The 72,089-nt window shown below is 37.3% G+C and overlaps 1 protein-coding gene across 3 annotated transcripts; it reads right to left on the bottom strand.

Moving 5' to 3' along the window:
- Positions 1-18,487: 18,487 nt before the first annotated feature.
- On the bottom strand, positions 18,488-65,873 carry HACE1 (HECT domain and ankyrin repeat containing E3 ubiquitin protein ligase 1). Of its 3 annotated transcripts, none has more exons than XM_031610758.2 (24): positions 65,666-65,873; positions 62,205-62,259; positions 60,634-60,723; positions 58,656-58,760; positions 57,623-57,698; positions 57,221-57,352; positions 56,001-56,083; positions 53,861-53,957; positions 51,317-51,418; positions 49,556-49,662; positions 46,278-46,524; positions 41,789-42,126; positions 38,586-38,654; positions 37,833-37,920; positions 36,864-36,975; positions 36,678-36,775; positions 36,398-36,485; positions 34,594-34,743; positions 30,986-31,182; positions 26,558-26,689; positions 25,835-25,933; positions 25,480-25,550; positions 19,848-19,961; positions 18,488-19,391 (listed from the first exon to the last, which is right to left on the bottom strand). In XM_031610758.2, the coding sequence occupies exons 1-24, from the start codon at positions 65,739-65,741 to the stop codon at positions 19,289-19,291; spliced, it is 2,829 nt and encodes a 942-aa protein (XP_031466618.2). In that variant the 5' UTR covers positions 65,742-65,873; the 3' UTR covers positions 18,488-19,288. The 3 variants fall into 3 exon arrangements, with proteins under 3 accessions (XP_031466618.2, XP_031466619.2, XP_031466620.2); XM_031610759.2 differs by having other exon boundaries at positions 46,374-46,524; XM_031610760.2 differs by lacking the exons at positions 62,205-62,259; positions 65,666-65,873 and having other exon boundaries at positions 60,566-60,655.
- Between the last annotated feature and the right edge of the window lie 6,216 nt (positions 65,874-72,089).

The raw sequence follows: 72,089 nt of genomic DNA, 5'->3' as shown, positions 1-72,089 counted from the left end.
GGTCTTTATCAGAAGCCCTCTATGATTAGCAGTCTACTGGACAAATGCAAAAATCAGAGTGCCCAGATGAACTAAAAAAACTAAAAGTGGGCTACCTTCATTTTCTAGTCCCTGAAATGTACTTGAACCTGTATTTTCCCTTTCATTCTAGAATTTGTTAAATCACTTGCTACAGAGCATCGTTTAAAAGTCAGAATAACATGCTTTCTTACTTGCTGCATTGTAGGGGGTCACTGGTAGAGGTTCATTTTTGCACTCCTAGTACCATAAATAATAGTTTTCATTTATGGCCTTGTTATCTCTTATGTTTAAGTATCTCTCAAAGTGACATTTTGCTGAGATGCAGTAACAATATCTACATGTACTGAACCCCATTTGTTAGAAAAACGCTCCCTATTGACATACTCTTTACTGTGGTTCTGCTGTATGTTTTCCTTGCGAATTTTAGAACTAATTATTTTAGAGGTGTTTTCAAAGCAGAGCAACACAGTTTCTCACAAGTTCTCCTTTACTTTCTCAGGCATGCATTGGAATTAGCAAGTTATGCAATGTTTTACTGCTCATAGATTGAATTACATTTATCACTCCGCAAACGGAAGCAGCGCAACTGCCCTTTTACATGTGAAACATGCAATTCATTGATTTCTGGAGCAGTAACCACAGCTTTACATTTATCATATGTCACTTCTAGTTTACTTAGCAGTCCCCTGTGCAGGACAAAGTACTTTAAAACAGTGCTATTAAAGAGAAAAAGAGAAACATTTCACATACAATTGTAACATTCATCAACTGTTCTTTACAGAGCAATGTAGCACTATTTATCAACTACCAGTTTCCAATCTCTCTAGCAATAACATTCTTATAGACTGCCCAAAGATCTAAGTACAGAATGACAAAAAGAATAGTTCAAACATGGCCCATATAAACCTACTACTTGTGGCGCAGTAAAACTTCTTTTCTACCATAGGAAGAAGAATTTTTGATCCCTGAATTTTGTGTCTGAAGGTTCAGATCAGCCTCATGACTTCAGAGGAAACTACTTTGCCCTCAAAATTAAGAACTTCCCTTCTGGTTTTGGATACCTCCATCTGAGTGAACAACACCCCACTGAAGCCCCCTATTTTGGAATCCTCTGAATCCCTTGAGCACCTGGCTTTGTAGTGGCAGTCCCTGTTCCAGGGGACCATCTGATGATCTGCTGGAGGTATTACAAATGCAAAAAAAAAAAAAAATTGGCACTTGTCACTTGGTCTAGAGATTCAATAAAATGAAGTGCCAAAAATCTTGCCCATAACTCAAATATTAAGCTAAATATCAAAAAACATATAACAGCCTGGCATTGTCCTGAAGCTCTTCTACTAACTTACCTCTTTTTGATATATGGCATGAAGGCTCCAACAACTGGTTGAGCATACAGGGCCAGCATCTCTGTTTCCTGGTCAAGTAGAGCCTACACTGTTGCCCATGAAATCAGGAGAAGATTATCTTTCCTTCCTTCTCTACTGGAGTGTGCTTGATTGTGTCTTTGGGAAAAATGCAAATTATAAAAAGATAATTAAAAGTAAATAAAAAATAAAAAAGGTGGAGATGTGTTGTGTATCCCTTCCAAATCCTGCATGGACAGTGGGAGAGAGGCTGAAAGGCTACACAGACACACCTATGATTATCTACAAAACATCCAGTGATCTTGTCATTTCTTTCTAGATGCTAGGAAACAAAGTGTATCTCTGCAGGAAGGGCAACAAAGTGATGGCTTTACCTGCCTCCCTCAAGGCAGAGTAGCTGCCTGCCTGGTACTGTGACAGATGCAGCAATGCAGTCACACACTCACTTCTGCCTCAGGATCTTCTCTTAGTCCTTTACACTAGCAAGGACATCTCTTGCCAGAAGAACAGCTTGTCTTGGGGTGGAAAGGATGTGGGGGACAAAGTGGCAACTGTCAATGCATCTTCTTCCTCCAAGTGAAATATATTTTCAGCTTGTTGAGGGGAAAAGCAGAATTTGTTCTGTCAGATGACTGCAGGAACAAGTCAACACAACTGCAAGAATCAGCAAACTTAAAACTCTTGTAGAAAATATACTCTCCAAGGCAAATAAAAGCAGGTTTAAACAAAATGATCTCTTTTTATGACACTTAACCTTGAAGATTTTTTCTTTCTACCAGAGATACTTTCATTGGCTTACTACAAAAATAGAAAAATCACTGTCTTCTTAATCACAATATGAAGTAGGTCTTATTTACCTCTTCTTCCGTGTGTGTGAAAATTGTATTTTTGGTTAGCATAAAAGATGCCTGAAATGAAAGGCTGTAAAATAAAGACTGTCCAAAAAGTTTTGGTTTCCAGTATTGTACAAAAATGTGTTACTTAAGAATAAACCATGTGATGATCTATTTCATCTGCTCAAGAGAAAATTATTTTTGTATGAAACACATCGTGACGATGGATAACCCCCAAGAATTTCTCCACTTTCTGCAAAATGGGCTAGTATGAAGACAAAGTGTGGTCCTTCAAATGTTTCCACTCAGCAAGTAGGACATTCACTTGAAAGGGGGGAAGATCCATATTTGAGCCTTTCTTATCAGTTAGGCAAAGTTTCAGTTTGTCTTTCTCAAATTCCAGGTCTGGAAAGGACCTCAAGAGGCCGTGTGGCCTGACCTTCTTAAAACAGGCCTGCAAGATCATGGCCATGTTCAGTCAAGCTGTGAACAGCTCCAAGAACAGAGACACCACAATATCTCTGGACAACCTGTTCCAGTGTTTAACCACCATCATGATGGAAAAAAAAATTCCTCTGTTGAAACTACGTCTATTGTCTCTCATTCTTTCCTTCTGCACCTCAGAGAGCAGCATTCAAGTATTTCATGCATTCCCTTAAATTACTCACCACAGAAGACTATCAGGTTGATTAGGCCCATGGTAAATCCATGCATAAGCTGAGGTGATCCACTGTTGCTGTCACCACTGCTGAAACACACCACTCACCATCTCATGGTACTCACATCTACTGTTAGGTCTCCACAAATGTTCAGCAAGCATCAGGGAATATCAGTGTCTGTCACTTTTTCCACAGGGAGGTATTAAATTTCATGCCTTTATTTCGTATGCAGTTCCAAGTCAGATGCCATTGTGTCAGACTGTCCCTCTGCTGCCTTCTGTCATAGAGCAACAACATGTAATGGAATATTGGCGGGAAGGTTCAATTTCTACTGTCATACCACCACCATTCACTTTTGCCACAATGGACCAACATAATAAAATATGAGGCATTAATTTCAGAGCAGCCCTTTCCCTGTAGATAGCTTTTGTAACATCAACAGTCAAACACTATCTAAACTTCCATGTCCAGTGTATGAAAATAAAGCAAAAAAAGTGAGCTGATAATTTGGAAAGGGTGAAATGGGGTTGAAAAAGAGTGTTCCAGGACAGACAGTACCAGAGAAGGGAGATGCAATTGGGTACTGAAGGTATTATAAGACATATCCCTGCTGATAAGACATGCAACTGTGTTTTAATCATCTCTTGCCTCACTGTTTTAAAAACTTGCAAATAACTTAAATTTATTTGGTTTCAACTGCCATTAGAGCTTGGCTTTTTCTACTCTGCTAAATTAAATATTCCTTCAGCAAGTTGTGCTTTCAATGTCAGGCACTTGGACACCTGGCCAAAGTCTTTCTTGCCTTTAATTATTTATTGAGAATGTTAAACAATTTGAACTCAGTGCTCAGTACTCTCCATCAGTCCTCCTTCTTGGCAATCTTTCCTGAACAAATATACATTGCAACCTCCCTTGCAAAAGATCTGATAAGAAGAACATACCCATACACTTAGAATCACAGAATCATAGAATCAAAAGGTTGGAAATGACCTATAAGATCATCTAGTCCAACCATCTTCACATTACCACTGCTACCACAAGCTACTAAACCAGATCTCCAGACGCCTCTTGAACACTGCCAGGGATGGCAACTCCACCACCTCCCATGACAGGACATTCCAGTGCCTGACCACTCTCTGAGAGAAAAAGTTTTTCCTCATGTCTAACCTAAACCTCCTCTGGTACAACTTGCGGCCATTTCCCCAGGTCCTGTTTGTTGCCTGGGAGAAGAGGCCAAACCCCTCTTCACCACAACCTCCCTTCAGGAAGTTGTAGAGTGCAATGAGGTCTCCCTGAGCCTCCTCTTCTCCAGACTAAACAATCCCAGCTCCCTCAGTCACTCCTCATAAGATTTGTGCTCCAGACCCCTCACCAGTTTCGTTGCCCTTCTCCGGACACGCTCCAGGGCCTCAATGTCTTTCCTGTAGTGAGGGGCCCAAAACTGAACACAGTACTTGAGGTGTGGCCTCGACTTGAATGTTCATAGACCGAAATCAGCATAAAGAAAACTAATTCTGACTGAACAGCAAATGTAATCCCCAGCAAGCACTATGGCAAGTTAGATCTGCCCTTAAGAGCACCAAATTCAATGCAGCTGGTCTCTTCTGCCCCATTCATTTTCCTTTTACTTGTATTAATAAGCTCAAAGTTCTAGGAATACCAACATGAACGCACCAGTAATGCAGTAGGGCAACAGCCTGTTCATACTCCTGCAGGATGACATTTATTGCAACGATGAACTTTACAAATACTTCAAGCCAGATGGTGTCTGGTCTCAATGGCATACAGGCAAAGGAGAGCCCCTGAGGACCTCATACAAAGGAAATCTTGGCAGTTCACAAGGTAACAAGGTTTCCTGCTTTTTCTGCCTGAATCAGACCCTTTTAAACAGCTTGCTGTCCTGACCCCGCGGCTGCTTGGTTCTCACAAATAGGCTTTAAATTGCTTGCACGTAAACGCCAGTCTCTGTCCACAAACACAAGCTTCTTTCTGCATGCTGCAGATATCCCCTTCTGGTTTTATGAAATGCACCTATTCACATCAACAAGATCTATGTGCTTTACCAGGCTCTTTATTGTTAATTCTCTTTTATAGCAATGAAATAGGATGCTCTTTGAGCTAGTTGAGGAAGGTACTCTTTAAGAATTTGTCATTGCTATTAATGCATTCAAAACAACACATTTTGCACACCTCTGCAGTGCAGCATTTAAGAATGTACCTTTTCACATTACCATATTGCAGCCAACAAATACAAGCTTAGTGCAGCAAGGTAATATTTCCACAGACATTCTATCTATATATTAAAAGCTCAATTCCGTAGACTCATTTTCATAGACCTGGCAAAAAAAATATTTCAAAGGAAGAGATTTAGAAATAAACTCTATTACAATTCAAGGAGAAATAAAAGCAAAAAGCTACAAATTCATACAGACCTCATTTCAGGCTAGTTGAACTTACCAGTTGCTTCACACATTTTTCCAAGCAAATTGAAGGCCGCTGGAGGAAAAAATATTTGCATGTAGGCGCACATATCTCGTGCACACACACAGACATATGCATTATATTTATGCATGCTTATGGTGTGATTTCTCCTTTATACCGAATAAGGCGTATCGGAGCCTAAGAACTGCCGGTTAATTACAGACTGCCAGCTGTAACTTCAGATATATACCACATCTGCCAAATGACAGAGAGATGGATTGATCACCGCAGACTTTTTACTTATTTGATGTGGATGTAATTTATATCAGGAGCAGAGCTGGAATGCCCACGCGGAGCAAAGGCCGTCCACGGTCCCAGCGCGCTGACTCCCCATTCCCTCCTCTAGTTGTGTGCATCTGTAGATCTATCAACCTGTCAGGCCCAACTGCTGGGCTGCTTTCATGTGTTCCAAAGATAAACACTCCTATACTTAGGAGAGGAAATGAAAGACTTCTTTTGCTGATAAAAATATGATTTACAACAGGCATTAGGACAGAACCATTCCAATTAAAAGTAACACTTTAGCATTTTTTGTCTTCACTATCAGTGAAATCAGAATGTCAGTGTAATTCTGTTAGTTAATTTTAAGTTGATTTACTAGGAATAATCCCCCTGAGCCAGTAGCTGACCTCCCAGACATTCCAGCTTCCTGTGGGATAACAAGGAGTAATAAGAAACACATTACTCTAAAGTAAGCATGGCTGGTATGGTGCAAAGTTTGTTCCTGTGCTGTCAGATAGACAAGCCTATTGCAAGTACTCAGCAATAGCCAAAGAAATGTCCAGAGACCTTTCTCAAACGGACAACTAAGCAACTTCAAACAGATTTCTTGGGCTAATTCACTCTGGTATGGGCTGATAAAGCAGTATTAATCTGCTTTTAATCAAGTTTCTGCCACAAGGCTACCCCAATCTCCTCTATGTTATCAAGTATCTTAGTGACAGAAGCTTCTATTGCTAAACTGAATTTTCTTCTCTTTTAGTACAATAAGATGTATTTTCCTGACTTCTAATAGGGGGTATGAAAACTAAGACGCTGACAATATCTTTGAATAAATAAAAGCTTACAATTAAAAGCCATTTTCTTATGAAGCCCCAGTATTATAGCAAAATTACAAACACTGCTCACCTAGAAAGAATCAATCAAGTACAAGATTTTAAGTTAAAGTCAGGCAATACATGGTTAGCTTTTTTATTTACCTTTTTATAGCAACTGCATTAAAAAAAAAAAAAAATTATAGTGAAAAAAATCTCCAGGCACTTATAAAACACTTATTGATTCTTGGTGTGTATACTTACTCTACAAGATGTCCTAACCCACAGCATCCACTTTTTTTAATGGAAACAGATACTCTTTACACAAGCCTGCAAAGTTAGTGCCCCTTTGTTTCATTGGAGACAAATTTACAGTAAGTAAATGTCTCTGCATTAAATTTACTAAGCTAAAGTTAAAATGAATAACCACAGGCGACAAAACAACTTAATTTTATGGCCAGTAATAGAGCTGCAGGGTGGCTGGGGGGTAGAAGGCAGTAGAATCTATTGCAGCACTGACAAATTTTACAGCCTTCACTTTTCAAGAACAATACCGCAGTCTCAGTAATGTTTAGACAGACATGTCCTGCAGACTTCTTTGAATCTTATCTATTGCTGACCATTACCATTTCAGCAAGTGCAATAAACAGCCTCGGTCAGGTGCTCAGATCAGAGATACCGCTGCCTGACTGCAGAGCAGTAAATACAAAGAACTCTTCTTATATATCGATATATTTGGATTCCACTCCTACTACCGCATTAGGCAGAGCGTTCAAAGCCCCATGCCTGGGCACCTCCACTCCATCCACGTCAGCTTTGCAGCCCAGCCCATAGCTAGCTGGTACAAGGAGAAGTAATCACCTTAGTTTATCAGGCTTTGGGTGAGCAAGATAGATTAAATTTCACTCGGTTGCAATCTACATTAAGGGGATAAATAAAGCACAGCTACAGGTTTATTCCCTCTCTAGAGGAAGCAGACTTTCCTCACAAAGTGACAGCCCTTCCCACAACCCTTCCATCTTGTGGTGGGCATTATTTTTTGGCTCAGCTGGGAAACACGATGTAAAGGCTGAATACAATCAGGAACACAGCAAGAATAGAGCAAAGAGCGCTGTAGGGGCTGCTGCCTTGGTTTAATTTTCTGCTGACTTCTCTTGAGTGCTCACAACTGGCTTGCATTAAGTATTCCTGCTTTCCCTTCTGTGACAATAGCCTCAGAGAGAGTCCCCTCCAGCCTCTCCATGATCTTCACCTCTGCATTATCTAACATGTCACAGCCTTTAAATTACCTATGCTCACAATTAGAGCTCCGAGATCATGGTCACAGGAAGGCGAGCAGGAATACCTGAGGCAAGCCATGGAGAGTGGGCAGGGAGGTGGAATGAAGCCAGGAGCTGGTAGGCCTTAGGTCAGCACTGCAGCAGCTTTACTGCAGTTCTGCAAACTATTAGTAATCAAAGGGAGTCTGTTCCTTTCTATGCTTCTGAAGGGGCCTCAACAGTTTTATAGTCCCATTGTTTGCCCATCATTCCCTCACTGCATTAATTTTATCCTCTTCCAGGTAAAGTTGTTTTACTGTGCACATTTCAGAGTGCCTGCAACCCCGTTTCCAAAGCAAATGGATGGTATGTGCTGGCTCATCCAGCAATCTGCACACATCATATCTCCAGTTTGTCCTGGTTATCCCTCTAAGTTGCAGGATAAATGTTTTTCCAAAACACTGGTGTTCTCACTGGAGACTGCCATAACTGAGATCCAGCAATAAAGGGGAAATATGGTCTTAGACAACATAAACAGAACCATATGCTCCTTTAAAAATCAATATTTTAAAAACTTCTTAGGAGTAGATGTAAAAATATGTAGCACAGTACAGATGTTAACTCTCATATTTCAAGATGCACTTCTAAATGGAGAAGAATAATCCTGTTAGAGTAAAAGACTCCTTTAAGTGTCCTTATTTGTATTAACTGAATACACAAAAGATTCTTACAAATATCTGCCCAAAACATAACACAGTATCTTGGCAGGAAAAAAAAAAAAAATACCAGAAACCAGAAATGGAAAGAAATGACAAAGCAAATGAAAGCCAATCCCATGCTTCACTGCTGGGTAGCTTTTTTGGTGATGGTGATTTAGGGACTTGTCTTGTTTGTTGTTATTTTTTATAGACTTTGGTCTAACATACAAACACTAAATTCTTTAGAGGAAAGATCATCTTTTCACCATTTTTGTGCCAAGGAACCACTGGTGCTAGCACACTAAGATTTGTCAGAGCCCCTCTGTCTTCCTGTAATACTTCTATAATTCAACAAATCTCTGTCCTGCACATATGTAAGCCAACACAGAAATATTATATGCTCCTTCTATTCCATTTCTTGTACCAATTTTCAAGCAAGAGACCATTTTCTTAAACAAGCGATTTCTCTGAAGTTAAAACCAAAGCATCACGGGAAGTTCAGCAAAAGTTTCTTAGTGGATGTCTCCTTTTCCCCACCAAGTTACAACAGTCTGATGTACAGGATGGGCACCATTTTGTCCTGCCTTTGACAGGTTTAAGGCCTGGTATCCTGCTAAGATGGAAATCAGAGCATTGTACCACTGGCAAAGGAGAGTTAGCAGCAAACAATTCAAGATAATTACACGTAAATGCATTCCCTTTGCTTGATGATACTGATTCATTCTTTGCACAAAGTGCACAGCAAAACAAAGCCAGATGTTTACCTTCTGATGCAACATCATATGCCAGAAAAACATCTTAAAGCCTTATAATATTTAATGGAACGGCTGACAGAATCTTCCCACTTGTAAAACCAGGTGCCACCAATATCTCGGCTCTCCTGCATTCAAAAAGAAAACATAAGCGTCAACAAAAGTGAATGTACTACAAGTAGCTCTCTATGCTCTGAGAACGGTCCTTTGAGATCATAATCTGAATTTCATGAACTACAATGCAAGATACACAGGTTATACCACCTACCGAAGTGGCTCCTCCTTCCCATTATGAAATATTTCTAATGTGTGATTTCCAGTTTCTCATGATGCTCATCTGTCTGTTACACCCAGGAAAATAAAACATCATAAAAATCTCAAATAATTAAGTTCCCTTACATAAGCAGGTTCAGACATACTGAACAAGCATGGCTGTGTGGTGCAGGATCAGAGCAGACAGTTATCCTGAGGCAGAAAAAGCAATGGAAATACTTTAGATAGATTTATTCCTGGCACTCCTTTTTTTAAGGGCTACTAGTAGCTGATGTTTGGCATATATCACCTCCTGGCTATCTATCACCTTCCAAACGAGAGACCTTCAGGTGTTGCAGATTCTTTGCTGGTTTACTGCTTTCTATCGTTGCCTTCATCTAGACATGCTCAGAAGCCTTCCCGACGCTGTGAAGTTTGATTTGTCTGAAGGGAAGTATGGCATGAAATTTAAAGATGAGATATTCCACAGTCACAGAAAAATAAGATATCTTTAAAAAAAGCAGCTTCTGTGTAGAGCTGCAGGATGGCAGTCTGGATGATGAGACTGGCACATTTTTAGGAAACCAAGAAACTCTTCACCATTTTTTTTTTCTTGGTTTTAAGTGGTGCCTGCTTTGAATACTGACTTGATTTCTTTTCATATACGTAGCCATTCATTTTACAGAGACAGAGAAACAACACACTGCAAAACTGAACAAACAATACTGACTTTTACCTTTACACTGTCCAAAAATTGCTTTTGGCTTTGTATAAAACACTGACAAGACAGGCTGTTTTATTAACTGAAGCAAGGAGCATGTACATACACAATTCACACTAACAGTAGGCTTTAAGGCATAACGTCAATGCAATACTGAGAGAAAATATCTCAGGAGTTTGAGTGAAATCAAACCTGCTAAAATACAGGCATTGTGCTTTATTTTCTTAAGCTCAAAAATTTATATTTGTAGCACATATCTATTGAACACATATACAGAAAGCTGTTAGAGGATGTTTGTCATGGGGCTGGATTTTCTGTTTTGTTTTAGTTTTAAGTGGAGTAGGTGAACTACAATGAACTTAGTAACATAAGATTCCATTTCACATTCACTATGTGACAGAAAAAAAATGTGGATTTTTATAAGAATAGGTTGTTTTTACAAGAGCTTGTAAGCATTTAAAAAGGCAGGAGAATCACAAGATGGACTGAGTTTACCATTAGGTTGTTATCTTGGTACAGAAGTTGCCAGGTGATGTTGAATGGACTTATACAGAGAAACACCAAAACAACAACAAAAAAAATGCGACACCTGCTACTCTGAAAATGCCAAGGCCTCTGAGAGGTCCTCATAAAATACCTACTGCTCTAAAGCAACTTCATCAGAAGATGGAGAGCAACAACTAGCAACATTTATCTGAAAGTTAAGGAGTCAACATTAAACTGTAGGGATTTCCCAGCTTTATCAAAAGAGCCTCTCCGTTCTGGAGGTCCATTTCTGGCTGTAAAGGCCCCCGATAACAAAGCAGTGAAGGCTTCTGAGAGGATGATTTTCTCGGGGCAAGTTAATCTACCTGAGATATATTTTTATGCAGCATCCCCACCAGTTCACTGGCTCTTGAACACGAGCATTTAGCAGACATACCACAGGAACTTATTCTATTCCCCCACATTCTGTCAAGCACATAGCCAAGGTGAGGGCAGAGGATAGCTGCCAGACAGACTTGATGGGATGGCAAGACGTGGCAAGAGTGAATAGACTCCCAAGGACCTGGTCCAGGGAATGTCTCAAAGGAATGGTCACCAAAAATAAAAGTACAAATACTACACCTGGATAATACCAGATGCTGCTATCAAACTCATCTCTTCTTTGAGGCATCACACAGATATACAAAGGGTGTCTCCTTCCCTCAGAAGTTTATGGTCTACCTGTAGTGTACATAAGCCTGTGCTATTACATGGCATGATTTACTAAGGTTACAAGGGAGGTCAGCGGCAGAGGTAGACATCAAACAAAGCCTCAGCAATCTCTGTATAATCAGTCTGTCCATTGAACTTTGCTGGCTGTTAAGCACAAAGATGCACGACAGTGCAAAAGCCCTTAGTGAACTTGCATCAAATCAGTCAAGAATGAGTATCGGAAAAGCCTGGTACTGGAGACAAAACAGACACAGACACAGAAACAAAATCTACAGTCCACCAGTGCAAGATGTGATCACAAGACTTTTCTTTTTTTCTGTGAAAGACATTAAGGAAAATATTTTTATCAGGCTTTTTCCCACACAAAAATACACAGGTATGAACTATAATTAACACTGATTCCCTAAACAGCTGTAATCAAAGCATTTAAGAGTACTTACAGAAAGCATAGCTTGATGTTAAAGGTTATGAAAGTTACTCATACATTTCCATTACTTCAGACCATTTCTCTGGAAACACTATCAGAGATACTGGAAATCAGTAAATTCTGGGAAAGAAACTTCAGTGAAGAGCAAAGACCAAGGATGTTTGTCTGGTCCTTCTAATGCAGTTCTTAAATTACTACAAGGAGACAAAGATTCGTATTATACTAAAATAAAAACACTTCCACAAGAACACTGAACCTAAACAAAGAAAGTGACAGCTACTTGAGTTTCATCCAACTGCATTTCCAACCTTTGTATGTGTGAATTTCTTTAAAGTTAGAGGAACCTTTGCTGGCAAGGAAGGAAATATCAGCATTCAAAGAATCTTTTTTTAAAAAATACACATACACACAGATTTTTCCAAGACATATGCAGGCAGTATAAATAAGGCTCAACTTAATATGTCAAAAAGCGAAGGACTAAAAGATACAGTAATTAAATCCCATGTGTACCGCCCGCAGATTTTAAATTTAGAGTTTTTCTTAAATTAGAGACACATTTTAGCAAAGTTATGAGTGCTGTTATGTTTAATGGGAAGCATCTTGTCTTTACAGAAGGGAGTCCTTAACTTGCTTTAGCAAATATTGCCAAGAAAATCTACCTTGAGGCATAGGAAGAAAAATCATCAAACTGAAGAGTCAACAGAAGACTGATTTTGGACTAGCACCAGATGTGATGGAGAGAATTCATCATGTCCACCAACCCTCCTACAGACCTGTCAAGCCCCACTAATTTTCCCACACTTGTGGCAGCACACAGACAGCAACCTTGGAACCAGGTGGGGAAGGAAAAAGTATCACACCTCAAGGAGGCCCAGGCTCTTTTCCCATCTGCTAGCTGAATGACATGCCTGTTATTGGAAACATCACTGTTATTACACATGAGACACTATGCACCTCTTTCCTGAAGACAATCTTCACTTTCAGAAGTGTGCTTCTACCACTTATTTTCTCTTTTCTCTTGCTTATGTCTTAAATCTAGAGTACTGTTAATATATGTCACAAACCAGGGGTAAGTGCAATAATCACCTCTAGCTTAGCTCACCAGCCCTAATCTGTCACAGAATTTACATTTCCTGTAGAGCAACCCTGATAACACACATCTAAAAGCCATAGCACCATAATGTAGCACAGGAATCCAAAGACTAAGCAATAGCTGCATTTCTCTATATCCAAAAGGCTAAATGAGACTTTACAAGTCTAAAATAATGGTTATGCATAGACTCACTTAAATATGTCAGAATAAGCTAAGCAACACAGAGAAGCCATCTACTAGACACCTCTGAAATCTTTGCCCGTTTGTTTGTATATTAGTATCACTCTTCAGCATTCAGTTTTCTTTCTAAGCTATGTAATTCACAGACCAAGGTGCTTTTATGTACTGGACAGCCCTAGGGGTTCCGTTTCCTTTTACCACAGGTTTTAAATTTGACTAGACAGCAACAATTGCTTTTTAATCTAAGCAAACTGATCTGTCAGAGGCAATCGGTACGGTGGAACTATTCCATGAGAATCCTAATAATCTCGATGAATCACTCAGCTCCATATGAAACTCAATAGTTGAACTCTTGGCATAGATTGTCACAAGCACTTAATGCAGCAAGAACATACAGCTGCAAACAGTAGCCCAGCCATGCGTGCCTTAACTGTATTTGCACTCCTGCTGAAATTCTTCATCTTTTGGTAATAACCAGTTTCTGATTATATTAGCATAGCTTTTTATTATTATTATTATTTTAAGCACAATTTCTCAGGGGAAAAAAAAAAAAAAAAAGCCTCAGCATTTAAGAATATTATTTTATATTCCCATCAACAGGTTGAACTTGGCGCAAATTTTTACAAGCGCAGCATGCAGGGTCTTGTTCATCACTGGCAAAAATGCACAGATACTGGTGGTAACTACCTTGAAAGGCAGTGCTGTGTAGCTGAGAATTTGCACTACCAAATTGTGTTCTTGTGCTCTTTGTGTCTGTTCTACCTTCCATGAAAATAAAGAGGAAGCATTTCTTTCAGAGAGACTTACGTATATATTACACATAATTAAAACGTTTTATTTTTCTACTATTGTCTTATACTTAAAGTGTACATTTAAAGCATATACTGAATATTCATTGTTGCATACTATACAAATTATAGAAACATAGAAATTAGTCTTAAACTCCGAAAAGTTATTCTGTCATGAGAAAACACCTTCTTTCTCTCCCACTTTTCAAGATCTGCCTCATGCTTCAAAAGCCTTTGGTGGAAACAAGAAGGTACTAAATAAAGCATCACTATGCCTTCTTGATATGTTAAGGCAGGGTCATCTACTTCCTCCTACCACAGTTCACGTTTACCAGTCTATTAATTAATCAAGTGGTTTTACTCGAGCAGACTTTCTAATGCACAAGGACAATTCCCATACAGATAGCATCACCTTTGATTTTTGTTTTTCCTGAGTTCTGCAAAAAGAACTCATTACTTCTTATCTGGAAAAGAAAAAACCAGAACAGTTGTCAATAAGTTGCATGTTCAATTTAACACTGAGTCTATTTGGCTTTCTAAAGTACCCACTCCAGAAAGATTTTCTGTAGAAAGAGCACCTCTTTCTAATCTTCTTTATAATCTTGTATTGCAGGAGTTTATAGGGATTGACTGGTGTAAAGAATCCCAGGCAAACAGCTGACACTGACTCAGAGTTCGAGAAGCTAACAGGTCTCTTTCCCCAGCACATCTCTGCTGAATAATCAAGACACATAACATTGGCATCAATCATAACCCAAAACCTTATTTTAATATACATTAAAAGATAAGTATGTAACATTAAGAAACCTCAAAGAAGTAAGATTTGCTTTCCACTCTGACCTGCTAGCATTAGGAAGACATCCAACACATCTTATGGAAGATGCCCTCCTTCTGAAACAACCATCATTACTGTATCTGATCTCACCTTTCTCATCTGTTTCCTTCATCAATAGGACAAGAAGAACTCCTTTATCCTCCCCTCACTGAATGAAAACTATTCCCTACATACAGAAGTGAAAAGACAACTTGGGAAGGGGAAAACAAATAGCAGGAAAGAACCCTCATCTTTGTAGATAATAAGTCCTAACATGTAAATTATCTCCATTTTGGATGTCTCAAGACTGCTTTCTCACAACAAAAATAAGAAGTTAAAGAGCTCTTTAATTCACAAGCTGTCTTCTTCTTTCTTCATAGAGGTACTGTTGTTTTTTTTTTTTTTCCTTTTTCAATTCACTACTCTTTTTGAATGTATTAATACAAGACTGCATTACTTTATTGTAAGCTATTGTTTACAAGGTCTTTAAAATGATGACTGGATGGCTTTAGAGCAAGACTTCTGATTATGGACTTTTTTTTTGTTCTAGAAAAAAAATACTAAATTTGGAACTATGTTGCAAAGAAAGAAATGGGAAAAATTTGAGAACTGACAAATTGGTCTATTTGTTCATATTTGCTGACGCATAATCAGCCACAGTACACTGCAAGGAATTCAGAATTACCCCAGATAATAATTGAAGATAACCAAACCAAGGCTGTTACTGAGCCAAGAAATAAGGACTCAGCAAATGTATTTAAATAAGATCAAGAATAATTCCCATTTAAAAAAAAATAATAATATTGTTACAAAAACTGTTAAGCATTCAGCAACTGCACTGGTTAATCAGAAGCAATTAAACTTGTCCTGATCATTGAGGGTTCTGCATGAAGGAGGGCACCAGGGGAACAAAAGCAGGACAGTGCCAGCAATAGACTCCACTGCCTGAACAGCAAGGACCTCTCGTGTTCAGGCAGCAGAACTGCAAAGAATACTTATGCTCGGAGTGAAAAATCAATCCGTGATGTATACAAAAAGAACTATGAAAGCTTGGTTCAATTTCTGTGACTGCCTCCTGTCTAATAGCAAGGAAGTTTAACTGGAAAACCATCTATATATTAAGACCTGGAGGAACACCTAAGGAGTACTGCTTGCCTGCTGTCGTGAGGGGCAAAAAGGTTATTGATTTACTTATTCAAAAGGTTTAGAAAAGCAATCTTCTATGCCACATACCTCCAGGCTGGATGTCACTAAAGAGGGCTTCTGTTCCTGTTCAGTCTCTGGAAGGTCAACAGCAATGCTTTTATTAGGCATTATTGAGCTGTACTTGCAGAGCTGAATCAGCTCATTAGACTTCAAAAACAGTCCAACCACAATAAAACTACAATTTTAAGTTTAGTCTTTTAAATAGAGAGTTTACGGCCTTCCAAAGCAGATGTGGTCCTCACACACTTTTTTACTGTATGCATGGAAGTCTCCAAGTCTCTTGAAAATTCAGGCCAACCACCTTCTCTCTTTCATTCCATTTTCAATCTTATTGACTATAGTAATTCATATGGAACATACAGTAGTAGTCATTAAACTACGTTTCACAGTTTATGGTTTTAATGGTTTTGTAACATTAGATGCATAACACATTTTCAAGCATCAAAAACTAGGCTTTGCTATCTAACATTTTATAAAGATAATAAAAGTTAATGAGCGCTCATGATCTATGATGTGACAAGACATCTGTTCTTTTCTTTCCTAGATAAAACACTCACCCCCGCCTTCTTCTGGCACAGTGGGAAAGAACAAATATAAACCAATTAATCATTCTAAACTATAAGCTATATTAAGTTGTAGTTTCTCAACAGGCTTGTCATATCCTGTTGCTAATAGGGCACAGGTGTCCTAAAAACAGTCTTTCAAGGCAGCAATTAAATCCTGGTAACTTCACGCGCTCAGCTGTATCAGACAGTCCCCATATAATGCTTAAAAAAAAAAAAATAATAACAACAAAGACACCGGATTTATGGTATAGCTGCAGGAAGAGCTCTATTCCGATTTTCTACTTATTTTCATCATGCTTTCTGTATTGGGTTGCAGAGGGGCTGCAGGGTTGGGCTCTGTGAGCAGAGCCCAGTGTTGCCTGTGTGAGAGCAGAGCCAGCTCCAGCTGCTCCAAAGGGACCGCCGCTGCCAGAGCTGAGCCGTGAGCGACGCCGGGTGCGCTCTGCGACAGCAGATGGAAGGAAGGGACGAAGCGCTGCGCGACGGCAGCCTGGACAGGGGAGCCGAGATGGGAGAGAACGGCCGAGGTCGGCGCGGGAGGAGCTCCGGGAACACGGGAGACCCCGCAACGTGTGGGAAGGCCATGTGGGATCAGCTGGGGGAGCACGGCATTGGGGGAGGGACACACGTAGAGCAGGGACAGAGAGAGAGCGTGGAAGCGCTGTGGTTGAACCATAGGCTCCGTTCCTTTGCAGTGCCTCAGGGAAGGCAGAAGAGTATTTGGAGAAAGCGAAGTGTTTTTAGTTTTCATTTGATTCTCACTGCTCTAGGGTGTAAGTGATAGGCAATAAATTATATTAATATCCCTACGCTGAGTCTGTTTTGGCCATCACAGTAACTGGTGAGTTATCTCCCATGTGAAAGGAAAAACCACGTAGTTGTGTCATACACAAACAGCTGTACCTACAGTAAAACATGTGGATACAATTCCACTTTACCTAAAGAAAGCAAATACTTAATCCCTGAGAAATATCGTGTGTTACTCAGAATGCTTTCCTTGTGTCAGTTCACCAAGCAGAGGCAGACAAAGACATGAGAGCTGCACAGCTGGGAAATCAGGCACTGCCCAGCTGTGCAGAAAAGTGAAGTACTTCTGCTGACAGATCCGAGATAACTGGAATTTAGCACTAAAACCCCACATATCTTCCAACTTCAAACCTCTCTAAATAATCTCCCTGAGCTTCCTAAAGGATGCCGCAGAGGAACAGCATGTCTCTCTGCTGACTAAACCAACAGTCAGGGCTCTTCTGACCGAACCACCATGAGGGTTCAATGAAATGCCATGCTGGAAGACTGGCTTCTTTCTACCAACTAAAAGCAGTATTCTCCTTAAATTGTAGTCTTTAAGGTGTCAGATGGACGTCCACAAGCACTGCTAAAAAAATTTGAAGTAATACTTACGCATAGTGGTGCACAAACAGAACTTGGGGGGAAGTTTACATTTAAAGCTTCTGCTTAAGAAAAATTACTGTGGCACCTCTTAATCAGATGACCCATGAATTTCTATCTCCCACTCCGAAGAGGCTATGAGTGCTTTAAATTAAAAGAATTAAACATATTAAAAACAACCCCCCCACTCATTTACTAACTCATCGTATCACCTCTTTGGACCAATGCTGTCCTGCATTCATAATGAGATGTTGATCTGATAGCATTTGGTACATTCATGGACAGCTTTTCTCTGTTTAGTTTCAGATGGAAATAATCCATACCACATTCCTCATGGCAAGTAGGGATGATCAGATTCATTTAAAAAAATTAAAAAAAAACACTCCTAGCCTGAACCAAAATGCTAATATAGATCTACCATAAAATCTTTTTAAATCTGTTATAAAAATACATAATCTATCCCCACTTACTAAAAAAAACATTCAGGTGTGCATTTTTGTATATGATTTGAGTAACATACCCTAATTCTATATAAATTTTGACATGAGATTCTAATTATTACAGCCTTGACAGTTAACCTCTCAGTAAGCTCAGGTTCCTTCCCTGTGCATTTGATAATGTCTATCCATAAACTTTAGTAACGCCTTCTCAAAAGCTACTTCCACAACAATTTAAAATTATACACAAGATGAACAAATTCTTAAAAAAAACCCAAATATACAAAACCACAGACTTGTCACATTCAGATTCTGGTAAAAATATTAAAATTTAATAATAACTTTTAAACATACAATTATGTCAAGGAAAGAGCAAAGGCATTCAAACAAATGAATATAGAACTTAAATAATATTTACAAATTCTAAACTGTAAGTTAACTATAAAGTCACAAATACTTTAAATATTTAGTAGAATATAGTGTAAATTCTAATACAAATTAGCTATTAATTTCATCTGATATTTTTCCAGTGATAAGTCTAATCTTTACATACTATATACATTAAAATACTAAAAAGTTATAAAATTTTATTTCTGTTACTATGCAAAGAAATGGAAAATACATCAGATCTGTCTTACTGTACAATATCCAAATTGAACTTTCCCTGGTGTTCTCTGAAAAAAATAAACGGCACTTTCACATGCAACAAGGCATAAAGTACAAGCCTGTCCATTACCAGTATGCTAGCTGAATGCAAAATAAACAAATGCCATTCAACCATCTAGTTGAAAATCAAAAATAAGACAGTAGAAAGAGATTCTAACAAACTTCCCAATTCAGACTGAAGTGATAATGAAAAGCATGTAAACCAATTTCCATACAGACCTGTCATTTGAAAAAATGAAAATACATCATACTGAGAAAAGTAAGTTATGTGACAATTTCAAAGTTCCTTTGACAACATCTAATGGAGAAAGAAACCTGATGGTCCTGTATGAATTCTGAAACACAGCCTTGCTGCAGCATCTGAGTTGCTATTCCACTAACAGCTTCCAAAAAAACGACTTCTGCCAGTCTGAATTCCACATCAGTAGTCAGATGAGTTTTCTGGACTTCATTATGCCATTGTGTAACCATAGCTTCCACAGTGCAATGCCACAAGAAGCCTGTCCTTCAGGATTTCTTTACTTGGGTATTCAGGTAACTTGAGCATGTTGATACTGAAAAGGGGAAGAGGAAAAAAAATAAATAAATAAGAACAGAAAAAAAGGAAAGGAAAACTCAGAGCAAGAAATATAAGAGTAAAGTTTTGTTTTCTAATTGAAAATTCCAAAGATGCCACATTCAGTGAACAAGGAACAAACAAAGCCAGTTCTGCATTACAGTCCCAGTGAGAAGCATTCGTATATATTGCAGAAAAGGGTTTTTTTTTTTTTCTTCACAGTAGTTAATACAATAATTTAACTTTTAAATTCCCTTATTGATCTCACTTGACTGAAGTAGAGAAAAATGAGAAAAAAAAAAATATAACTACCACCTGGATGGTGGCAAGAGAATACTCCAGGAACTGTCAAGGATTTGGGGCTTTTTAATGAAAATATTCAAAATACTTTTGACTGGCATTTATAAGAAAAAAAACTTTATTTTTAAGGTGTTATAATGAGTAGTTGACATACCACGTGCTAGATGTTGGTAAAAGATTCGCAGTATATGGCACAGCAGCAATTGTAAAATTTTGCAATCCACTCCCACCCATTATATGGGCAAAGCCACCATGAGGCACTCTGGAACTGAGAATACTCACAGAAATTAGATCATTGTAAGAAGAGTTAAGCCAAAAATACATTAGTAACACTGCAAATATCTCTTAAGTTACCAATACTTTACTCCCTTTCTCACATCAGTATCAAAATTCACGTTGTCTAAATACTTATAATTACAGTACTTACATACATTTACATTTATTTGCATTATACATCACATTCTTTGAATGATATTCAGGAGAATTCTGTTTGCAAAGCAAGCTCACTTCTTCAACCAGTTTTTATAAGACCATTACCTCAGTTTATTACATTATTACATTTATCAAACCTTGTTTACATCTTTTTTACATTTACAGTTTAAAAAGTACTGCATTATTAAAAAGTTTATTCTCCAGTTACTGCCTGTGAAACAACTGACCCAAGTGTTTTGATACATCTTTTCATTTAGTACTTCAGATTTAATATCTCAGGTCTTAACTAACAAAGCCATCACATCGTATACACTCTCACCTGGTGATAATCTATGGCAAAACAATACACAAAAAAAATCATTAACATCATCAGGAATATATTCTCACTAATCTTTTTTTTTTTTTTTTTTCCTTTTCAATATATTTTTCAGGATTAAAGTGTAAATGGATAACAGACATGAAGTCTTCAGCATCCTCCCCAGATTTTAAACTAACAGAGACAAATACAGTGAAATTCATATAATTGTATCAGCTTAAGTTGGTATGCATTACAGTGTAAAACCTGTTTTTATTACAGTCATTACAAATGTCTTTTAAAAGTCTAACAAGTGCAACAAAAGGATAAGAACTAATGAAATTGAATGTGAGCCAGCAATGCATTCTCATATCAAAGGACAGCAGACTCCTTGGTTGCATCAAGAACAGCACCAAGAGATGATCCTGCCTGTGTTCAGCCCTGGTGGGAAACACTTGGAAGTGCTCTTTGGTAGAAGAGAGACAAGGATATGCTGCAGCAAAATGAGCAAAGTGACACAAAGGGACCAGAACACCTGCTACGTGAGGAAGGAGAGCTGGGATTGTTCAGCAAGGAAACTCAGAGAAATCTGATCAATTTGTTTAAATAAATAAATTAGAGCTTGGGAAATTGCATTTAAGCCTGAGGGATGGTTTTGTGTTGTTTTTCTCTCTCACTCTGAGTGTGGTCAAACATCAGAACAAGTTGCCCAGTGAAGCTGTGGGGTCCTTGGAGACCAGACAAGACCATGAGTATCCAGTTCTAACTGACCCTGCTTTGAGCATGGAGTTGGATGAGGTCCCTTCCAACTTCATCTATTCTATGGTTCTGTAACTAGCAAAGAAAGAATCTGATAAAATAAGATAAACATTCCATAAAATATAAAACAGCTGTCAGCATTCAGGATTACAGGAAAACACATTAAAGATAATGAAAATAAATGTTAAAAAATGCAAATAAGAGAATAAGAAGGGAAGAGGAGAATGAAGTAAAGCTTCCGCTAAGTAAATTTACATGGTAAAAATGCAGAAAAGGGGAGGTTGCTATTGCCAGATGTTAAGGAGCTATATCAGACCTTGCAATAACATTTTTTAAAAACACCTTTAAGAACTAACTTTGGTATCCAACACAAGTATAGTATTCAACCGCCTAGATTAATGGCAGCACAATTCAACACATCATTCCTAGCATTGGTGTATAAGGTAACTACCATGAAGAGAAGTACTGATTATTTGCAGCATACCATTTCTGCTGTACAAATGCAATTGTGTTTGCAGCCACAGTTCAAAAGAGTTGTAAAGATTTTACAGCAGCACACTCTTTTGTATCATGTTTTTGGCTTGCATTTCTAATACAGTGCTGCATCCCCTGCAGTGATCTTTTGTTCTGTGAGCCAGGAGAATTCTTCTATATTGAAATAAGCAATAAAATACAGACCTCATTTTGTCAACAGCCCACTATTAGCTAACTTTTTTTTTTTTATAATTTAACTCATTAAAATGCTTTTCATATAGTAGATTAAAATCATGGCTTTCAGTGCACAAAATAGCTGGCTTAAACTTCCAAGTATGTGTTTTCATCTCAACAAAACACTGCCAATGTTATAAAGAAAGCCTTTCAAAGATGTGTAAATAAGATCACAAGATCCTACCTTTCATACTGCATGTGCAAATAGCCTTCAGCAAAAGCAACAATACAATTCCATAGCTTTGGAAACTCCAGAGCTATTGAAATGTTTAAACTTGCATCTGAATCATAATATTACTATCTTTTTTTGTTAACAGATTTTGCATAATCCTACTAAAAAAAAAAACAGCATAGAAAGAACTCACTCTATGTTTTGTTTTAAGAATAATCATATCTATCACATTTATCAAATACATTGAGTTTCCATTAAAATAGCATATACCTTATTTATTACTTAACAGAAACTGCAGTCTCCTAAGTTAAATCAGAAGAGCAGATATCCATAGTACTGTTACCTAAAAACTCTGTAGCCAAAAGAATACTAGTAAACATTTATCACAGTAAGTACTCAACACTTCCTTCCAACTGTTAACTAAAAAGCTGATCAAAATTTGCCAATGGATAATTAACAAATATTTAGCCAAATACAGTTATAAACTAGGTGGTTATTAAGAAAACGCTTGGGTCCCCAACATGAATATCTGGCACAAGAATATTTAGGCTTTTTTTCAGTGTGCTCCTCCAAAACACAGACAATGAAACACTACCTGACATGGAAAGCGCACTGTCAAAAAAAAAGAAGTCTCAAAATTAATATTACTGATGAATTCAATGCTATAAGTACTGAAACTACCAAAGTGAGCCTTTACTACATGGAAGAGAAAAAGCTTCAGGACTAGGGAAAGGTTACAGAAATATTTAGAGATGTCAGAGAAACAGTGAAGACATTGTCACAAATGTAATTAATGTTATTCAACTCACAAAATTAATTTTATAGCCTTTAACTGGAAAGTAAGAATAGTACTACTTCACAAAAAAAAAAATCAATTAAGTGAATACGCAGAAGGGACTAAAGGGAAATGGAAAAAATAATGGAAATTTAGAATACAGACAGCAAACCAGCGCACACAGAATCTTAAAATAAGTTCCTCATTAAAAAAATGTGGAGTATCCAGCTAGAAAAATCTTGTTTGAAATCAGATACAATTTTAATGTAAAATTTTACTTGAAATACCAGCCTGTACATCAACTCACAGCTTGGCATCTAAATATTCTATGTCCAGAAACTAGAACTTTCTAGGACATTATTGGATGAACAGTGCTCAAGCATGTATTAATCAGGCAACACAATTGTTTCCTCGGTAGAAAGTATCCCCGAGAATCCACAGTATTATCCCAAATGTCTATGAAGTGGCATTCAGTATGTCCATTATCATTTGGAATGTATTAAGCAGTATTTTAAACATGACCTTACATCTTAAAGACCCTTATTTGCCATCTAGATTTAGAAATGGATTAGCTCATTAAAAAAAAATGGAAGACCACCAGCTGACATGCAGCAGATGTGCAGTAAGAATCACAGGAATCATTTCTGTAGAGGACAAAGAAAGATCAGTGTGCACAAAACTAGCTTCTTAAATTGCCTGTGATCCCTAAAACCAATCAAATTCATAATAAATCAAGTGAAACTAATATAATTTTTGAAGACTGTTCCATTTGATGATATGTCTGTGACTGTGAAATTTCTTCCAATAAAAGACACGGTTTAATGATCTAAATTTGTATTTTACCACCACTTAATCACAAAATTTATAAACAAAGAAAAGGTCAACTGCTCTGCTGATCCTCAAGTATGAAGGGAACACTAAATTAAGAAGATGGTGTAGTCTATACCTACTACCAGAAAAAGAAACAAAGCAAAAAATAATTACAAAACTCAGCCAACATATGTCACTTTGCAAACTATCTGTATACACAGACTTGGCAACACACCCAGATCCAAGTGAAATTTATTGCTACACTATAAAAGGAAGCAAAAGTGGCTTTCCTGAAGAACAACTAGAATTTAGGGCAGAAATACTATATAAAGCAAACAGTCTCTCTTACAGTTACACTTTCACTTGATCTTGTCATGCTGCACTAACATTAAATCCAACTGAGCTTTAGGAGACAGAAGTTCTGTTTACACCGATTAAAATCATACCTAGTTGTCTCTAATAGTAAAACTTATATTTATTCAAAACTTGCAGTAGTGTGTGTTCCTTCCCATGGCAAAGGGGTTGGAACTAGATGATCTTTAAGATTCCTTCCAACTCATACCACTTTATGATTCTATCCAGTACTCACTGGAGAAGCCAAAAGATACATAAATATGCATCAGGAAGGCAAATATGAAGTGTCATTAAATTCATTACCTCCTTGTTTGAAAATTGCCTGAGGCAGCAAATTAACTATACAGAAGCTTGGTACTGGGGCCATTCCTCTTCAGCATCTTTATCAGTGATCTTGATGAGGGGACTGAGTGCACCCTCAGTAAGTTTGCAGAAGACAACAAGTTGGGAGGGAGTGTTGATCTGCCAGAAGGGAGAAAGGCACTACAGAGGGGCCTGGATAGACTGGATGGATGGTCCAAGGTACACTGTATGAGTTTCAACGTGGCCTAGTGTTGGGTCCTGCATTTTGGTCACAACCAACCCAGGCAACCCTACAGGCTTGGGGAGGAGTGGCTGGAAAGCTGCCTGATGGAAAGGGACCTTGGTGTACTGATGGACAGTCAGCTGAATATGAGCCAGCAGTGTGCCCAGGTGGCCAAGAAGGCCAATGGCATCCTGGCTTTTATCAGGAATGGTGTGGTGAGCAGGACTAGGGAAGTAATCCTGCGCCTGTACTCGGCATTGGTGAGGCCTCACCTCAAGTACTGTGTTCAGTTCTGGAGCAGATCCAAAGAAGGGCAACAAGGCTTTTGAAGGGCTTGGACAATATGCCCTACAAGGAGCGACTAAAGGAACTGGGGCTGTTTAGTCTGGGGAAGAAGAGACTGAGGGGAGACCTTATTGCTTTCTTCCAATACCTGAAAGGTGCTTACAGTGAGAACAGGGTTGGTCTCTTTTCACTGGTGACAGGACAAGAGGAAATGGCCTGAAGTTGAGTCAGGGGAAGGCTGGATATCAGGAAACATTTTTTTACAGAAAGGGATGTTAAGCAATGGAACAGGCTCTGCAGGGAGGTGGTTGAGTCACCATCCCTGGACGCGTTTAAAACCCATTTGGATGTGGTGCTCAGGGACATGATTTAGCGGAGGGTTGTTAGACATGATTTAGCGGTTAGGTTGTGGTTGGACATGATCTTTAAGGTGTTTTCCAACCTGAGCAATTGTATGATTCTGTGAGGCTTCCAGCAAAGTAGTCAAGTATAATAAATGAGTAATTATCTATTTAACCGGCAGTATAGGTATCAGAAGTACTAACACACATTTTGTCTATTTTGATAAACACATTGAACACCAAAATATTCACAGCAGTTTCTAGGTATGTAATCTGAAGTATTTCAGAGTATCCAAACAATATATTTCTTGTTATGAAGAGTTTCTCACCTGCCAGTAACAAACTGTAATAATAGTACTCTCTCTTCCTGAGTTAGCTCTTCCACAACATCCCAGAACCACTAAAGAAGAAATAAGTTAGTTTGTATTTTCCATCAAATACTTACAGACCATTTATTGTTCTACCATGATCTTTTCAAACGCTGTATCTTAAATTACAGCAATTTTCACATCAAATTTATACATAACTAAGTCACTTAATATAGGAACACAGTATAAAAAAGCTCCACAAATTTTAATCAAATTAAGCTTTCACAAAAACACACACACACACGGAAACAGAAAGACACATCCTTCATGTGGATTAAAATGCAACAATCATTATTATTCAAAAAAATAATTTTACCTGGATTACTTGGTCTCCTCTCTCATAGCCACTGGTATATTCTGTATTTTTTAACCAATCATTCACATCAATTTCTGGCATGCCAGACAACAAAAGCTCCTTCAGAAGAAGCACACAGCTTTTCGTTAGTCTTGAATAACCATTGATTTCAAATGTTTGTGCTATTTGAAAAAGTAATGCTTTTAAATAATAATTTAAAAAAGATTGCAGTTCTTTTTCCACTTAGTTTCACCCTTACAGAATCTTGTAATTACTAAGTTTTATTCTCAAAAGATTCTTGAAATCAGGCAACTGTACACGATCTGTCTAATTTAAGCACACTACATCAAGAGATGGAAATTATGATGAAAGAACCTAAAAATAAAAGCTCTAAGTTTTACCATGACTTGAAAAAAAACTTGAGATACCTTAGTTACAGAATAACAAACTACCCTAAAAAACTTATTCCAATTTGATTCTGAAACTAAAAAAAAAAAAAAAGACAGTACACAGCATCTCATGATTTTTGAAGAAATTCTGTCCTCCAAAAGAAAATATATATATAGCATTTTCCTGTGACGCTAAGTAGGATAAGCAGGAATACTCATTGACAGATGCAAATGAGAGGACTGAAATGAAAGATACGAAATATGTATTCTCTGGGCTCTGCTTCTACACAATTGCATTAGCAAGGAAGGGTGCTGTACAAAGTCTCTGACCAAAAGTACTGGCATCTCTGCTTACCAGTTCATATTCATCAAAAAGTTGAATCAAAGATGGTGGAATGAACATATGGAAGCCTTGCAAAAAGGCATTTATCTGAGGTTGAATGGCTCTCGTCATTCTAAGTTCAGTGACAAGCTGAACATACTCAGCCTGCAAAAAAGAAAATGACGTTAAGACATACAATAGCAAAAATACATACTGGTCATGCATACATAAATGCAATCCTCCAAATATTACACATTTCATCTCCTGTTGAGGCATTAAAACTTTCACACAGTTAAGCAACACCAGATAACTCAGATGGTCCTTTAGAGTCCAGAGTTCTTTGTTTTACTTCTTCCTTCCTTCCACCAAAGGCAACACCCAACACAAGAGCTGAAATCATAGCAGAAGCCAGTCAAGATGGACCTAGACCAAGACCACATAAGTGAATAAAACTTGTTTTATCATGCTTGCATCTAATACAGCCACGTCTGTTGCACAGTTAAGCCATCTGACGAAACTCAGAAAAAAAGGTAACATCTTGAAGAAGTATTTGCTAGTCAAAAAAGCTTGCTTGCTTTTCTTGTGCCTGTGAGAATCTAATCCCTGCAAACTTTGTTGCATTAACAACTTTTTTTTAACCGAAGTCTCAAAAGCTGCCTCAATTTTTAGAGGGAAGAAAAACAACAGTATTTATACCATAAATACGCAAACAGACAATGCAATATTTTGCATGCTTTGGAGATTTGAGGGCTCTGTCTGCTTTAAAAGATTTCCCTTAGAAAAGGAATTCTCCAGAACTCTGCTTTTGTTGAAAACACAAAAGCCTAGCAGGCAACTAAAGGAAGGTTTTTAAGAAAGAGACATTTAAAAGTGCCTGCATTAAAGCTGTGCAAACACCTCTCATTTAACCTGACAAAACAATGCAAGTCTAATAAAGTATTCAAGAACAGAAAATTTGTCCTCAAATAGAAATCTATTTCTGGATTTTTTTAAGTATATGGTTTCAAAGTAATGCTTTTACTTCCTAATTGTGATTTCTAGTAAGGAAATCATAAAATATACCTCCCAATTTAACCATCTCAACCATCACCTTGCTTCAAGACAACAACCTTACAAAAATGCAACATTGATTTTTAATTTAAAAAAAATCATTAATGTAACACTGAGGTTTTGAACCCGCACAAAAACAATTAAGTAATCTGTCTCTCCTTCTCTTAAAAAAGAAAAGAAAGCCAAACAAAATGAAGCGTGAAACAAAGTATTTTTTCAAAGGCAGTTCCTTCCAAGCACAGAAGTAAATCATTTAGTTACTTGCATCACAGCCAGAAGATATTCTTAAATGCATTGCTACCATCATAATAGAGGGAAAGGACAATTAATTTGTAAAGAGCTCTGAAGACATACCTAAGCACGTCTTCAGCTGCAGAGCTGTTAACAAAAATCTAGTTTCAATCTAGAAATCTCCCTAAGTTGTTTTTAGTATCAGTGAAACTGAAGACGTCTCCTTTTTCTAATGAGTTAGATGAGTAGCCAGAAGAGATAAACTGCAGTAGAGAGTCAGCCTCTTTAACTACTTTCATGAGCTCTGGGTAGAAATAAGAAACTTTAGCAATAACAGGATTAAAAGTAATGTTAACATTGTTCTTCCACAAGCAAAAATATTTGGTTTTAAGTCTGTTACTTGTTAGGTTTTGTTCAGAAAACAGGGAAGTAGAGAGAAAATTTCACAGTCTTATTTTGAAAAATCCATTAGAATAAATATGATGTACATAAGTACTTATTTTCTGCATTACAAACATATTTACATTAAACACATCCATTATGAAAGAAAATAGTTACTGTGCTTTAGGTATAACAAGAAATCTTTAAACAGCCTGGAACAGCATAGCATATTGACTGCAAGAACTGGTGCACACTGAGAGACCACTACATTTACATAATGTATGCCAGCAAAAAATGGTCAATCTGTTTTTGCCTCTGTTCACTTCATTTGCATTTTATTCCCTCTTCAAAGCCTCAGGAGCACATTACAAAATATATCTCTCTTCATAATTTCGTATGCGGGCCTACATCGTGCATAAAAGGTACAACTAACACATTCTTCATTCAGTGAGTTGCTCATCACAAACATAATGGAGAAGTCTAGCAGCGGTAAGGGCTTGTACTATATTTTCCTTTGTGGTAAAGCAAGCAAAGACAGTACTTTTCTGATTTTACAACCCCATGCACAGGGGTGAGACAAGGATCAAGATCCATTATGATGTACAGGTTTAGGGGGAAGCCACATTCTAAAGCTGTTTGAAAAATTTGTGTGGTTTTTTATTGCCAGACAGCACGGCCAGGTCACAGACAGACAGGTCTCAAAGACAGAGAAAGAAATATGACTGTAGAGATTTGGACTACTTTTTGAAACAGCATATGTTCAAACTTTGTCTCTCGTTTTTCCTAAAAGTAGAAATCTACAAGAACATACACAGCAAAGAATAAAGAAAACTGCATAGCAAGGAAATGGGAAAAAGCAAGACTTCTCCCTTTGAGGTCTCCCCATTATCATCATAAAAGGCAATTGAACCACTACTATAACAGAGACTTTAGTTGGAAGTATGCAGACAGTCCAATTGCAAGACTGGAACATTTACATCGTATGATCCCACAACCATTCACCTATTATACAGTTGAGGTAAAAAGAGAATTTGCTCAAAGGAAACACCTTTTTACAAACAGCTATGCAGCCATTACTTCTACTCCTCAATAATATACTTCTCTTTTTTCCTTTTTGCTTTTCTGTAAGAGGAAAATGGATTATTTGGATAGTTTCCGTGGGCTTGTTTGTTTTTGTTTGGGTTTTGGAGGATTTGTTGGTTTGGTTTTTAAGTACTAAGGATTCACTCAATTTCATTTCAAAATACGTTATCTTCAAGCAGGTAATCTGCTAGTGTGCAGACACAGCAAATTCTTTTAGAATCGGGTTTTCCTTCTGCCAGAGGTATGGCAAATACAAAGATTTTTAAGCAAAAATCTTTTATTCCTCAGGAAAAGGCAGAAAAAAACAAAGATATCTGTTGCAGGAAAAAAAAGGTGCTGTATATGTTAGAGTACACTCTTTTGTTTAACCTGTTAGAGCTGTTAAGCTAAAACATACTGCAAAAATCATGCCGTGTTAAAGAAACTGGAAAAAATACTGAACAGTACTAAACCACACTAAAACACAGTTCTACAATTCTCAATAGCCTGGTTCACTGATGTCAAAATCAGAAATAAACAGGAGATATTACCACCTTATAGATGTATGTTGACTTTACATTTTGCAGCCTTCAAATTCAAAAATCAATGAATAATTGCAGTTTTAAAGCTATTATAACAGTTAGCTGTTTCTTTCCACCCTTCAAATAAAAGCTGCACAAACCCCAGTCCCTTCCTGACAGCGCTGAGGAAGGCAGATGAGCTGGCAGGGATGCAAATGCTCTACGCACATTCAAGCACCTTTTTCAGACTGTGCCCCAAGTCACAAGTTAATGGAACAATGTTAGCTATTAATGGCTGAGAAAATCCTCATGTGGGCAAACTTCTAATTTCATGCTAACTGGTAACTGCCAAATACTTTTTAAATGGTTGTTAAAAAGAACGCGATTCATTTCATTGCCAGATCTGTTTTAGACGCTGAAATCAAGACCACCTAGAAACAAGAATCAACATCTTTGCATTCTCTGATAGGTAATAAAGAAATTAATCACCCACTCACTTCACAATCAGACTTGTTTTATTGTCCGTATTCTTTCATGAATGACTGTATTGCAGGAGACAGGCAGAATCTGGCTAATAACACATATTCCAGTTATTGCAATGGCACTCTGCCTTAATGAAAATGAGGATTAAGCATACAAGAATTCGGTGCCAACTGCACCAAGAGGAACAACGATTTTGTGAGAGCAAAGGCTGACACCAAGTGGTCATTACTATCACAACAGCTGTCTGTGCTAGCAGTGAAACTGAATGAATACGGCATGCACAAAGGAAATTAAACCGACTGATACAACTACATAGTGAGTGAACTGCAAACGGCTGAAAAGCTTCCTGCAGCTTTTTTACATTACCAATCATACTGCATGTTACTGCATGGCAATCTAGGATTGCCCTACCTACAATTTTACTTTTTATCAATTGCTATTGTTCTACCCTCTTGGTATTCAGCCATGACTTAACAGTATCAATATCTGTAACTTTTAAAATAAATACTGCATTTTTCTTCCAGAAGTTCTGACAGAAAGAAGAACAACAATGCTGAACACTGAATAGATACATTTAATAGTACTACTTCAGTAACACATCAAGCTAGGAAAAAAAAGAGCCAGTAACTTTTTATTTTGTAGACTTTCTTCAAAAAAAATTGAGGTTTTCAAAAAAAAGAATACAATCATTTTTTCCTACATTGCCAGCCCCTGAATAAATCTGTATACTCACCTTGTTTTCTTGTGTAACAAGTATACTTGCACCCCCAGGCTTTAATGGCACTTCTTCCATTGCTCCAAATACGTCAGTCTCAACAGAAAACGTCAGCTCTAAACCCAGATCACTGATATCATTATCTAAAATCCACTGCAAGTTCTTTGCATACTCTGGATCAATAGATGCTACATCCTGATAATTTACAGGTATACCTAAAAATACAAATTAAATTAATACAAGAAGGGAAAAAGGGTTCTAATTTTATATATAGTAGAAGATTGCCCTCTAGAGAGGAAACAGAATAATGCAGTAACAGAAGAGTGGGAAAAAGGATTCACCAACATTAAACTACAGCAAAACTGTACTTATAACATTTTAAAAGCACTAAAGTTTCCTCTGGATGGTTTTTTTTCCCCCAGAGAAGCAAATGGCACACCTCTTGAGCAACAACAGCTTGCATAATTTTAGATGGCTAATGGATTTCAGTAGAAGCATCTAACAATACAGAATGTACAAGGTTAAATAAGTAATCTAAAAAAAAAAAAAACACAACCTCTTTTAAAGTTTTCTATGTAACTTTTAGAAACCCAAATCTATTTTTTTTTTTTTCCTGTAGAGTATCTCTTCTCCCCAGAAAAAGATCTATAGCTGGAAAAAGAAAACATGAATACTTTTCTGTATTTTGAAAATTCCTTCACTCTTCAGTTTTCGTTTTCATCTTTTGTTATGAGTTCTACAACTCAGTTGAAAAAAATGATTTATAGAAATTTCACATTTTCGAACTGAACTTCAGGTCATTCTAAAGCAGTGAGACACACACTGAGGTGCCAGAAGTTTGGATTCCAGCCAAGTATGGAAACTTCTTATTTATTACCCCCTTCACAGACATGGCACTTGAGATCAAGTTCGAGCAAACATGTCAAGAACAAGGTGACTGAGTTTGAACAGAAAAACTACCTCTTCACTGCACAAGAGAGCAAACCTGAGTGACTTTATGAAGACAGATAATTTAGATAACTGTCAAAATAAATACCTGGAAAAGAGGAAGAGGGTATAAGTGTTAATAGCTTTAGAGAGGAAAACTAATTACTGGGAAGTATGTCTTTTGCTTCACAGTCGTCTTGTGCATTTTTAAGGTGTCACATGAATGTTCTGTTAGTAGAGGTTTTAACATCCTATGGATTGCAGGAGCAGCACCCCAGACAATAAGACAATTCAAAGGTTAACAGCTTGTACAAACATGTAAATGCAAAAAATCTCTTTACAGTATTTCTCTGGAAAGTCAGAATAGTGCTTGAGGCTTTGTAGGCTGGAGTTGGAAGTTTTTGTCCTTTTCCAAACAGAAAACTGTCTCTTTAGAAAAACTACAAAATAACTGGATAACAGCAAAAGAGAAAGTATCTTCTCTTTCCCTGTTTAAGCAGAAGACAGTTTGAGGGGAGAAAAAAAAGAAGAGACCTTAGTAATTTCTAACCGTATTCTCGCTTAGTTCTACTTCTGTAATAGAGTACACTGATAAACAAAAAGAAAAAAGAAGAAAAATGAAGTTTAAGAGCACAAATAAAAGTAATGTCATCCAGAAATTTAACACACTATAAACCATGTTTTAACTGTGTTGTCACCAGAGTAGGAGATCACTCCCTTGCCTACCAGATACCAGTGCAGAAAGATCCCATCACAGTGTAAAAAGGTGATGAGCCCACCTGAACCTGAAAGAAACTGGCCTCTCTTGTTTTCACAGGTTTCAGCTTCTACTTATGGCACTCCCACTTCATGACTGCTGACTAAACAGAAGAGTTCCTTTGAAAGAGGTTCACGCTATTCCTAAGATACAGGAGTTCTTGGCACACAGCAGTGTTCCATCATTGGAAAAGGCAAGTAAAATGAAGGATTCCAGTGTGAGGTGAGAAACCAGAAAAATGAAACTGGTCTCAGGCTTCAATAGGATGTTTAATACTCCACTGCTTATGGCCCCAAGAAGCTCAAGGGAACCTCTACTGGAAACTTGTATTTGCCATGATCAACAGTGTGCATAACCCATAGCTAAACTTGAAACAAAAATAAAATAAATTTTCAAAAGCCCTCAGAAGCATCTGCTGGTTTGCATCTCAGGTTCCTGAAGTGAGAGGAGAATCACAAAGGGATTTCTTCTTCCACTGAGGGAAGTGGCCTTAGAAATCTGTTTTGAATAAGCCACTCTAATGCAGGAAAAACAATTACTTTGGGAAACAGAGATATAATTTTTCCATTTTACTGTATTCAGAAAGTAACAAGAGGTGACAAAAACCTGTGAACCTTTTGAACTTAAGTGTCAAACCTCTGAGGAGTTACAGGGTGTCAGCTCAACAGGATGGTAAGACCTTATTAAGAGGTACTGGTGAGATCTTACTAACAGAGGCTATGCACTGCTGTTTAGTTTTCAAATAGAGAGATGTTTTGTTAGAAGAGATGCTGTCAACAGCTGATTTACATACTGTGCTAATTTCTCACTTCTGGAAAAATATCCTGCGGCAAGAGTAAGAGCAAAAGAACATATCTGGTAACCTGAGACAAACTTATAATTCAGAAGTGGCAGACATCTTTAAATTCTACAAGACTACAAGAACGGGGTATTATTGCAAAATAGAGGGGGGAAAGAAAGAAGAAACAAACCACCAGGTCATCCTGTCAATTTAAAAACCAGCAAGCCTAGTACATAATCACAATTCAATTCAAACTAGAAAAGAACCAAATTAATCAGTAGTCGTCTCCAACAGAGGTCACAAGATCAACACCTGACTGTTCTCAAAGCACGTGAGCAAACAGCATTAAAATGATTCCCATTTCTGAATACAACACAGGAGATTATCCTGTAAGTGTCATTCTCCTCCTATAGAGGAATCTCTTGATGAGAGGCCAGAGTCAGAGTCAAATTGTACCATGCAAAGAAATGTCTATTTCAGAACCCTCTTATCATATGAAGGAACAATTACTAATGGGTCACTGCCAATTTGGTGCTGCTTCAGACTAGTGCCCTCCATTACTTCTTGCCCAGTACACAGTCACACAGCATAAAGCAGATCTAAGAGAGAGAAGTAAAAGTTAACCCTATTCCCATGCAAGAAGATCTTGAGAAAGATATCTGCATCAGAGCGCAACAGTGTTCCCCAAACTCTTTTACAAAAAAGAAACAGTAAATCTAAAGAGACAATCTATTCCAGATTCAGCAATCATCACAAAAAAAGACTGCAGATAAACAAGGTGATTGTAAAAAATCAGAATGAGATCTAAACAATCCCTTGAACATCTTGCTAGGGCTTATAGTAAGGTGTGGTTCGTGAGGAAAAGTAAAACTTTTTATCCACATTCTTGAGGAAAAGTAAAACAACAAGCTATCTTATACCTCCAAAGACAACTAAGGAATAGCACTTCAGAAGAAAGGACATTCTGCATGATGTGGCAGTTCATAAGATAGAGACTCAGTACGAAACAGTAATCACTGTCATATTATGCTATATTTTGATATACTCAAAAGATTAGCAAGATTCTTTGCACTTTCAACACACACACAAAAGTAAAAAGGAGAAAATTTACTGCTCAGACAATTGTTATGAGTAATAAATAGGATTTTAATAAAATCATACCAAGAATATGCTTGTAGAATGATCTTGTGAAGTAAATGTTCACCAGCTGCCTGTGATTGAGAGCTAATCCCAGGATCTGGCCTGCAAAGCGGAAGTAGTTCAAATGATCTGGGTTTACAGAAGAGTTGCTGTTTGGCTGGAAGGTTGTTCCTATAAAATAAGAACATAATAGGATTTCGTTACTTTATTTATATATCTACTTTAAGTGAAGTTCATATTTGTCAAAACACACTAACTATTTGAAAACAAAGTTTTATTTTGAAGTTCTGAATGGCTGTTGGTTTTTTTTTTCCTGTTCATGTCAAACAGACAGAAGAAAAATGTATTACAGTGTAATGACATCATATTACTACAATGATACTGCTTAACCACTCTCCAAGGCAACACCCTGAAATAATTATCATCAACAAAAGGGTAAGCATGATCTGGTGAACTTGGTCTTCCATTTCTACCTGAACCTTTGCTCACTCTCATGGGCCATGCTTCTATAAACTTGTGAACAAGCTCACAGGAAAGATCAGAATACATTCGTTTCCTTTCATCTGGATCCAGCAAGATACAGACAGCAGGCTGTTCAGTCTTGGTCTTTTGGAAGAGACCATCTCACACAGACATCCCTGAATTTGTCCTTTTATCTTTCAGAAACTGATCTATGCTTCTGCTGTTGACTGATATCCTTGCCACTTCCTAAGACTTTTTAAGCCAGAGGGCAAAACATTTATTACCGCTGCTGATATGAAATCTTTTATTGATAAAGATTTGCTGCGTATAAAGTACCTGAAAGACAAAAAGTCAAATACGAGGTAGACCCATGGAGAACAACAGATCATTTTACCACAGAAGTGAACTGCTTGACTTTGTGGTTTTCTAAAGAGAAAAGAAGGAATATCACAGAATCGCAGAATGGGCAGAGTTGGAAGAGACCTCAAGGATCATGAATCTCCAACCCCCCGCCACATGCAGGGCCACCAACCTCCACATATAATACTAGACCAGGCTGCCCATGGCCCCATCCAGACTGGCCTTGAACACTTCCAGGGACGGGGCATCTATAACCTTTCTGGGCAGCCTGTTCCAGTACCTCACCACTCTCCTAGTTGAGAACTTCCCCCTGACATCCAACCTAAATCTTCCCTCCCTCAACTTAAAACCATTTCCCCTTGTCCTGCTGTTATCCACCCTTTCAAAGAGTTGATTCCCCTCCTGTTTGTAGGCTCCCTTTAGGTACTGAAAGGCTGCAATGAGGTCACTCCACAGCCTTCTTTTCTCCAGGCTGAACAAGCCCAAATCCCTCAGCCTGTCTTCGCAGGGGAGGTGCTCCAGTCCCCTGATCATCTTTGTGGCTCTCCTCTGGATCCTCTCCAACAGCTCTCTGTCTTTCTTGTACTGGGGGCTCCAGACCTGGACACAGTATCTTATCTCTACAGCTTACTTAAAGCCGCAGAAGAAAGGCAAACACTTTCTATACTGCTGTCAAAGCATTATGTTCCACTAATACCAGACAGAAATAGAATGGAAACATTAAATAGCATGGATTCTTTTAAACCAACAATTCATTCTCCTCTTAAAAAAGAGAAAAAAAATTAAAGAAGCTCCACATTAAAAAGAATTCACTTGTAGTTTAAAAGTACATGTTGAACAAATCACTTCTCTACACACGAATATAATTCTGTCAGTTTCATTTTTAATAAGTAACAATCTTACAATCTGCAATCAATTAAGTGAATTTCAGATGATAAAAATGTTTTCATTACCCTAAAATTAGGCAACACAAAAAAAAAAAAAAAAAAAAACAGAGACATACCATCAGCTGACTGGGTAAATAAGGCATAATCTGGGTTAACTATTTCACTGGATAAGATATCAAACCACTCACGCACCACACCCTGTCCCTGCATGTCAAAAGAATAAAACATATTAGTACCTAGAGCTTTTACAGCCAGTTAAGGTAGGTAACTACATAATTCTTAATAAAAGTACAAAAGGTATTTTAAAATTTGGATTTCATTCTAAACATTATTCATGAAAGACAGAATTAGTTTTTCTACATAAAGCATAAAGGAAAACCAAGCAATTTTACCCACCATGCCTTCTTCTCCGTGAAATCGTACAGCAATCCCTTGCTTTAATTTTGCACAATTTGCTTTAGAGACAACTTCACAGCTACTCCTAAAAATAGAATCTAAATATAAAGCGTCAATTAATTTTAAGAATCAATTCATTTTATTTCAACGTATTTCAGAGACATCCAATTTTGTTTAAAATAATACCTCTGTGAACCAGAAGGATGTCATTTTCATTGACAGGTCTGTGCACCATGTCTGAATCTGGCTGCCCTGAATGCAGATGTTCATAGAACCATTCACAGCGATCTTTAAATGGCTACAAAACAAAAGGTAAACCACATTACATGGATGCATTCAACTAGATAATTCCTTCTTCACAAGCATGGTGAGGAAACATCGTTCCATCTAAACATCAGGCAGCACTTCTTTACTGTGCAGGTGATGGAGCACTGGCATAGGTTACCCAGGGAAGTTGTGGACTTTCCTTCAAAAGCCACCTGGACATGAGTCTGGGCACCCTTTGGGTGTCCCTGCTTGAGCTAGGCTTTGGACAGATGGACCCAGAGGTTCTGTCAAATTTCAACTGTTCTGCAATTCTGTGAAAATGGTTATGCACACTACATACACTAGATTCATTTTGAGATGTGCTGAGTTACTTAGTATTATCTTAATAAGGTAGGAAGTATTTTGGGATGAGGAAAGGGCAACAATGTCAAAATAGGCAAGCATTGCATAAATCAGACTTTCATACTGAAGTTTGCCTCCTATTTTTTCCACTTAGCTGCAGTAGCCTTCTGTAGAGTAGCTTTTTGGTCTAGAATTCACATCCCACATAAAACCATAAAATGTGTTTAGGTTATACAAAACATCAGGCTTTTGCTTTGCAGGAAAAAAAAAAAAACACACCACATCCACCCACAAGTAATCAAACAGGAGGAAACAAAGTTTCACTGAAGGAGCTCCCACTAAGTAATTAAGGCAAAAATCAACTAATAGTGGTGTATTCATTCTCTGTTTTTTTCTGTTTAACTTATCTTAGAGTATCTCACATTCAGAAGCACTGGAGGACATAATTCTTCTGTCCTCCCCCAGTGGATTTTAAAAACAAACAAGCAAAAAAATCAACTCTCTTATACTCATAGAAATTGTAGCAAAACATCTCTTGGCGTTTACCTGAGCCTTTATGATGTGCATAAATCTGGACATTAGTTCAGGACACTCAAGAAGGAAATGAAAGTGATCAAAAATGATTTTGGGATTCCTGAAAGAAAAATACTTTGAGTTAGAAGGCTACTGGTCAGAGATCTAATAATAACACTTCATGATACATTAAGGCTACTTAAAGAGCCAGTGCAATTACTCCTATAGAACAGTTCTAACAGACTCTTCTTTTTTGTAACGTTTTCATTACTGCTTGTTTCCAAATGACTTAAGCTACCTCATCCTTTACACAAATAGAAGACATTATGAGCTGGGCAGTGCCTGAAAAACACTGAGAACAACCAAATGCACTAAGATAGTGATGAGAAGGCACTACATATAATGCATTTGAGTAAGCATGAAAGTTGGCATTCACCTCAGAAGAGTAGGATCGGAAAAAACAGAGGAGGTAATAACCTGTAAAAAAAAATTACTCTGTTGCTCTGCGAAAAATATTTTGTTCACAAAGTCTCACCAAATCTTACAGGTTTGTTTACAAATGCAGAAGAATTCATCTAAGCCTGAACTCTGAATAATTAATGTTCATTCTCCCAAATTTGGAAGGACTAAAGCGTGTTTGAAAAGGCCAAGAGTGTGCATGCTGCATATGTCAAAACAATAACCTCAAAACACAATTCTTTAAGAAGAAAACGTATATGAGGTTGGATCATATTGGACAAAAAAATAAACAAACAAATTAGGAACTGCACATTCCTCAAAGCTTACCGGTTAACAAAACACTTAAGGACATCATCGTGCTTACAAACAAATTCTATAAAACGAGGTGACGTCATCCTGTTCAGAGAAAATCATAAGATATTAATGAAATTATTTAAGGAAACAGAAAAGAATTTGAACTACGTATGTTATTGCATTCTATTTTTAATACAACGTTACACAAATAAAAACTGTTGGTTTTTAACTACTCAATCACTGAACAAAATGCTCAGCAGCATTAAAGAATATGAAGACGCACATTTCTCTGCTGAATTCTCCCAGCCTTCAATACAATGGAAACACATATACAGAAAGACTATTATTACATACACCATAAATGCACATTGTTCCATATGCCTGTTCATTAGCTAAGAGTCCCACAACACACTTTGTAAATTGTACTAAGTGAGGAAAAGAGTCATGAAGAAATAACACTACAAACAGCGAACTCATTAATTACAGAGGGAAAGGTGAAACTTAATAGCTTCTTAAAGAGACCAAATTACTTGCCATGCAAGCATCTTCTACATTAGCATGGAATTTTATTTTTTCTCCTGCATATGTTCAGAGAACGTGGGAGGAATTTACATGGGATTTATGTGGGTGCAAACTTGTTTATGTCTGTGTTGAGCACTTCTCAAGAAGAGAGAAATACTTATTGAGTCCTTTAGTTTCTACAAGAGCAATATTTGCAATTGAGGATAAAATCATCTTAACGCAGGCAGTATCTGAGAAAGGTGCTGAAAAATAGTGCTTTCAAAAAGTCAAGGACAATAATCATAAAAGATGTCTGAAAAATTACTAGAACTCCGAGTTATTAAGAAAATTAACTACTACAAACAAGTTAAAAATTACAGATTTTCAGCAATAAAGGTCTGAATATAACAATGCCCCCAACATCAATTTTATATAAAAATGAGCATCTCTTATCTAAACTCATCTATTTTCCTTCCCTCTCTTGTTCACTAAAATTTCACCATATCCTTTCCCTTATCCTTACAGAATTTAAACTAGTGAACAAAATCTTCCATGCTGAGTATGAACATTTTAAAAACACTATTTTGGGCCTGAGATATGGTCTGAGACTATTGAACAACTATAAGTCTTCTCTTCACAGATCCTATGACAATTTACACATTTAGATGTAACTTACAAAAACTCTCTCAACTCTTCAGCTTTGATGCTGAAAACTTGGAACACTGTATTTCAGTATTTTGACAAAGAATGGCTAGATTCAATAAGAGCATTCACAGAAGAAAAGTAATCATGACGAGCAAATGAAAACAACCTTAATGCTTCAAATGTTTTCCGAGCTCAAGTACTAACATCATCTGTTTCCACTCAGTAATTCATTACTAGATAATTTTCCATTAAAGCATGAAATGCCATCTTTCATTGTATGAACATTAAAAACAATGGAAAACTATGAGCTCTGTTTACTCTCCTTCATTAAACATAAAAGACACTCAAATCTAAAATTAGAGCTATTTAAAATTATTTTCTGTCTGAAAGCATCATTTGTTGGAATCAGCAAGCAAGATTGACACACCATTTATTCCCATTGCCATGAAAATTTTAGTAAAGTACAATAAATATCACATTTCTACATTTCTCTACATAGGTCTGAGAAATTCTAAAAAAAACAACAACAACAACAAAAAAACCAAACCAGAATTCAGGCATGAACTGCCTTACTTTTCTGCATCCCGAGTTCTTCAAGTTACCAATAAATCACTGAAACAGATCTGATTCTCCTAGCTTCTATGACAGCTCTCAATTCTACATAGTATCCACAAGGTTTTTCCCCAATCTCAGCGTAAAACATGTGGAAGAACACAACCACTGGGCAAGGTCCACAGGCAACTCAGCAGGATACAGACAGCCTCAAATTTAATATTGCTATAGACATAAATCAAAGGGGGAAAAGGTGCACTTATTTCTAAAAGTATTTCCACCCTTCATTTAGCTGTCATAAATAGACTTTATTACCACTGCATCTTAGCAAGTTTTAATGGATATTTCAATGAAAATGGCTTATAAGCAGTTTCTTACTCTGAGTGAAGTAAAATTAAAAGCTGAAGTACAAAGCATCTGTTGAAAGTGTTGATCCTCAGAGCATCTTCCAGAATGCCCAGAGAGGAGACACCAGACAAAAAGTATTGGCTGACTTGGAAGTTTTTGATCCACTACGCTTGCAGAGAAAGGAAAATCCTTCTGGCAGCAAGGAATAAACAGGAGTTATTACAAAATCACAAAGGCTGGAAAGGACCTCCAGAGATCATCAAGTCCAGCCCCCCTGCAAAGCAGGCCCCCTACAGCAGACTACACAGGTAGGCATCCACGTGGGTCTCGAATATCTCCAGTGAAGGAGAATCCACAACCTCCCTCCTGGGCAGCCTGTTCCAGTGCTCTGACACCCTTCCTGTGAAGAAGTTCCTATGCTCCAGTTTATGGCTGTTAAATCATGCAGAGGGAACCTTACTTCAGGATTTCTCAGGGACCTGGATCAAATCTCCCTACTTCCCTAACTCTCCACTCAGGAGGGTCAAAAGATTTTTTCCTTGCAAGTTCACTTGACAGATATAAGCCAGCCTGGACAGACTAAGACCTCAGCTACAGAGGGCACACTTTGTTTTAAACCAGACACTGATGGTATCTAATTTACATAAGTTATGTCATGTCTGTTCCACACAAAATAAAACTTGCTAACCTGGGGCAGAATTCCAAGTGAGTGTTATTTTGAGATAAAAGGCTTCTTTTGAAAACTTCTGCAATACAGCCAAATGAGTCTTGCCCCAGCTGTCATTTTCATACACAATCTGCATTTCTTCTGAGATCAATTACAGTTGTTGCAGGATAATCACATTAAACTTAGGGATATTTTCACACTAAGAACCAACAGCAGAAACAGCTAAATTTCAAGAGATCAGAACTACATTTCCTGCATATATCCCACATGATTAAAAAGAGACAGTCAATATGAAACCCGCTCTAATACAGTTACCAGCAGCATTAAGTAAAATTTGCTGTGCCATTTGGCGTCATTAAAGCAGGAAAAAAAAAAAAATCAAATAATTGAACTAATGAAAGCATCAGGAAGTATGCCCTTGACTGCCATTAATATCATCTGGTCAGCACCAACACTCTTCCAAGAAAGCATATATGATTTAAAAAAATGTAATAGCTTAGTTAACGAACAGTATCCTCCTTACCCCTGAGGCATCTGACAGGAGCAGCACATATAAAATGCTTGAATGACAGCACTTAGCCTGTTTGCTGTCATGGAGATAACATCCTGGCCATCAGCATAAGCTTCCTGCTTCCCCGCAACTTCATATGTTTTTGAGTCCCCTGTGTCAGTGGATAGCTCTTTTCTGCTCTCTGTTCCTGCAGCAGCAAAGGAAGGCGTAGGAGTAGCATCCTGGTGATCTGGTCCTTTTTGCTTCAGCAAAATAGAGGTAATGTTGGCAGAGTCCCTTTTGTTTTTCATCAGCTCTGTGGCTATAAGAACTAGCCATTCGTCTAATGAGTGCCAGAGCAGTTCCAGTGGCTGCAATATAATACGCAAAAAAAAAGACAAAAAAAACCCAAACATATTCACATTAGATAATATGATCATCACATCATTAATATTAAGGCAAATAAACATCATTCACATTTAAAAGTGATTCACATTTAAAAGTATTTAAAAGTTCTAAATAATACTTCAGAAGTCACATTAGACATAAGGCTAAAATATACCTAAAAATTCCCTACTTGTAGCCACAAGCACAAAGAGAAAATTCCATATAGAATGAAAATCAAGGAAGAGACAGAAACAAAAGTAAAATAATTTAAAGAAGGGTCAAACACTGGACTGTTTAACACAGTTTGGCTTCACTGTTCTTACACAGCACAGTTCTGCCCAACAGCTGCATTCAGTCAAAGACACTAAAGCACACCTCCAGTTTTAAGAATAAGAGCTTATCAGTGCTTTCTTAAGGTCCTGGTCAAAAAAGCTCCTCATACAAGGTGGATAGAGCAAGCCCTAAACAGAGCCAAAGATTCAGATTGATACATGCATCTAGTAAATTGTGCTTTATGCACAGCATGAGATCATACAGCTCATTTTGATAGTATCCAAGATGTCTCAGATTGGGGATCACTAATACCTTTCTAAAATAAAAATAATATTAGTAGGATGTCACAGCAATTTGTAAAGCTATGCATTTCATTTGAACAAAGTCACTTTTCACTCACTACGAATATAATGAAAACCTGGCACAATTGCATTGTTACGCATTTGCTCTCAGGTGCAGGCCTACAGCAGAGAATAGGAAGAGCTGAGACACTTGTGGCTTCCTCACAGGCATTTCAAAAACATCGGGCCCAACTGTGCTACTCCTTAATGCTGCTTAAGTGGACATTTCACAAGTGTACATTCAATGAGTACAGGGAGAAGCTATCCATAATGTTCCAAAATCAAAAGTGAACACATTCTCTTTTCCATATATTACTGTTAAATCAACATTTTTAACCAATTTAGGAATTTAAGGACTTAACAGGTACTGAAAAGTACATTCTCAACATCTAACCTTTAAATATTAAGGGCTATTTGCAGCAGAGAGTATTGGGAGTCTAGATTATTTGGAGCACTGTCACTATACCTAATAACCATATGCTCTCAGAACAAATTAATTCCCATATGAAAGCTGTGTATTAAAAACTCTTGTTGAAGTTTCCTGTTAAAAAACTCCAACATTTCCATTTTCTCCAATAAGATATTTAAGAAAAGAAAGCCAGTCTGCTCTCCATGTCTGGTACTGGTATTGTTCTACATACCACATGAAACTAATTTCTTGTCCCCCTAGCAACCACAATTCTCTCTAGATGGCCTATGGTGAATTACATAAAAAGAACTTCAGTAAAGCAGAGATAGCCCTGTGGTTTTCTTATTCTTGCCAAGAAATAACATTCCTCAGCAGCCTCAGATCAAGATATATTCACCTTTTCAATTTCACTCTAGATTACAATAACTCTTCAAAAAAAAAAATAATAATAATAATCCAAAATTCGTAAGACAGGTGGTAAAGTTACTAAGAATTTCTGACATGGTCCCAAGTATGTTCAAACAGTACACTAATATAAGAAAACTGTAACAGTGTTGAAAAAAGAGAAAAAAAGTTTTTCTTAATTTCTTATACTGGATAAAGCATGTTTTTGCATCAGCTTTTTAAAAATCATCATATTCAGACCTACTTGAAAATAAAGGGAATGTGTTCAGAAGAAAGGAAAAAAAGAAGTCAGCAACACCTGAAATTGTTCCTCCGTGTATCTCACACGGGTACCATAAGACAGAACTCCTGCCACTGCTACCCCAATAACATCCTCCAAATGAAAGTTTCCCAATCCATTCTCAAATTGAGACAGTATTGGACAAATAACTAGCATCCCATACAGTAAAATAAGACAATACCTATAGGTCTTTACTTGTTCAAATAAACAGCATTTGAAGAAAGTACTAGTGATGCTAGTACCAATCAAGATAGACAACTCCCAGGTCTCTTTGATAATATAGAGATATAACGAGGCACTCTCCCCTCTCCTGAAAAGGAGTAATGAGTCCCCAACATTTTCAAAGAAAGAACAAAAAAAAAAGATAGAAAGGGAACACAATAATAGAAGAGAAAGGAAAGTCAAGCAACTGACTTAGAATTATCTTATCTCGTAGTAACTAGTTTTTGCACATCCAGAAAAGTCTAATCCAACTGCAACTAAGATTAAAATTGTACTGCCAGACCAGTGTACTCCATTCCTAAACCAGAACAAACTCCCATCAATTATTTTACATTTTTTACTCTAAAACTTAATATCATGGAGAAAGAAAGCACTGGCCCTAAGGAAGGGCTGCCCCAGTTTTAAAGCTTCTAAAATAAATTAAAAAGTAACAATAATAAATTTTAAAACCTCATGAATATTTTGCTTTGTTAGTTCATGCAACAATAGTATGTATTCTTCTCTTTCATTAAAATAACTTTAAAATTGTTTTTACAGAACTCAGAATTACTGGTATTTTCTGGGACAGTTGTGCCAGTTGTGTAATATTTGTCTACTGCACAAGACTAACCTACAGATCAAATGGAGAAACAATTCCTCCAGCACATAAATTGGTATGGCCACACAGGTAAGTAACTTTGCTGAAATGCAGCTTCCTTCACAAATTGTGGTATTTTAATTTTATTTTTACTTTTTTTTTTAATAATGAGTTTTGAAATGATCTCCAGTTGAAGAGAAAGTGCTTTCTGTTGTAGTCTATAAGCCAGAACAAAATGTAAAGTTAAGCTACTCCCAAGAAAAAAAGAAGAAAGGTAACAGTATCTGTCCAACCTCCTCACCACAAATATTTCTGTATTAACTGTGTTTAGCATCATACACTTGCTGTTTGATCTGGTACATTTAAACAAGTTTTCAACAAAAGTGTTAAAAAATGATGTCTTCAATAAAATTACTCTTGTCATTTGGGTAATGCTTTGATTTTTGAAAAGGAATGAACATATGGTTAAATTCACAAAGTGCCAATTTAGTTCAACACGTTTTAATGAATAACCCTAAAGGACAAATATTACACTGCATACAGTATGATGCATTACATTTTGCACAAGTATTTTTCATATTTAAGCTCTAGTCTCATATTAATCATACAAATGAATTTGTTATTAAAACTATTTTCCTATTTAAAAAGTAACATTTGTTTTCCAAATACTCTACTGTTTTTCTTCCTTCTGAGGAAAGAAACAACCAAAAATTAAGGTAAATAACTAAACATAGCTGTAATTAGTGTCATCTTTCATGAACTTATTAACATAGCTCTGTTTAAAATTCACTAGAAGTAATCTGATAAACATATCAAATCACAAAAAAAAAGCAGTAATTTCAAAATACCCACATTTTTATAACACCTGATAGAAATGTGAAGGTTAAAAAATATTCTCATCATTTAATCATTGGCTTCTAAATTTTGTGATATGAACTGTGCCATCAAGAGGATGGAAGAAGAAATTAAAACAGAAAAGAAAAAAAAGACTATCTTTCAGCTGTTTTCTTTAGGTGCTCTGAATAGCTTATCAGTTATACTCCCAATGCAGTGGCACTGCAGGAAACTGAGACTGCTTTACAGAAAGTAAAGATACAATTTTTGACAGGATTCCTCACAAACAAGTATTTAAAAAAACTTTAGAAATTAAACACCTAAATACCCAGAGCCTAAAGCACATTTTTTGAAAGCAGCTATAAATCAAGAACCTTTCAAGGGAAGTAGTAAGCTATACATTTTAAAGCATATAATAATAACATTCAAGAATAACTTGGGAAAAAAAAAATCATGATCAGAGTGAAAACAATAAATAGATTAGAAATTAAGAACTCCTAATTTTGAAGCAACATTAATACAATCATTTTTACATTGCTTAATACTACCACATTTTGAGATCACTACATTCTTAAATAAAATGTTTATAATAAAACCGAAGTTTACCAAGACCAGTTAAGAACTAAGTATTTAACATCTAATAAAGAAAACATCAAAATGAAACAAGAAATAAACATAAATAATAAGGTGAAATGTGCATTAGCGTTTAAATGAATTCAGTGAAAAAAACAACTAAACAAAAGGAAAGAGTCAGGATTAACTTAAGAAGGGATAGGGACATCAACCAAACTTACTTCCTGTTCATGAGATGTCTGATTAATGAATGCATGCTTTGTGAAATTCATCTCTTTAACGTCTATCTTCCTAACAACATCATATACTTTTCTGACCTTGAACACCTGACTTCTTGGAGTTTTATTTCCATTGTAGCCCATGTCATTTCCATTACTGGGAGAGGATGGGCCAATGCGAAAGACATGACAAAATATCCTCACGATCCTTAAGAGACTCTTCATTTGAGCTTCATAATTACTTGACAAGCTGAGGGAAAAAATGGAATATTTAAGTTTCTTTTCCTAGATGAAACAAAGTTGTATATTAAGGAGTAAGCAATCTAATGTTAAGGTCTGACACACATGCTGAAAAAAAAAGTCCTTGTTTTTAAACCCTAACATATTTGAACTTTTATTTCCTGCACAAGTCATGGGTAAGAAATCCAGCTTATTACAGTAAAGATCTCAATGTATGAAACAAATTGGGTTAACCAGTTGAAAACATTTTTCATTCCAGAAGGGAATCACATATAATGGTAAAATTGTAATAATTAATCAGATTTACCACCACAGGTCATCCATAACCCAAGTCCTGTCCTAAATGTCTATTAATTATCTTAATCAGCTAAGGGGTCAGGATGATAAATGTCACTGTTTGTTTTCTTTTTTTACAGGGAAAACAAGTGACCTAGAAGATAAAACATAAGAGCATTGGGTTTTTACTTATTTATTTAATATATACAAGTTTTATGCTTTATTAACTGGCGAACACTGAAATCAGTAAGAAGTCCTTCACCACAAACACAGTGTAGAATTAGAGACACTCATGAGTTTGTGAACAAGTGGAATATTCTTATTCAAACTTAACTTTTGTTTTAAATTCCAAGAGGTAAGAATTTGTCAATCCTGAACACACACACAAAACTGCAAGAAATTAAAATTTCTTTTAATGAAATCTACACAGTTCTGAGAGCAGCCCTTTGGAAAAGGATTTGGTGGTGCTAGTGGATGAAAAGCTTGACATGAGCCAGCAATGTGTGCTTGCAGCCTAGAAAGACAGCCTTACCCTGGGCTTCATCAAAAGAGGGGTAGTCAGCAGGACAAGGGAGGCAACTGTGCCCCCCTGCTCCAACCTTGTGAGACCCACCTGAAGTACTGCATCCAGGCCTGAGGCCCCAACATCAGCTGGACATGGACTTGTAGCCCTACTCTGGATTCACTCCAACAAAGATGCTCAAAGGGCTAAAGCCCCTCTCATAAGAAGGGTGATGTTCAGCCTGGAGAAGAGAAGGCTCCTCATTACAGCCTTCCAGTACTTAAAGGGACCTACTGGGAAGGTAGGGAGGGACTCTTTATTGGGGAGTGTACCAACTGGGCAAGGGATAATTACTTTAAACTAAAAGAGGGGAGATTTAATTTAGATATTTGGAAGAAACTCTTTCCTCAAAGGGTGGTGAGGCATTGGAACAGGGTGCCCAGAAAAGTTGTGGAAATTCCACCCCTCTAAGTGTTCAGAGCCAGGTTCGATGGACCATGAGCAACTTGATTCACTGGGAAATGTCCCTGCCCACAACAGGGGGTTGGAACTACATGCTCTTAAAGGTCCCTTCCAACCTAAACCATTCTATGATACACATATTTGTGTATTTATGCATATTTATAAGGAGGTATATATTCAGTTTTATCCTTGAAGTACTTGCTTTCTAACGATAAGATCAACATGCACCAGAACACTGACACCCTTAGAGGATGCATATCTCTGATGCAATTACTAATCCGCTAGTTCACAGCTGGTTCCAATCTACCTAAATTTAAGCAACTAATTATACTTCTGAACAAAGCTCTTTCCTCAGTGCTCCGCAGGGAAATTTTTTAAAGCAACTCAAACTTTAAAAATGAAAAAATCCCACTGAAACATGCACAATAGAATTAGACATACAACGTAGCACTCAAGTTTAAACAGCATTAAAAATTTCTAACATTAGTTACACATAATATTGTTGGAACAGTGCTTAGGACAACTGTAGCATCACAGTACCTTTACCATGACTTTGCTTCCTCCTACATATGGGTTAAAAAAAAAAAAAATCAAAAGACTTATTGTTTACTGCATAACATTCTAATGACTACCAATTAGGTGTTAATAAGAAAAAAAATACACCTGCACACCTACTTAAGGAAACTACTACACAACTACTACAGAAAGCACAACTTTCCTGCCATGATTTTGATTTAAACTGTCAATAAATCAATTATCCTTCAATAAAGATAAGAATGGCAAACACAGCAAGAATGAGAAAGTTTAATTTTCAACTTGGTAACATAAATTTCCTGACTGGCTGGCCTTATTTGAACTGTTAACAGAAGTTCTGGTTCTGCAGGACACCCTCAGTACAGGCATACCCAGAAATGCCAGCCCATCCAACTGAATGCTTCTAATTTGTCTTCAGCCTGAGCTAGACAATTCACATTCAGCAACTACAGAAGCACATAGCAGCTCATATTCTGTGACACGTACAAGCTGTTCCTACAGTCTGTTTCTACAGCCATACTGAGAAAATGTTGCTCAATATAATGGAGCAATAACAGTAATAAATCAAAAAGAAATGCAAAATCGTCAGTTTAATTTACATTAAACACATTTGAAGTTCCAACACATTACAGATGAGGTGTTTTGCACAAACTGCCTTTAACAGATGCCACAAAAATTAGTAAAGCATACTAGGAAAACACACTTGCCTATTTCACATGCTTCTTCAACTAACTGCTACTTGCACTGCTGAGATAGCACACTGTTGATGCTGGTTTTTGCTTTGGTGCAGTACAGGTGCTTTCATACATATATTAGTAAACATGGAAGACAACCAGAGCCATCAGGCATGATTCAAGTGCCTGAAAAAAACAAAATTCTTCTCAGGCATACCAGGAAAGCATGCAGAAAGTAAAGAAAAATTGTGAGGAAAAAAGGACAGGGGCTGGGAAGTAATAATGATGGCTAACTAAAAAGTTTCCCTTTCTAAAACTGACAGAGCTGCGTTAAACTTATTTTTTTTAAAAATGTCACTTCTCTGCAACTCAATCTTCCTGGTGCTAACAGCTATACAAGGAGGATAACAACTTTCTCTAATGACATCCTTGTGAAGACAGTGATCTAAGCAGATCCTGTTATACAGAATTAGATATGAGATCCATTTACTCCAGCATGTGCCCAACATCAGATGGTTTAGATTATCAAACCTATTAAGTGGCAAGAACTACCTGGTAGCTTATCAACCAATTTATAATCCTCTCATACTTACCTAAGTAGTTTGTGACCATTAGTTGTAGCAACTTCAGCAAGACTTGTCAGGATTTTAAGATACTGGCTTTCACTCTGCTGAGACAAATGTTCCAGAACTTGCCGCAACTGAGTTCATTAAAACAAAAGAGATTGCATAGAGTGTCAGACCAAAGTTTAATTTAGAATATTATTACACAATCTAGCTCTAATTCCTAGAAACATTAACGTACATTCCTCTGTTGCTGAACAATTAATCTAACCTTAGTTAACATTTTATTAACTCCTCTGTTGTACCCCTCTCTTTATCCTAGGCATTTTCTCACAGAAGAACTAACTCCAGTGACACCATTCATCGTGCATTCCTACAATCTTCTCATTTACTTCACTTCTGTCACCCCCACTTTCAGAAGGTTCAGTAATCCTTCTCATAGAACTGCAGGAAGGCAAAAAGAAAAGGAACCTCACAAAGGCAATCTAGCCCAACACTCTGATCCTATGATAAGAGCTACTTACTGATCCAAAATATTTTGTCTAATTTGCCTAGTTTATTTTTAAACACTTACATGTCTGAAGGCAGCTTCATCAAGTTCTTTTCTAATACTCCACTAACCTTAACTATGTGAAAGTTTTTCTCAGTGCTAAGTTGAATCACTAGCTACAAATATCTAAGGCAAAATTTTTCTTACTGTAAAAAATTATTGAGCAGCCATCTACAAACTTCAGACAGTCAGCAAGCCTCTTCCTATCCCAAACTTCTTTACACTACATAACTGTAACGCTTTCAATCTTTTTATAGCAGTCATTTCTTGTGTTTATTATTTTCTTTAAATTCTCAGGAGTCTTCATCTTTCTCTGAACACAGTTTCCAAAGCTAGATGCAATATTTCAGCAAAAGAGAACTTGTGCAGCAGGACTGCTTTGCATGTCTTAAAGGAAACAGAAGTTCCTTCCTTCTTCCTCACTCTCACAAACTGAAAAACATGATGCCAATGTGTCAGCACAACTTGTAGCCTACAACAAATGTCACATCCTTTTCTACAGAGCTGCTCCACAGGCAGCAGCTTCTCATAATCTGTTTCAACACTGATTGTTCCTACATAAGTACAGGAGCATTGTACTTGCCCCTCCCCCCTCCCCCCCCCTTCTTCTTCTTATTTTTTTTTTTTTTACAAGAAACATAACTATACAATGAATCATCTAATATGTTTTACAAGGTCTTCCATTCAGATCTGACTTCACACACACTACCACGATTAATCAGATGGAACACCCATTTTCCTTGCTTATTGTCTTCACTTCTGCAATACATGATAGTGTGCTTTGTCATTTATCTTTCTGTGGAAAGTCATTTTTGTTCCATGGTTTTAATCCTTTAACATTCTCTCTTATTTGAAGTCATCTACTCCATCTCTCCATGTTTCTAAAATACACCCTGAGAATTCTCATCTCTGTATCATTGTACTTTATAAAATTCTACACTATTTCAGAAATTTAAGCACTGTTTCTATAGAGACTTATATGTTCTCAACCTTGTAGTGGAAGTAATGGGATTACAGAAAACAAAAACTTCCAAAATCTAGTAAACCAAGTTCAGTGAAGTGGCAGCCAATACTTTACTAAAGTAAACTATTTTTCTTTTTAGTCTTAAAATCCGCAAGATTGTTTGCAATTACTTTCAAATAAACAAAATATTAAAACAAAATTATCTAAATTGGGAAAGAAGAAAAATAACCCATACTACACTTCCCTGCTAGATCTACAAAACATACTACCATATTACCATGTTTTCCCGTAGATCTTCATTCTGAGTCATTTGAATTATTGTCTGGAAAAGTCGAGGATGGTACTGTATTAAGACTTCACAAGTCTCTCCATATCCACCCTAAAAAGCAATAGTTCAAAACAATTTTTAATTAAAAGTAGTACTCAAATTGGGCTTTACCCTAATATAGGCATTAAGACCTACTGAGAATTACAATTATTTAAAGTAACACCGACTACAGAAATCCAGTCTTAAAGTAAACTCAAAGTCAATAAAGCATCAATGTTAGACATCACTAAATGTTTGGGAGAAGACAGAATCAAGTTATTTCAGTATATTAGATCAAACATTCCTTGTATTATTATTATTTTTTTTAAGAGTGTGGATAAGTTCTTCTACCTGGAAAATCAAAGTTAGCTGACACTTAAACATTTCTTTCCCAGCAACTCACCAAAGAGATTAAATACTGTGCAATATTTAGCTTCTCTGCTGATCGATGATACCAGTTCACCTAATAACACCCAGAATTTACTCCTTTGAAACAAATCTTTCCCCAAAGTTTCATAAGGTACAAATCTGATTTGCTAAACTAAAAATAAGATAAACATACAGAAAGGTTATTTAACTTCAAAATGAATACACATGTATGATTCCACACGTGCTCCAGATCAATAGTGTTAACCAGCTTAACATTTTTCTCAGTTTTGCTATTGGGAAAGAACAGAACTTGAATGTGTGGTTTGTTTCTATCAAATCTTATTCAACACAGCTGCAACTTTAAAAGGACACCTAGCAGCTGAATAGACAGCTGGAAAGATGTACTTTATTAAAAGCTGTAACTCCAGAGGATCCTTCTCTGTACATGACAGTTTAGAATGCACTTCAGTGATAGGAGATTCATTGATTAGATTGACTAAATCACTCCTACTGCCAAGAACTTAAGTATTAAAATCAAAACCATTCTTAATCCTCAAGAATTAATGAATGTCATCTCTTTAAAAGCAAGATTATACCACACTAGCAAGAAATACAAAGATTCATAATCTCAGTCCTCCTAAAGCATGAACCTACTTTGAAAATCTAATCCATAATCAAAGAACAAAACTATTGATGTAAAAGGAAAGAATATATTTTGTTTTCTCCTTTTTTACTCAGCAGCTTGTCTTGTCTAGAGGATCTCAAATGCAGTATTATCATCCCTACAAAACAGCAAACACCAGGTGTCACTACTCACAACTTCAGAAAAAAAACAGAATTTTGAGGCAGTGTTCATCCCTCTACTTCCCTAGGGATTGTAAATCTGAAAACTAAAGCAGTAATTTGAAACTCTAATTACAAAAAAAGAAGTAAGAATAGTATTATTAAGTATATACTTCTATACTTTCTTACAGTTTTGTGGATGTAAGAAGCCTCAAAATCAAGTAGACAGTGTGGTTTTACAGCAAGTCATTCTGCCATAACGATGAAAATATCTACTTCTGAGCTTCACAGAAAAGACAGCAGTGAGACAGTATAGTAAACTAGTACTTCTGAGCAGGCACATTCAATATACTTCATTTATTTTTGATGCCTTACAATGCTTTTAAAGCTTCGGGTTACAGAAGGCATGAGCAAGGGATCTCCTCCAAAACAACCCTCACTATTTTCTAGAGACCTCATTAGAAAAAGATCACTTTAAAATGAAATGCAATTGGATCTACTTCCTGCTCATCAGAGATATCTTTGTCTAAAACACACTTTTGAGGATTTTCCCCTACAGTTATTTGCTGACTTCCCACTTCTTTCCAGCACAAGCCCTCCCAATGGTAACGTGAATCAGATATACATATAGTTGACTCAAACATCACACTCAAATAAGAGATTTTACAGAACATTCAATGCCAGAATTCCTTAAGCCTTAAAAACAGACACAAATGTATAAAAGTACCACCGTCAATATGTAATTAATTTCCTTACATGACAGCATAACCAAGACTCTAAATAAATCTAAAGTCTTTAACAAAGGTACAATATTTTTATTTTTCTAGGGGAAGGCTAAAAAAGAAGGGATTTTAAGAAAAATCTCACAAAACAGTAGAGCAGAACTGAGGACTGATTAGAATTTCTCCTGTCCAAAAGAAATGCTATAAACAGCCTAACTTGATTAAGACTTTTCACAGATTGCCTATGAAATAAGTTTTGCAGAATTAATTATTCCAAAAATATCCCACAGGTGCTGAAGACAGCAGTCATTACCATGTAGACATAACTACTTCAACGGCAGGTCTTAAGCACTTGAGATCCCCACTACCAACATTTGCATAGGGTACAAACTGAAAATTAGCAAAAAAACCTTGCAGTTTCATTGAATATACATACATATATATGTGTATACACACAGAGAGACACACACACACACAGAGACACACACACACACACAGAGACACACGTTGCAATTCTGTTTTGCTGAAGAACTACCATCCTTCTTTGGCCTAAAAATTAAAAAGATAACACTGAGCAATTAATATTGTTAGCAAGTGACAGTTCTTAGGGGAATTGTTCTTAGGGTATTGTTACCAATACCTGTACACAGAGATCCAGTGGAGTAATGCCATTTTTGTCTGGTAAATACTTGGCTCCTCTCATCAAAAGAATCTGTGCAGTGTCTCTCTGACCATGGCTATCCAAAAGAAGAAAGAGTTACAGCAGTTATGCTTTATTATGAGTTATGTTTTACTACACCTAACAAACACAGTCAACAAAAAATTAGGAGAGAATTAATACCATGTAATAAGAAACTAAGAAGAAACATGAGACAGAAGATAACATAACATTCACATGCCCCACCACTACCCTTCCAAATCACTGTAGAAGCCCAGTGGAAAATTAGATATGGCCCATTTATGCAACCAGATTCGTCCTCATCATTCAGAAATGAACAATCCTTGTCTAGCCCGGTAAGCATCTATGAGCTGCATTTCCTGCACCCTGGACAACTTCACAGAGGAAGTATTCTTTGCTAAATTAGCTCTTTGCTCACTCCTAATAGACTTAGGGGGAAAAAAATAATTATTGAACTAATATATTATCTAGTTGCACCAAAACACTTTTCCCTGAAAAAAAATGAAAAATTGAGTACCAGTGATTACGTGTTGACTTAATTAAAAACACTGGAAGCCCAATTGACAACTGCCTTCAAGAATATTTAGTGCATATACTGACAAAAATGTAATACAGAAGTATCTAATGATCATAACCAAAATAAACGACGTAGTATCTAAGGCTACAGATACAAGTTGTCCAATGAAGTTTCAGGTCACAAACAATCCACCTCAATAGTCTCCAGCTGAGTTCACCTCCTCCGTGTCTTTGCAGACCAGGAAACCAACAGGTTAAACTAATGTACCAGACTTGGACCTAACATAAACACACAGTCAGCTACCAGATTTCATATAGGAGCTAAGACTAAGTGCCTTATGAAAGACCTTTTCACTGTAAGCCTCCACACCTTTAAAAACAGGGATATCTGAGTCAGACTTTGAGCACTCATACCCTTTCTCCAGCCATTACCAGATACTGCTAGTGCATTCTGTTCACCCTGTCCTCAGTTAACTTCCTCCCTGGCTGGCAGCACCATCAGTTGGCACTTTTGACAATGAGACATGTTTACTTCCACAATGCACTCTGTCCAGTTTACCCTTCCAGCTGCTCCAATTGTTTGCTTCTAAAAGAATATCACAATGGACTCACAATGCATTCCCTTCCCATGGAAAAACTCTAAGCTGAGACAAAGTTGGTTACATATTTTAAAGTGAGTGTCAAAAGCTAGCAGCTATTTATTCTTTACTTACTTATTCTCTACTTACTTACCAATTGCCAAGAGACTAACTCCAAAGCTCCAGAAACTAAGACTCCCACAATGTAGCTCTTAGCAGGCCACCAGTTCTCCTTTTGTTTTTATTAACATTTAATCATAAGTGAACTATTTATCCTACATTCATAGGCTAAGGATTATAGAATTTCAAACAAAATAACAACAAAAATGGTCCAATTAAAACAAGAAGTCATTTATCATTCAATTTTGAAATAAAGCTGAACAGCATACACTGTAACACCGTAACACACATTAACAAATTGTCAAAAATGCTGTATAAAACTTGTACTTGTACAAAGTATTAAGATAGCTATCATTAGCTTAATTCCTACACCTCAACATGTGGGGTCCTCCCATATTAGGAAAAAAAAATAATTTAGATGATATCTTGAAAATGGCACAAAAGTGATCTGCCTGGCAGACCTGTATTTACAGATGTCCTGGGAAAGTTATCAGTGCTTAGCTATCCACAAGAGCCTAAAGAACAGAATACTGACTCAGTACAAAGAGCTACTTGAATTATTACTATAAAATACACAGGTTTTAAATAGTCACAGGAAAGAGAAAAATATTCATCAAAATAACCTATGTTGATGGATGTCTTCATAAGTCATTGATTCTTGCTGTAACATGCACAGCTATATGTTTAATATATCTATTACAAAGAGGTATAAAAGCCTGAAGAACTAAGGCAAACATTTAGATAAGACACCAAACTACGTTCAAACATGAGGAAAGATTAAATGTAAGTCAGCTTTTATGCTTCCTAATTTTGTACCTTCCCACCACTGTTATTGATTAGGAAAAAAAATACTTTTAGCATGATATTTAAACCATAGGAATATATACCTGCAAGCAAAATAGAGTGGAGTTGCCCCTGACACATTGGGCCTATTTATGTCTGCACCACTATCCAGCAAACACTGTACTGTCTGTAACAGAAAAAAAATACCAACATTAGAGAGACAGGAGCAGAGAAGTCTAATGGCTCAGAACTAGTTAGCATCATACACATCTAATTACACTGAAGGATTTAATTTCTAGCAATGAATCTCAAAAGCAAAAGTTCTGAATACTAGATAGAGAACCATGCTTGTCGGAAGTCATAGATCTTCCTGTTTTAATAACAACACTTCTTACTGAACTTCAGACCCCTGGAATTACAAACAGATGTTTTTGGGTTTGTTTTAACACAGAAGCAAACCTCAGTTTGAGGACTGCTTATCACAAGGTTAAATTTTAAGCACACACAAAAGTAAATGTATATATGTAAGCATAATTTAAAATATTAAAATACTGAGCTGATATTCAAACAACTTTTGCTGTATTCTATTCACGTGAAGTAAATAAGTCTATAGATACTAGTTCTGCAAAATTTCATCTCCAAAGTCAAGATCTGGCAATGACAACAGAAAGGAGTTGCGTAGAAAGATAATTTTTCAAACCATAAGTAGCCTTGAAGACAATCAGTATAACTCAAGATCACTACTCTACTACTACGTGGCTGTGATGCAGTTCAAGCACAAACAGCATCTAGACTTGTACTCTAAGAGCACATATTCAGCCCTACTGCAAGACCATGCCTAAAATTACATTCATGTAGATCAATATATGAAGAGTCCGTGAATTTGTTTACTCCTAATTTTAAACATATATCTGATTCAACTTCATGCACGTTTTATTCAGGGTAAATTAAGACCATTTCAGATGTCAAAAGTTTTTAATGGCCGTTAGCTGATACAATTATGAATTGTTACAAGTAACAAGAAAGAACATCTTCGTCATTTTAAAATCACATCAAAACCTGCTGTCAACAAGGCAACAATACTACAGAACATAAGTGAGTATATAGAGTAAGTCACTTGAAGTCTCAAAAACAGCAACACCAGTTATCACTATGAGAAGAGTATGGAGTCAATATTGAGACAAACAATAGAGTTCTTCACATTTCACCATCATCTCATGCATGACTGGCCTGAAGCTTAAAAAAAAAAAACCACATACAATAACACTTAAGCATTATGCAATTCTTCATGCCTGTAATAACTTACTAAAGTTTAAAAACTTACTGTCTTGTGCCCATTTTGACAAGCCACATGAAGGGCTGTCTGTCCCATTGCATCTTCAACATCTACATTACTGACATGCTGCACAAGATCATGAAGCAATTCTGTCCGTCCATTGACAGCCAACCAATGAATCTAAGTACAAAACAATGATATATTTCCTTAAGCAACTATGCAAATATTTCATACGTAAAATTTTAAATCTGACTGCATAATTGACAACATTTTCACAGGAGAAGCTCTGAATATCAAATACTTCAGTATTTCAAGTACATCTTTGATTCTTAAGAGCACTGGACACAGCAGTTTCGTCTAGTTACAAGTAAGATGGCAGAGGCATAAGAAAGCAGGATCTTCAAATTCTGCATTCATTCTAAGTTCACCATGAGAATTAACAACACTTACTGCAGTCAAGCCTTCGTTATTACAAATGTTGACATCTGCACTGTATTCCAGCAGCTTGCTCATGCATTTTTTCTGGCTATAAACAAGACAATACATTAAAATTAAGCAGGGCAAAATCATCTTCTTAAGCTCCACTCACTCTAATTAACAATTTAAAAAACAATAGCAGAAAGTTTTACTTCACAAAGACTATGGTACTGAGCAATTGAAAGAGAGAAATCATCATTAACAGCACTAGAGATTCACATAGTAAGTGTGACATGACAACTAGGGACAAAAAAACAACTGGCAGGAATATTTTTCCTCCTTCATGTTTCGTTGGTCTTTTACTGCTCTCTAATATTCTAAGTGCTTTAGCCACAACAGTTTATTCTCATTTCTTTTTATTAAGTACTTCTTACAACTTTTCTCATGTTTCTCTTTCACATAACCGTATTTTATGATGATACCACTTAGCTTTTTCTTCCTTTCTTCTCCTCCAGATACTGCTCCCCTAATATTAAACACACTCATACTCATTTGAACAAACAGCTGTGATGTAATTTAGTTACTACTAAAGCACAGATGTTCTAGAATTAAAAAAAGACTATTGCCATAATCAGCTGTGTGTTTTCATGCAATACAGTTTGAGAAATAAGATAATAAAAGATTAAGAAATATTTTAAAAGCTTGGTAATTTTGATAAGTTTTACTGAAAAAGAATGACATGCACTACCTAAAGCAGACTTTCAGAAACGTCAGTAACAATTGAAGAGAGAAAGCCATCACCAGCATGAGAGTTGGAACAGCTTTATCTTTAGCACTGCAAAGCTTTACCTTCAAAATAACAACTACATAACCGGGAGACACAGATTATTCAGGCTAAAGTTATTCTTCCACAAGGAAGGAGAAAACAATCTTTCAAAGGCCAAAATAAGATCTGACATTTTCTCAAAAAGCAACTAGAAGGCATGTTAAGGCATGTTCCAACATCATGGCATCTAAAGTGCATTACGTGCAACACCTCTTTAAGTTTTTAAAACATTTTTCTTACCCATTCCTTGCTGCTAAATGGAGAGGTGTGCATCCTGAGATGTCCTGATAGTTTGGATTTGCTCCTTTTTTTAATAATAGAACAAGGCATTCAACTGAGCCACAGCTAAGAAGAAAAGGGAAAAACTATAACAAGGATATTTACAAACCAAATTCACACTGACATAAAGACAACAGCAGTACTACGTGCAGATTGCAATTAACATAAACTCTTAAAATTAAATAGCTTTTACATCTTTATATTTCAAGTCACATACAGCAAAAGGAAGAACTCTTAAATATGATGAGAAATGACTGATCATAGCTTGTACTAATAAATAGATGCCAGGCTTGCATATGATTTTAGTGACTTTTAAACCCAACAGTGAATCTTCAAGACAGCCAATTGTTTAAAGCATAATCCATCCATAATGTGCTTTTCCCTTTCAACATGTTGTTTATTATTTCCTCTCACCTCATCTTTCATCTATTCACAGGACTGAATTTTCCCTAATTCCAGTATGATTCTTTCTTTATACTTCATTGTCTGGAAGTTACATTTACAAGTTTTAACATCAGAAAAAATCTAAAATATTAGGAAAATGCTAGAACTCGTGCAAATGCTTTTCTGCTATTGAGTTTCAGTCTGTAAGTCCTCTTTACTTTTTATAATAGGGCAGCTCCTTAGGGTAATCGACGTCACCAAGAAACTTTATAATAAATATTTATTCTGCTTCTGAATAAACATTTCTGACATTTCTAAACATTTCTTCTGAACTCTCCAGAAAGTATTGCTTTGAAGGGAAAAAAAAAAAAAAAAAACAGTATTTTTGTATTCATCCTGACCAGTTTACCTATTATTACCATGTCCTCAAGGTCAAAACTACTATACAACAACCCAAAGAAACTGAAGCTTAGCTGTTCAATAAGTAATTTGTAAGAATAGCATCTTGATGACCTCTTAATGATCCAACAAATAGCCAAGATAAAACAGAATCCACAAACTGTAATATAATTTCTTGTGTACTGCAATAAAAAAATCTAGCATTTCAAAGAAGATTCTAAGACAAACGCAAAGATTTGCTTGCATTTTTTAAGTACTTCCTTGGGCAAACTTCATATAAGTAGCATATAATCCAGACATGTAATGCTCAGGTAACACATTACTTAAACCATCTATTCAGAAAGCTGAAATTTCTACCTTTGTTGTGCCCGAATATTTGCTGCTTATATGTAGTTATCTATATGCATCTGGTATTCTTGTGCAGTATTACTACTTTTTTTTTTTTCTATCCGGTTTAAATGTAAGACATTCCAAGACATATAAGATGGAACCCAAATAGAGTGCATTCCTTTATTAATTTAAAGCTTAGTTTCCCAAAAGGCTGTTGCAAAAACTATCTGGTTCATTTCCATTAAGGACATTAATCTGCTCTTGGGCAATGCAGATTTATCCTACAGAAGAGCAACATAAATAAGAAATTTAGGTCACAGATCTGAAATTTGCATGCAAGTGTTTCATCCAGGATAGACATTTATTATTTAAAAACATATCAGAAGTGAATGACCCCTTCTGTTATGCTCACGAAGAAACTCAAATAGCTGCTTCCCAACGAGCACCCAAATGATTCGCACTGTTTCAAAAAAAGCAAACAGCACCTACACACAACAGGCAGATGCTTCTCTGAATCTAGAGGCAAGGGTAGCCCCGCTATTCAGGAAATACATAATGGCTACATTTCTTCCCAGAAAGGAGAAAAAGTATCCACCAAGATACTAGAATTCACCAGAACTTGGAAAGCTATTTGACAGCACATATAACACCTGTCACTCAACAGGGAGACAGGCACATTGATTTGAAAAAAAAAAAAAAAAAATACAAAGGAAGTGCAAAAACAAATGTAACTGATACTACAGAGTTTTCCAGCTTACATTGATGCCTTAGATTTGTGGTATAATTTTCATTGTTAACTTCTGGACCGGACTCAAATAAGTCTTACTTTGCTGCAATATGAAGCAAACTTCTCTTCACACGTCCAAAGGCATAATTCACATCAAATTTTGAATTTGATAGCAGCTCTGAGACAGACCTTCAAACAGAAATACCAGATGTTAATAAAAAATAGCTGATAATATCCAAGTATATACCATAACTACTACAAAAGTACTCTATTTCTTACTTGATCACAACTTTTTTCCCCGCAACCAACTTCTGAACAAGAGTTCCAACAACATTCAAGCATCTGTATATTAACACCTACTTCCACTCTTTCACTTCTGACTTAAATGTATGTAGTGGAAATGGTAAGTCATGGCTGAACCAGTGATTGAGCACCTGATAGGAAGACAGGGCCAACCCAGGAGAGCTCAGGTGCATGCAGGTGCATCTGAGTGACCAGAAGGGGTGGAGCCAGAATCCATCTCTTACCAGAACTTAATTAAGGGTTGGCAATGAGGGGAGGGTATCTTGCTTGAGGTCCCTGCCTACCTGGGGCCTTCTGAAGGTGAGCTTTGTTTCTGCATCCACAGCTGCTGCACTTGGGCTTATCATCACTTGCTGTAGCCTGGGACTTTGCTACCTTGCTGTCATTGCTGTGTTTTCCATCATATTATAGCATTACAACATAAAAAGGAACTGTGACAACGGGCAACTGATGTGCATTACTTGGCATTAGACCAGATGGCCAAATGACATCTTTACAGACAGAAAACAAGTATATCACTAGCTTATATTTGAGAAAACTATATGCTTTCATTTTGCTCAACTAGAATAGGATGTCTATGCTGAGATATCTACCAGCTTTCCTAAATATAAACAAAGTTCAGAAAGAAGACTAGTACAGGAGACCACTATGTAGGAAGACATACTATGATAATAAGATAAATACAACCCTTCGAGTTCTAATGAACTGATTAAGATATGATATCTCAAAGTAGGTCAGACTGCAAGTGAACTAGTCATTTCAACCTCCAGTAATGAGCTGATCACATAATGTAAAACCTGTGCACACAGTATCAACAAGATATGATGTGTAACATGTTTATACTGATTAGATAAGCGATTTCTATTTTCAGCAGGAGGTACTACCTGCATGCCTACAGAACTTAGTGGAAGGCAGCACGGTTTTGCTGGCACTGTGCAGCTCACAAGTCCCAAACACACTGAGGGCAACTGAGTAAGAGAAATGGCTGCTTATCTGAGGAACCACAGAAGTGTCAGTCTCATTGTCCAGCACTCATTCTGTTTTTCTGGGGACGTCTACGTAAGACTAACAGCTTCTATGTTATAAAAAAATACACACTTAGAGCTACAACCCAGTTACAAAACTATGTTTTCCTTACTCTAGAGCAAATTCCTCTCTGTGCATCGAGAAAATGATGCAGTTCCAGTTTAAAGTATAAAATGAATCAGATTTCTCAGCCAGTCACAGTCAACTACTAACTTCAGCTACAGAAGAAACCTCAATTCAGCACTAGAACTACTGAGAACACACCAGCAGCTGTAGTCATAGCAAACACGCTGCTTTTTATGACCTTAAAATAAAAATAGGAAATGTAAATAAGCTCTCACCTGTGCTGGTCAGCCATCACCATTGGCATTAGTGTATAAACAGCAGTTTCATTATCTGTAAAGAAATCAAATGATTCCATTATCAAAAAGTAATATTTTACCTCAAATAAGTTCATCTAGCAGCAGTTATTCACCTTTTAAAGTGCCCACTAATCAACAGATCACTCTTATTACATAGGTTATGGATACCTAGAGTTACATCATAAAGAAAGATCTACCATACTCACAAAGAGGTAAAACTTCAACACAGCATTTTTCTCTTTCTATCGATTTATTTTAACTCTGCTACATCAAAGCATTTAAGAAATGAGCATTCACAAAAAATTTAAAAATACATCTTAAAAAGACACAAATTTCCCATATCGCAAGGTGACTTCTATAATCCTCACAGCTTTGAGTTTGTGAAAGTGAAAGCAACTCTACAATCATTTATTTTAAACCCGACTTGAAAACTTGAATACAGTATACTTTATTTGTAATGTTTCATATTTCATATCTGACTGCACTGAAAAAAGGCTGCAACACAAAGATGCAGATCGATGATGAAAATAGCCTGAAAATAGCCTGATATGCAATGACAGTCTCTGTCAGTATTACCACTTCACGTATCAGAATAACATGAGTTTAGATGTGCCTGCTTGATCACTTACTGACTTTCTTGAGTATTATTTTAAGAAGAAATTAATTTGACAAAACTTAAAAATGACTTTAACGTACTAAAATAGCCTTGAGGGAAGAACTGTTGAAAAATGTATGTGATTATCTCACAAATTAATCGACAAAAAGAAAATAATACAGAAAACCTCTTGCTTGAGTTCTGTTCAAAACGTCTCTTAGCAGAAAAATAAGTCTGCTTAAAAATAACAGCAGCAACAGAATGTGAGAGCATCAAATAAACCTAAGCAGTAGTTAAATATGGGTGTAGCCAGGCCACAAAGGGTGTTTATGACATAGTTACTCACCTGAGCCTTTTCTATTTCATTAAGGGGATGTATACTGTGCAAGACACAGATTTTACCAGAATTCTTCTGTACAGAGCTAATTAACTAAGGAACTTTTCTTCTTGTTTTTTGTAAATATTATCCCTATTCATAAACAAGCTCCTATTGACTCAAAATAAAAATACATAAAAATACAAGGGAGAAAAGCATTATATGCCTCGTTATCTAACTTGCTTCCATTTCAAGTCATAAATATTAAGGGCCTAAAAGTTGCAGCTCCAGGCTACAAGGCCTGGCTTTCAAGCACTGAGCCTTTACAGTAGAATCCAGATATTTGTATTGAGTTCTTACGTGCCCAAAAAATGCTTACTGAATAGTGATTAAAAACAAGCAAACAAACACAAACATTTTTGTGTTGGCAAGGTCAGCTCACTGTACTCACTGGCACTGGATTTAAGAGGTAATGCTTGCTTAAAAACCAAACACACACACTCAAAATTCATCATCCACAATCTTGATCTGACAAGATGTGCATATTTTATTTCCTAACAGGCTTGAATTTAACGGAGATCACCATCTTAAAGAAGCGTGAGCACCACCTATATAGTACCCCAATGGCTACAGTCCATGTAGAGAACCATAGAATTGCTCCGGTTGAAAAAGACCTCAAGATCATTGAATCCAGCCATAACCTAACCATACTACTCTAACTCCAACAATCCTCTGCTAAATCGTGTTCCTGAGCACCACATCCATACGGTTTTTAAACACGTTCAGGGATGGTGACTCAATCAACTCCCTAGAGAACCTATTCCAGTGCTTAACAACCCTTTTTGTAAAAAAGTGTTTCCTGATATCCAACCCCTTACCCTGGCACAACTTGAGGCCATTTCCCCTTGTCCTGTCACCTGTTACCAGTGAGAAGAGACCAGCCCTGCTCTCGCTGTAACCTTTCAGATACTGGAAGAGAGCAAGAAGGTCTCCCCTCAGTCTCTTCTTCCCCAGACTGAACAGCCCCAGTTCCTTCAGTCGCTTTATCTTCAAAGGAAGACAAACATGTAGATTCAACTTCACCAGCACAAGGAAGTTTAAACGCACCATTTCGTAGATTCATAGAATCACTAAAGTTGGAAAAGACACCTAAGATCATCTAGTCCAACCATCAACTCATCAACCCTTGCCCACTAAACCACATCCCTAAGTGCCACATCTACATGTTTCCTGAACACCTCTAGATCCACTGCTGCAGTATTCTACCAATGATACGCTCTCCCCACCCCTTCCTTCTTTCCTATGAATACTGTAACTCCTAGTTAAGGATAGAGAGCAGAGGCGAACTCCACACCTTTACAATTAAAGCTATTTGTGGCACATGAGAAGCCATCGCATCACATGTTATACCAGACTGGGAGTGGTATATTCTAAGCTGATCCTGTCAGTACACGTTTGGAGCGAAGCACTAAATCCCAGACTCCTTACACAAGAGCTGTTCCTCAAGAAATGTTTGAACAATGGCCAGCTCCAGGGATAAGACATTAGATCTACCAGTGCAAGATGGTCATTGAACAGAGGTTATCTTGGAATATAATTCACATTGTATCCAGTGACAGGACTAGAGGAAACAGCCTCAAGTTGCACCAGGGGAGATTCAAGTTGGATGTTAGGAAAAACTTATCTGAATGAATGGTGAGGCACTGGAACAGGCTGCCCAGTGTTCAAGAAATGTTTAAATGCTGCACTGAGAGACATGGTTTAGTGGGAAATATTGGTGATTGGTGGATTGGATGATCTTGGAGACCTTTTCCAACCTTGGCAATTCCATGATATTGTCATCGTCAATTGGTTGAAGTGTTACTTCATTATTCCCATAAGTTTCATCTTGTGCTGGCAGTATCAAATCAGTTCTCACTGCCACCATTCACGAGGTTGTTGAGAAGCAGGAAAGTCCCCCTGAAGCATCTGTGACATTATCAGTAACTGCACCGCAGCACTGAAGCCATCCATGGGGACGAGGAGAAAGAGCAGCAGAAAGCCCCATATACCAGCCAAGAAGTCCCAACAGAGAAAGCATGCAGAAAACAGGACTATTTCTCCCCCACAACGCAGGAAACGAGAGGCGGCAGCCACGCAGCCAGGCTCAGCTGTAAAAACAACTCCCTGAAGGAAGCGCAGTGACAGCGCATGACCGACGGCAGCAGAGCCCTCGGGTTTCCCGCAGCCGCCCCACGGGCAGCCCTCCGGGCAGCGGGACGCCGGCACACGCAGAGGGAGGACACAGGCGTGGGACCGCCACTGCCCGACAGGCAGACGGGCACTGTTAGACACCGAGAAAAGGAAGAGGGTGAAGAAAAAACAAGAAGTGCCCGGAGCGGGCAGGGGAGCCGGCTCCCGTTCCCCGAGTCACCTCCCCGGGCGGAACCCGCTTAGCCCGGCGGTGAGAGCCGGGCCGCCGGAGCCGACGCAACCTCCCCTAACCCCGCTCTCCGCTCCCTACGACCGCGGCCGCCCCTCAGCTCCTACCGTCCGGCAGCTCCACGGTGCGGGCGCGGCGCAGGGACCTGGTGAGGCGGTTGAGCTGCTCCATGGCTCTCTCCATCCTCGGGGCAGCCCGCCCGACAGCCGCTGGCAGCCCTCGCACCGCACCCCTCAACCCATGGCGGTGGCACCGGCGCCGAAGCCGCCCGGGCCGCCGGCGGCACCCGGCGCTGTGCGCATGCTCGGCGGCGGGGTGACAATGCGCATGCGCGGGGCCGCGGCCGGAAGTGAAGTGGGCGCGGAGTGGGAGTGGGGCAGTGGTGGTGTGATGTGGTTGGGGTAACCTCGGTGCTGCCAAGCAGTTTGCTTGCGGCTGCCTGAACGTCCAGGTGGAAACAGCTGCCAGCATGAGTCTGTCACTAACACGGAATTATACAGAATGGCCAGGGTTGGAAGGGACCTCAAGGATCACGAATCTCCAACCCCCCTGCCACATGCAGGGCCAACCACCTCCCCATTGAATTCTAGACCAGGCTGCCCAGGGTCCCATCCAATCTGGCCTTGACCACCTCCAGGAACGGGGCATCCACAACCTCTCTGGGCAGCCTGTTCCAGCACCTCACCACTCTCATATTAAAGAAATTCCCCCTGACATCCAACCTAAATCTTCCTTCCCTCACCTTAAAACCATTTCCCCTTGTCCTGCAACCATTTCCCTCTGTCCTGCAGATGATGTTCGTTTATCTGTTGTTAATATTTTATTCCTGGCAGGAAATTACCTATTGCCAAATGGCAAAAAGTACCACATGTTGTGTATTTTGTCCTTTGTAATACTAAAGGTGCTATTTAATGTCATCTTGACAAGCAAAGAAAGTGTGGGTTACATGAAAATACAGTGAACTACCATGCATCTTGTAAAAAAAGGTGGGAAAATCATAACCCATGCATTGTTAATGACAACCAAATGCAAGCGAGTGAGAATTCACATGAATCCATCATCTGATCCACATACAACAACTGAAATGTACAATATTTCAATGAGATAGTGGAGCAAAATTAATGTATTACACATTCCAGTGGCTCCAACTTAGAAGTATGTATTGGAGAAAAAAAAAAACCTCCATTGATTGAGAAAGGTTCAAAAGAGGTAGTAATCAAAGACGTGGATTGGCTTCCATAGTGATAACTGAGGCAGAATTCTGCTGTCTGGGTAAAATAAAATAAAATAAAAATTTAAAAAATAGAGAATATATAACAGATGAAAAATGATGACCAAGCATGGATCCCTGAGGTCCCTTCCAAGCCATTCTGTGATTCTATGATAAAAGGAAATGAGGATCTATTGTTCACTCTCTCTTCTCTACAGTTGGACAAAGAGACATTGAACGAAGCTTGTAGCCATTAATTTAAAAAGGAAAAAAAATAGGGAGTACAGTTGCAGTTCTTGCCAGATGGAGTGAGGGCTGCTGGAAATTGATGAAGTGACTCCACAGAAGTTCACAAACAGTGAAAGAAAACTGAATAAGCCATACTTGCTCAGGAAGGCCCTAACAGTCCCCCAAAAGTTTGAAGCCTAGATTTAGCTTTCATGTTAGAGTATTGCCTAATAGCCATACTAGTCGTAGAAAATGTTATTTAAGGAGGCATACAAGTAGATATTTTTTGAAGGGAGCATATAATAGAATCATGGAATATGCCAATCCAGAACAGACCCACAATGATCAAACCTAATTCTCCGCACAGGACCACCCAAAATTCAAACCACATATCTGAGAACATTGTCCAAATTCTTCTTGAACTCTGGCAACTTAGGGCCATGACCACTAACCTGGGGAGTCTGTATCAAGGCCTGACCACCCACTGATTTTTCTTAGGGATAAAGAAATGACTGGGTAACTACACTGGAGTCCCTTCCTAAAGTTCCATGGAAAATATTAGATATTTATTACTAGTAATGTATTCAGCCAAGCTTATTTTCTGGGCCTTAATCTTTCCCTTAAACAAAAGTTTCCTTAGTTGAAGATTCAGATACTGAGGAATGTTAACAGTAGTAACTGTTAAAGACATTACTTACTGAAGACTTTGACTATTGTTGGCTACTTGGAAGCATCATATTCTGTTGCTAGCATGCATGCATATAAATCTCTTTTCATCACTGATTCCTACATTCTTGATAGATAATGTACAGTTTTCTGAGATACCTGTCTTTGTAGTCTGGAGTACTGTCATAATGTACTTTTTTTTGTTGATGAAGGCAATAAATACTCAATATCCATTTACTTTATCACAGTAAAATGAATGCATTTTGAACAAGAATCCCAAAATCATGTCACAAAAACAATCAATTTAAATAATACAAAAGAATAAAAAAATCCAAACTGTACAAAGAGGATAATTTTAAGTGAAAATGCAGAGTTGTCAAGGAGGAATGAAATTATCTAATGAGTTTTAATGTTGGAGCTAAGGATAATGGAATGCTGTCAAACTGTAAAAAAAAAAAAAAAGAAAAAAATTTAAAAAAAAAATTAGTTTTCTGCAGACAAGACTTCTGAATTTAACATCCCCTAATGATGAATGAAAAAGTCTGTACTTCCTAGGATAAGCTTAGTTTACAGATAGCAGATAAAAACAGAGTAGTTGTTTAAACTCTGAAGAAAACCTTCAACAACGAGGGGGGAAAGGGAGGGGGGAAACAGAAAGGTCCAGACATAGGAAAATGGATTGCTAACCTGCCAAAATATCTTAAAGAAAAAATATATAAATGAATAAAGCAGCAACTGACACCATCTGATCTTTAAATTTATATATATATATAGCTACCCAGATGACAGCTTGATCTCCTCTGGTAGGTAGTAGGTAGTAGCAGCTGAGTATCCCAACCAAAAGTCAGAAAGCTAAGATACTTGAAGACATATAAAGGAAAAGATGTTCAGCATTAGCATGCTTTGTCTCCATTGGTCTACTAGTCTGAATGTCAGCATTCAAGAATCTTGCAAAGCCTAGCTGCTTCTCAAGACTTTGTTTTATTGGTGATGAAATTGTATATTTTAGTTTTAATTAGGAATAACAATGTTTAAATGTATTGTTTTTACTAATTTTGCATATTACAGAGTTATTTCCTTATAATATGAATACTGATATATTTTAGTTGTTTGTTGTTTGAGGTGGCAGTTGCTTATTTGATGTTTCGTCTTATCTCACAAAAGATGCTAGTGTGCTTTCAGTGTGGTTATTTACACCAAGTGCCAGTTTCTTCCTGAGTTAATACTACCCATTTTCACAGAACTCTTGTGAGTTCAAACTCTGGGGATGAAAACTGCGTCAGTGCTGTAGGTACTGACCTGATGTTGATTCCTTCCCCTGCAGAACTTCCTACTTCAATTTGACCAAATGTTTTTGCCTTTATCTACATTTACACAATAAGATAGCTTTCTTTTATGAGATATGTAAATGAGATATGAGTAAAACTCCAGTGAAAATGTGAGGGTTCCTTGTGTGTGTATGTGATTATGAATACACCTAATTGCAGAACTACAACATGTGAACAACCATTGCCCTTCTAGGAACTGAAGAGAAGCAAGAAAACTTGAAAATTTCTAAATAAATGTTTTTGGAGACCTTCATTGGCTACAGTGACGTTTCAAGGCTGCACCACCACCCCATTTAGAATAGGACACATTTAGAAGCATACTTTAAGTTCATCAAAATGGCTGTAACAAAACCAGAGCATTAAGGATATGCAATCAATATAGGTTGTTAGAGGTTTATGCTAGAAATTCCTAGCTTTTAGTGCAGTGCTAAATGCAAACTCTCCAAAATTAAACTATTGTTACAGCAATTATGCAAAACCATTAGTGGATTTTATTTTAAATGCAGAATATTTTACAGTCACACATAGATGCGTTGTGATCTGGAGGCAATAGGGCAGAAAGAGTACTAGAGGACAGGTAGACAACAAAGAGCTAGCAACATAATATTTGAAGATATTTTTCAGTTCTTCTTGAGACACAGATTAGTTAGAACTGATGATTTTTACCTTCCATATTGTCACAAACTGCTCAAGAAAGAGGATACTCACTCCCTGTCTTATTTCCCTAGCAATAAGTTCTACAGTCTCCCAACCCTAAATACAACATATTCCTCAACCTAAATACAAGGTTTTCCACTACCTATCCAATGAGACTTGCTATCAAGCCAGACAACTTGGACCTCATCAGGATAGGAAAAACAATCCTCTTTCCCTAACCAGCCAGGTCCCCCTGACTTCAATTTTGCTCTTGTATTTTTTGTCCCTCTTTCAGGTTTTCCTGTGGAAACTCATTCTACTTACCAGGATATTACCAGACCAATAGAGGACATGTTGATGAGTACTTGCAGCTTTGAAGCCTTACTCTTTACACCACAGCAGGAGGAAGTCTAAAAGAAAAAGCATCCCCTCAGGTTAACATCTCCTTTGGCTGTGAACTGTATGAAAACTCAAGGAAGGAAAATCCAGAGCAAACCAGATAGCAGTAACATGATCTCAGTGCTCAGCATCAGTGATCACAAGTGTCAGTATCACTTTCAGAGGCTGTCTTAAATTCTAGATTCATCCAGGTACTTTGAAGGGTGCATAAATGGCCTCAGGTGAGGCTTTTTTTTTTTTTTTTTTTTTTTTCAATGAACTGTTTTAGTAGACTTCATCGCCTAAAAGAAACCGAGCTTAACCTTGTGAGTTGTTAGTGTATCCTGGGTACTTGAACAGTGTGCTTTTCCAGTGGTACTCCTGCTATTGAGCTTATGTTGACTGTCCTGGAAAGGTGAATTAGGCATCTCCAAGTGGCAATTAATTCCACCTGCATTAGAAATTGGTATTATATATGGAGGAAGCACCTTCTGGGGGTATCTAAGTCTATTTCTAGAGTATGCCTAGGTCTCAAACTGAAAATTTTTAACTGACTAAAATTAGCTAAAAGTAGTAAAAATAGCTAAAATTTGTTACATTATGACAAGTGTAACTTGTAATTCTTCTCAATTTTATTAACTTCCTTGTTGTCAAGGAAAATATGCCTTCCGAAAGAAAGACTAAGATTCCCAGCTTGCAGAAAACCTTTGGGTCCCTTGCTCCCTGAACACAATTGGCAGAGTTCCTTCCCACCAATACCCAGATAACAGGCATGAACCTATCAGCCCACTACACTCACATATCCAAAAATGCCACATTCAAGCATAAAAGCAGTTGGAGAAATTTGTCTTTCACAGTTAATTAAATCGATTCAATTATTCCTCCTGTGAGAGAAGGAGTGTCTCTGGATTTTACAGGAAGCTGATTGCCAATGGCCTTGAGCATTCACTGTGGAAAGCAGAACTGGACTGTTTCTTTTCCAAAAGATACTAGCATCAAAACAATTAAAACTGTGAAACTTATGGCATTTATCTTGACAAACATTTCTTCAGAGATTTGGTTCTCCTTTTTTTTTTTTTTTTTCCTGGATTGTTGTCAGAAAGAAAATGCAAAACTAAATAAATTTAAAAACCTTCAGCTCTTTTGGTCTGTAATTCCTCTGCCCATTCTTCACACAGCCATACCAAGTTATGAAATCTTTAAGCTGGTTAGCCTACAGCATAGAAGAAAGAGAGAAATTGCTATTGATGCTTCTTGTTTTATATCCCCAAATCAATCTGTGGCACAGTGACTTTGATGTGAACTCTGCATCTCCTTTTTATTCCATCTGACTTGTCACTGGGTTCTCAGGTCCTCACAAAGAGACTTCTCTATACCATGCTAAGCCCAACAACTGAGGCCTAAATTAGACCCTTTGGGCATCACTGGATGATAAAGCATTAGAGCAAATTCAACATGCGGGAAAATGTGTTTCAGCTATATTCAGTTGTCTTCTTTTACAGAAAAATAAAGGGGGGAAAATCTTCATTTTATGCCTTTCAAGTTTTGGCAAACTATGAGACAGGGCTACTTGAGAGAAATCTCAGATCTCGTTAGTTTAGATCTCATTTAGAAAAAATATCATTAAATATGTAAAAATAGGTAAAAGAGTTGGATTTATTGTTTGTCCACTACTCATTCTGAGGGAGTGGATGGTGTGGTTGCACATTTTTCATCAAGGAATAAACTAAAAGAGTATGATATTTCTATGGGATACTCCAAATACAGAATCACAATTGAGTGTGCTCCCCCCTGCAGCTGCATTGACTTTTACTTGCTTCCAGTTCTGCCAACAGGGATTCTCCTCCCTCTGCACTGCAATGATGGCAGTCAGCACATCTTCCTTGCATGGTGTGGAGTCATTTGTCCCAACAGTCACTCACTGCAGACATAGAAACCACTCATGTCTTCTGTTAAAGACAAGAGTGCACGGCAGAGGATTCACAGTGGCAGAAGAAGCTGGCTTCACTCCCAAGGACCCATACCAGCTACCTTACCTTCTTCATTCCTACCATAGAATCATAGAATCATAGAATGGCCTGGGTT

The sequence above is a fragment of the Phasianus colchicus genome, chromosome 2 (assembly GCF_987193195.1).
Source record: "Phasianus colchicus chromosome 2, bPhaCol1.hap1.1, whole genome shotgun sequence".
NCBI lineage: Eukaryota > Metazoa > Chordata > Aves > Galliformes > Phasianidae > Phasianus > Phasianus colchicus.
The sequence above is the reverse complement of the archived record's forward strand: the minus strand, read 5'-3'. Positions and strand labels throughout refer to the sequence as shown.

Excerpts from the sequence above, each read along its gene's own strand:
- HACE1 (XM_031610758.2), bottom strand. The coding sequence starts at position 65,741 with ATGGAGAGAGCCATGGAGCAGCTCAACCGCCTCACCAGGTCCCTGCGC. Across the intron at positions 25,934-26,557 it reads TTTTTGATGAATATGAACTG|GAGCTTTTGTTGTCTGGCAT; the intron begins GTAAGCAGAGAT and ends CTTCTTCTGAAG. Across the intron at positions 19,962-25,479 it reads TTACAGTTTGTTACTGGCAG|TTCCAGAGTGCCTCATGGTG; the intron begins GTGAGAAACTCT and ends GAGTATTCTCAG.